Source organism: Phocoena sinus, chromosome 11 (assembly GCF_008692025.1).
Source record: "Phocoena sinus isolate mPhoSin1 chromosome 11, mPhoSin1.pri, whole genome shotgun sequence".
Taxonomy (NCBI): domain Eukaryota; kingdom Metazoa; phylum Chordata; class Mammalia; order Artiodactyla; family Phocoenidae; genus Phocoena; species Phocoena sinus.
Window position 1 is genome coordinate 44,051,730 of NC_045773.1, and position 71,129 is coordinate 44,122,858.

The window sequence follows — 71,129 nt, forward strand, 5'->3', positions numbered from 1 at the left end:
GCTGTCATTGTTTGCAGATGACATGATACTATACATAGAGAATCCTAAAGATGCTACCAGAAAACTACTAGAGCTAATCAATGAATTTGGTAAAGTAGCAGGATACAAAATTAATGCACAGAAATCTCTGGCATTCCTATATACTAATGATGAAAAATCTGAAAGTGAAATCAAGAAAACACTCCCATTTACCATTGCAACAAAAAGAATAAAATATCTAGGAATAAACCCACCTAAGGATACGAAAGACCTGTATGCAGAAAATTATAAGACACTGATGAAAGAAATTAAAGATGATACAAATAGATGGAGAGATATACCATGTTCTTGGATGGGAAGAATCAACATTGTGAAAATGACTCTACTACCCAAAGCAATCTACAGATTCAATGCAATCCCTATCAAACTACCACTGGCATTTTTCACAGAACTAGAACAAAAAATTTCGCAATTTGTATGGAAACACAAAAGACCCCGAATAGCCAAAGCAATCTTTAGAACGAAAAAAGGAGCTGGAGGAATAAGGCTCCCTGACTTCAGACTATATTACAAAGCAACAGTAATCAAGACAGTATGGTACTGGCACAAAAACAGAAAGACAGATCAGTGGAACAGGATAGAAAGCCCAGAGATAAACCCACGCACATATGGACACCTTATCTTTGATAAAGGAGGCAGGAATGTACAGTGGAGAAAGGACAGCCTCTTCAATAAATGGTGCTGGGAAAACTGGACAGGTACATGTAAAAGTATGAGATTAGATCACTCCCTAACACCATACACAAAAATAAGCTCAAAATGGATTAAAGACCTAAATGTAAGGCCAGAAACTATCAAACTCTTAGAAGAAAACATAGGAAGAACACTCTATGACATAAATCACAGCAAGATCCTTTCTGACCCACCTCCTAGAGTAATGGAAATAAAAACAAAAATAAACAAATGGGACCTAATGAAACTTCAAAGCTTTTGCACAGCAAAGGAAACCATAACCAAGACCAAAAGACAACCCTCAGAATGGGAGAAAACATTTGCAAATGAAGCAACTGACAAAGGATTAATCTCCAAAATTTACAAGCAGCTCATGCAGCTCAATAACAAAAAAACAAACAACCCCATCCAAAAATGGGCAGAAGACCTAAATAGACATTTCTCCAAAGAAGATATACAGAATGCCAACAAACACATGAAAGAATGCTCAACATCATTAATCATTAGAGAAATGCAAATCAAAACTACAATGAGATATCATCTCACACCAGTCAGAATGGCCATCATCAAAAAATCAAGAAACAATAAATGCTGGAGAGGGTGTGGAGAAAAGGGGACACTCTTGCACTGCTGGTGGGAATGTGAATTGGTTCAGCCACTGTGGAGAACAGTATGGAGGTTCCTTAAAAAACTACAAATAGAATTACCATATGACCCAGCAATCCCACTACTTGGCATATACCCTGAGAAAACCAAAATTCAAAGAGAGTCATGTACCAAAATGTTCATTGCAGCTCTATTTACAATAGCCAGGACATGGAAACAACCTAAGCGCCCATCATCGGATGAATGGATAAAGAAGATGTGGCACATATACACAATGGAATATTACTCAGCCTTAAAAAGAAATGAAATTGAGCTATTTGTAATGAGATGGATAGACCTAGAATCTGTCATACAGAGTGAAGTAAGTCAGAAAGAAAAAGACAAATACCGTATGCTAACACATATATATGGAATTTAAGGGAAAAAAATGTCATGAAGAACCTAGGGGTAAGATAGGAATAAAGACGCAGACCTACTGGAGAACGGACTTAAGGATATGGGGAGGGGGAAGGGTGAGTTTTGACAGGGCGAGAGAGAGTCATGGACATATACACACTAACAAACGTAGTAAGGTAGATAGCTGGGGGGAAGCAGCCGCAAGGCACAGGGATATTAGCTCGGTGCTTTGTGACAGCCTGGAAGGGTGGGATGGGGAGAGTGGGAGGGAGGGAGACGCAAGAGGGAAGACATATGGGAACATATGTATATGTATAGCTGATTCACTTTGTTGTAAAGCAGAAACTAACACACCATTGTAAAGCAATTATACCCCAATAAAGATGTTTAAAAAAAAAAAATAAATAAATAAAAGAGATCTTAAGGGGATGGCACCATTTAGTACATTCAGGCCTATAAGTTAAGGGGTTGGTTGGGTGTGTATAATTGGCTGTCACCTTAATAAAGTCCCAGCCAGAGGTGGGCTTCCAATAGGTGTCTCCTGTGGTTTCACACCCCCAGCTTTTACAATAAAAATGTTCCTTTCCCCCACATTGATAATTTAGGGACCTATGGCGATGAAATCCCGGGCATACATAAAAGGTAGGGTTGCTAAGTTTCTGTCGCGTACCCGAGTTTTGGCAGCCGTATTGGCCGGCCCGACCGGGTATGGATGGGGCATTTTGACGATCATGGGAGTGTGCTGTGTCCCAATTGGGAGCTCCTATGGCTAATTTACAAACATCGGGGAAAAGGTCTGGCCACCAGGTCCAAGGAGCAGCAGTATGGCTAACAGACCATATTACATCTCCAGTTTGGGAAATTACCTGCCAGGTTAAATGCTGGGGCAGGTGAGGACTAAAATTACTCACAGTCAGTAGGGGTAACAAAGTTAAAGTTATAAATCTGATGATCGCAGAAGCTTGAGCTTGAGCGGGTTGCTGGTCTTTTGGGCTCGCCATTCCGATGTTGCAGATGCTGGTGCGGCCTTCACGTGTGAAGCGTGGATCCACGCAGCGATGCCGTCTACCTTTATAGCCGTGGGGGTGGTGAGCAGGACGATGTATGGTCCTTTCCACCGAGGCTCTAGAGTCTGGGTTCGGTGCCGACGGACGTACACGGAATCTCCGACTTGGAAGGGATGAGCCTCTGCTGGTGTTCCTGGTCGGTAAGCCTCTGCCAGCTGGGACCACACCTCCTTTTGGACCAACTGGAGTCCCAACAGCCTAGCATATAAGTCAGTGTTATTCTGGCAGTCAGGACTTAATTTCTCCCTTAGCGTAAAAAGAGGAGGTGGGGCCCCGTATAGTATTTCAAATGGAGTAAGATAATAGCGGGAGGGGGTATTTCTAGCCCGGAACAGAGCTAAGGGAAGGAGCACTGTCCAATCTGTACCGCCAGTCTCTATGGACAATTGAGTTAGGGTCTCTTTTAGAGTTCTATTCATTCTCTCTACCTGTCCTGAACTCTGGGGTCTATAGGCACAATGTAATTTCCAATCAGTCCCCAGGTATTTGGCCACACCCTGACTTACCTGGGCGACGAAGGCGGGACCATTATCTGATCCTATTACCTTTGGTGCCCCGAACCGGGGGAAAATTTCTTCTAAGATCTTTTTGGCCACCACAGTAGCTGTCTCCTTCTTCGTCGGGAAAGCTTCTACCCATCCTGAGAAGGTATCTATAAAAACTAGAAGATACCTGTTACCGTACCTTCCAGGGCGTATTTCAGTGAAGTCGACCTCCCAATAGGCTCCTGGGCGGTCTCCTCTGAGCCTTTTTCCGACCTCAAGTTTTCCTTTATGGGAGTTTACCTGTTGGCATGGAATGCACTCTCGTGCAACCTGCTCAGCTAATTTAGTTAGTCCAGGGGTATCATAACCTGTCTTGTGTAGTAGGGACACCATCTTTTTGGTTCCCAAGTGTGTCCATCTGTGAATCTGTTGTAGCATGGATTTTGCTTGTTGAGGAGATAATGTTCCTTTAGTTATGGCTGGGGTAATTGTTCCCCTATCATTTGGTTTCCCAGGACTCTCATCTGATAGTTCTAGTATGATTTCCCGTAGAGCCACTTCTCGTGCCACCCTATCTGCCATGTTGTTGCCTCTTGTCACCGGGGTATTGTCCTTCTGGTGTCCGGGGCAATGAATGATGCTGACTTTAGTGGGGAGCATGAGGGCAGCTAGCAGTGCCACTATTTCTTCTTTGTTTTTAATTTCTTTGCCCGCCGAGGTGAGCAACCCTCTTTGTTGGTAAATGGCCCCATGGACATGGGCGGTAGCAAATGCGTACCTACTGTCCGTATAGATGTTTACTTTTTTGTTTTCTGCTAGTTCCAATGCTCTAGTCATGGCGATTAGTTCAGCCCGTTGGGCCGATGTCCCTTGCGGTAATGCGGCTGCCCAGATGACCTCTTTCCCGTCTACCACGGCAGCTCCCGCCCGACGCTTACCTTCCTCTAGGAAACTGCTTCCGTCAGTAAACCAGGTAACGTCGGCGTTGGGGAGGGGCTGATCCATCAAGTCTGGTCTGCTACCGTGTGCTGCAGCCAGTACTTCCTGACAATCATGGATGACGGTAGTGCTTTCCAGGTCAGGGTCGGGTAGCAAGGTGGCCGGGTTGAGTCCTGTGGCTGAGGTAAACTTAATACGATCTGAGTTTAACAGCAGGGCTTGGTAATGAGTCATCCTGGCATTTGTTAGCCATCTGTCGGGTGGCTGGCGAATTACACTTTCTAATGCATGGGGGGCTGTTATCGTTAGGTTCTGCCCCAAAGTCAGTTTGTCAGCATCTTTGACCAAAGCGGCCACCGCGGCGATTATTTTTAAACAGGCGGGCCATCCTGCTGCCACAGGATCCAATTTCTTTGATAGGTACGCAACCGGGCGATTCCAGGGGCCCAGTTTCTGAGTTAGTACTCCCTTTGCAATACCTTTATTCTCGGCCACGTACAGATGAAAAGGCTTAGTGATCCTTCCCCCGTTCCTTTTTTTTTAGGGCATTCTCTTGCCTAATGACCTTTTTCTTTACAGTAGGCACATTGGTCCTTGTCTAATGGCCGCCTTCTATCCGTTGTTCGCCCTTCCTGTCTATTTCTGTCTCTACTGTTTCCTCCTCTGACTACAGTGGCCAGTATCTTACTCAAATGTCTTTCTTGCCTCTTATCTCATCTTACCTCACAAGCCTCTTGTTCCTTCTGCTTTCTTTCTTCTCTTTCTTCTTCTGTCTCCCTCTTATTATATACCTTATCTGCCTCTTTTACTAAGTCCTGAAGGGAGAAACCTTGTAGGCCATCCAGGCTTTGTAACTTCTTTCTAATATCAGGGGCCGCCTGGTCAATAAAGGCCATTGCTATGGTGGCCTTATGTTCCTCAGAGGTTGGATCATAAGGAGTGAATCGTCTAAAAGCCTCCATTAAGCGTTCTAGGAACACGGTTGGCGATTCCTGGGGCCCCTGAGTTACCTCTCTTACCTTAGCCAAATTCGTGGGGCGCCTGGCCGCTCCATGGAGACCCGCCACCAGAGCCTGGCGATACATTTTCAGGTGCTCCTTACCTTCCAGGGTATTAAAGTCCCAATTCGGCCTGACGAGTGGAAAACCGGCATCAATCTCATTAGGCAACTGGGTAGGTTGTCCATTGGCGCCTAACACATTCTTTCTAGCCTCCAGGAGAACCCGTTGCCTCTCCTCAGTTGTGAGGAGAGTCTGGAGGAGCTGTTGACAATCATCCCAGGTGGGTTGGTGGGAGAAGACAAGAGACTCTATTAGAGCAGTAAGAGCCTGTGGGTTTTCAGAGAAAGTAGGGTTATGCATCTTCCAATTATAAAGATCTGCAGAGGAAAAGGGCCAGTATTGAAGGGGCCTATTCCCGTGGTTATCGGGGGGCCATATTCTCTAAGGGGTAAAGCAGTAGAATCCGGGGAAACAGCCCTCCGGCTTCTGGTGCCTGCCGAGGGACCCCCTCTTTCCGCCATAACAGGTGGCCCTACTGGTGCGGAGGGTTGTGAAGCTGGGGGTCCTAGGGGCGACATGGGATTTAGGGCCGGAGGATAAGGAGGTGGGGAATCTAGAAGAAGCAAATCAGACTGCAGGTCAGGATATATCGCCTTTGGCGGGTCCGGGGCAGCAGATGACTTTTCCGTGTCTGGGGTTTTCTTCAGGGCCAATATCTCCGATTGTGCTGGAGCGCATGCAGACGTGCCTGTTGAGGAAACAAAGGGCCGGACCCACGGAGGCGGGGAGAGAACTAGATCTTCCCAGACCAAGATATATGGTATCTGGTCTGGTGTCCGTGGGGTCCTGTGTTAAAGACCCTAGACTTGACTAGCCCAACCTTATCTAACAAAAAAGATCCTTCGGGTGGCCACCCTGTCTGAAATGTAGGCCACTCAGAGGTACACAGCGTTTGCCATTTTCCTTTTCTTACTTCTACCGAAAGGTTGTGGGCCCTAGCCCTAACTTCGGTCCAGTGGCTTAGGGTAAGAGAAAGAGGAGTCGTCATAGTTTGTCCCATTGTCGTCCGTCAAAAGAAAGATAATAGTACAGAAAAACAATAAAATTTCAAAAGACACACATTGATATTGCCGCCGCGAACTTAAACCCGAAACCAACTCAAATTCAGATGGCAGCTTATATAACCTGCCAGAACCAGCCGCCGCGAACTTAAACCCGAAACCAACTCAAATTCAGATGGCAGCTTATATAACCTGCCAGAACCAGATGAAGGGGAGACAAAATTTGTTTCTCCTTCCAGATGGACCACCAGGGCGTCCCCCGGGGCCCGTGGACACCAGCTTTCGGCACGTCTGCCTAGCCAGGAGTCCAATACAGATTCCACAGCAAGCCGGTTCGCACGGCTTTTTCCTAATGGCGGCTAGCAACAAACAAACGACAAACAAACAGACAATTGGGCTCGAGCCTACCTGATACCTCCGACTCCCGATGTTCTTGTGACCCGGGGGCGAGTGGGGATCCCGGACGAGCCCCCAAATGTTAGACCCAAACGGTCTACGAGGGATTCCAACTCGCCCAAGAACCGCCAAGAGTCGAGAGCCGCTGCAACACGCAAGAGGTTTATTAGGAGCCGATGCACCGGGGTTCCCTGAACCTCACGCAGGAGGCCGATGGGGAACCCCTAAAAGCGGAATCACACACTTTTTATAGGTTTATTTACTCATAGGGCGGGTATATTCTCACAATGATTGGGTAAATGTGGTAACTTTTGAATTCATTGGCTTAGGAACTTTTGTCCCACCTTCTGGCCGTTATAGTTGTCTGTTCATTGTGGCGGTTAGGGCGTATACCTGTTACGGGCAACTGGAAAATTACCCGCTGTCTGGCAAGTCCCCGTCAACTGAAAAACTCCAAGAATTGGTTTCGATAGGGAGAAGGAGTGGCGCACGATAGGGAGAAGAATTGGTTTCGATAGGGAGAAGGAGTGGCGCACGATAGGGAGAAGAATTGGTTTCGATAGGGAGAAGGAGTGGCGCACGATAGGGAGAAGAATTGGTTTACGGGAACAAGTGAGGGGGTGGAAAGTCCCTAAAGGCCCCACAGTTCATGTCTTCATAGGCCAGGGTTTGAAGGCCTAGCGGAGAAGGGGCTCAGGGGAGCCTGCCAAGAGTCTGGTCAAGGACAGAATCTTTGTCACTGGTCGGGGTCACAGGACATATTCAGTAAAAATATTCTGTTCCAACCCAAGCAGTCACTGAGGCCAGGATTCTCCTCTAGCCGAGACTCAGTTCTGGATAATGTAGTGTTGTGGCATATTTTGAGAAGCCTTGTGGCTTGCCAGCAAGTGGATGGAGCAGTTATAGCTCTGTGGGTGAGGGGAGGGGCCGGGCTGCCATGGAGTGGTAGGGCAGTCATTGTCCTAAGAGTTAAGGGAGCCCAGGGGTGGTGGTGAGAGATGTGAAGGGGAGTAATGCACGTACGGGCTGCGAGAGAGGGGCAGTTTCCCTTGGAGCTCTTTTCTCCTTAGATCTGAGCCTCTTCCTCTTCCCAAATCAGAGAGCAGTGCAGGAAGCCAGGGGACGGCAGCCATGCTTCAGACAGCGTGGTCCCAGGTGAGCCGGCTTCCTGACAGCTTTTCTTAGATCAGCTCTCAGAGAAGTCTATGCCAGACTCGGGCCTGACTTGGGTTCCCCTTTGCCAGGCAGCTGTGGATGTGTGTCTGTGCGGGTGAGGGTGTGTTTGGGGAAAAGTGGTTTGAGGTGAGATGAGATTATCCCCAGTGGGAGATACCTTTGTCTACAGAGAGGACATGATTTTCAGAAGATCCATTTAATTGCATGAGTTGGAAGCACTCCAGTAAAATTTTCTGGGAGCTACAAATCCACATCAGTTTCTACAGATGAAGTCTACCAAGAGGCAGGTCTCCTGTGCCAGTAGTTTGCAACTGTCCTTGGAGGCCATGGAACTTAGAAGAATTTGGAAGACACCCTGGGGATGCTAGATGAGTAGAGCATGAATCTAGGAGGGGCAGGAGGAGGACTGCAAAACCAATGACATTAGGCAGTTCCGACAATTATTGGGGAAATAAAGGAGGACTGAGTAGTGCATCAGAGGCTGTGGGGTGTGGAGCCAGAGAATTCCGTGTCATGTTTCCATGGTGTTTAAAATGCTTCCCAGCTCCCAGGAGAAACTGCACGGGTATTGGTTAATGGGCTTTTCTAGCTGTGTGGCCTCGGATTACTTCTAAACCTCTTTGGCTTCAGTTTCCTCAGTTGTAAAATGAGGAACGTAACAGTACCAATCTCAGAAGTGAAAATGAAAAGCGATGATGCTTATAAAGCCTTAGCACAGTTTCTAGCACATATTAAGCTCCCATAAATCTTAGCTATTATATAAAGACCATTTAAGTGACTAGTGTAAGGAAGTTTAATTAATGAATATGAATTGATTGCAACAAAGTAATACATTTGTTTAATGTATTTTAAAAATATTAGTTCTTCCTTTTGGATTGCGGTTACTGTCTAGATGATTCTATTTGGTTTCAATATCTATTTATATGTGTAGTTACAAAAGAGAGCTGGGCTGGAGCAATGTGCAGCAGATGCCTAAGTGCAGGAGACTGGTTACACGGTGCGTGAAAGGCCCCCATCATTGGGCATTTGAGACAGCAGAGGAAAGTCTCTGGATACTGTAGCACCTGTGGTCACAGAAGAGAAGCCATTCCTGTTACTGTGCAGGCCCTCTGTCATGTAGTTGAACTAATTGAAGATGCCTTTGTAATTAAAACCTTTCTGGGTAGAAGCACTGAATTTCTCCAGGTTGGGCCTGGAACACACATCCGGGTATATGGTGGGAAAGGGCTCTAAGGCTAAATGTTAATAGCTGTTTCCCTACACTGTGTCACACATTGGAGCCCAAGCAGCACTTGTATCTCTATAAACAACACAAACTTGTAAGCACTTATTACGTGCCAGGCACTACTGTAAACACTTTGTCAATCCATGAATTCATTTAATTATTATCCTTCAACAGCCCTTTGTGGTTGGTACCACCATCATACCCATTTAACAATGAAACAGGCAAGGCAACTTGCTGCTGGTCCCACAGCTAGTAAGTGGTACAGCGGCCAGGTTTTTGGACCAGGTGCTCTATGCTCTCAACCCATACACATCTGGTGGTTGAAGTGATGGGCTCCACTCTTCCAATTTCCAATCCTCCCACATTGGTGTAGCCACAGAACCCAGGCCTCTTGGGCACATGTGGATCAATGGTCCCCTCAGTACCTGGAAGGGCAACCAGAAGTAGTGAACGCCAGAACCCTGGGTAATTCCCAGGATTGAAACCATTCTGTGGCTTGAGCCAGCCGGCCTACATTCCCCGGAGGAGCTACCGAATGGGGGCGCTGCGGGACCCGAGCCTCCGGCCAGCAGCTCTGTCCTTTGCCATCTCCCGAAGTAGGGACTGGACGACTGCGGCTGCGATAGGGAGCCACAGAGATGGGAGACTTCCCGGGTTCCTAGAGAGGAGGGGAGACGGTTACCGCACTTGCCACTGAACCTGTTGGAAGCTTTCCCAGAGGCTGGCTGCAGTCCCATGCTTTCTCTTCGCTTGCACTGTGCGGGGTTAGTGGCTTCCTGGGATGCGGGTGCCGATGTCCGGGTAACAGATTCGCTTTCCCCGGGTGTAGTACCGGGTTCTCCAAACCCTTTGCCTTTGTGGTGAGGGGGTAGCGGAATGGAAAGGGGCCGAGGCGGACAGAAGGTATTTGCAGGGTGCGAGGCAGCATCACTCTTACCCGTGCCTCTGTATTTTCCTTTCAGTGTCACATCTCAGGACCTGAGGGCAGTGTGCGAAGCAGAGATGCCTGCCATGCTCCAGATCACCTGGCGCCCAGTGAGCGAGCATCCTTTCAGCCTCTGTGGCTCCCCTTCCCTGCCCTCTCACCCTTTTGATGTCAAGAGAGCAGGTGTCAGCTCTGCATCCAGATCCAGGTCCAGGCCTGTGGCTTCCGTTGTGCATCTGTCATTGTCGGGTGTGTTTGGGGAAGGGGAGGAGTTAAGGGGAGTGGAGAAATGAGAATTCCCAAACTAAGACATAATCAAGATGGAAAAAACAAGTGAGTGTGGGGAATTGATTGGGATAGATTTGGCAGTTTGGGCTGAAAAATGGAAATGCACTAAAAAGTGGAAATCTGCATCACAGCATACAAGGAAGACCCTTTTCACTTCTGTCCACAAGATTGAAAAAGTCTTTGCTTGGATAAAGCAATTCTAGTAGTGTTTTTGTAGAATCCCAGGGCTCACCTCTCTGCTTCCCATATCTCAGGAATTGGTGTCCTTCATTGCCTCATACCCAGTATCTTGAAAACCATTGTTTTATGTAACTTGTCTTATTTTGGTTCAGGCAGGAGGATAAATCTGTTCCCTTTGACAACATCTAGATAAGAAGTGCAAGTTTTTCCTCAGCATTTAAAAAACATGACTCCTTTTACTTTGCCATCTCGACTCCCAAGTCTTCATGTGTGTGTTGTTTTCCTTCTCTGAAAGCCTTTAGGATCTTTTTTTAAGTCTCTTTTTCTGAGGCTTCTCAGTGATGTGCTTTTGTGTAGGTATTTTTCATTCATTCCCTATATACTCTGGGGGTCCTCTCTCCTCCCTGGTGCTTTGAAACAGAATGTGTTACCAAGTTATAAATCAACTATACTTCAATCAGAAAACAAAAAACAAACTTCCTTTTAAATAAATAAAAACTCAAAGAAAAAAGAATATTTTACCAAGTTACAAAAAAAGCAGTTCACACTTTAAAAATATCCAGAGCTCATCCTTTGTTCTGTGGTGTGAATCAGGCTCTTTTTTGTTTGCTTCCTCCTGCACCAGCAGTTAAGATTCAGCTTTCCCTTCTCTTCTGTGTCAGTTACCATTTATCCTTTCTCTGCCTTTCAAAATTCTGTTAATACCTCTAGTCTGATTTGACTCTTCTTCTGTTGGGCCTTTGTGTTCCAGTGACCTTAGCGGGATTAGGGAGGGAGTAGAGATCAGTACAAAAGTTCTGTGGGCTGTGTTTATACAGATTTCCCCTGTGCATGTTCACACAAAACCCACGTAGGGGAGAGGAGCCAGAGGAACCCATAGGCACACGGAGCAGGACACGGCAGAGTCGATACAGAGATCAGCAGGTGAAGGAAGGGCTGTTCGCTGGGGATGACCACAAGGGATGCAGTGAGTCTAGGGTTCCCCTATTGATGAGGGCAATGCTGGCTGAGGGCTGGCCCCTGCGGAGAGGGGTGTAGGGGGCTTGAGCACTGGACAGCTGTCCTCGGCAATAACACCAGCCCCTGTGAGTCTCTCCCTTTACTTAGGCTCCTCTGCCCTCACACAGGGCTGGAGCAAGAACCTCTTGTTTCAGGAGCCAGTGACCTTTGAGGATGTGACTGTGTACTTCACCCAGAATGAATGGGTCATCCTGGATCCTGTGCAGAGGGCCTTGTACAGGGAGGTGATGCTGGAGAATTATGCACATGTGGCTTCCCTGGGTGAGATATCTTTTCTCCCTGCTCTTCTCTGCCTCTGCCCTTTGAGCATCCTGCCTTCTTTCTTCCTTTGACTTTGTGGGGTCTCTAATAACCCTTGTGGGCAGTTGCTCTGGAGGCTGAGCTCCCCAGAGGCTACTGGGTTGGGAGAGCCCTGGGTTCCCAGGTTTTGAAATCACTATCCTCTAACCCTGGGAGGGACTCTGCCCCATGCATGGAGGGAAATGAAGAGCTGTCAGGAGCTCACCAGAGCCTTTGCCTCCGTCTTCAAGTTCTCTGAATATTTGGGACTTGAGTAGAGGATTATTCCAAGACTCTGCCCTGCTTTGTGGGAACTTTCTGTCCTCTAAGATGCACAGGCTGACTTCACTTTGTTTCTCCCCACCTGGCTCACTGGACAAAAAGAGGGCTGAGAGGTGACCTTGCTTCATGATTCCCTCTACCTTTGTTTTCCTGTGTCTTTCTCCCTGGGCAGTTTTTTCGTTCACCAGACCTGTTCTGGTTTCTCAGCTGGAGTGAGGGGAACTGCCATGGGGCCTCGATCCCTGGGAACCCGTGGGCAGGGAGGCCCTCAGAGGAGTCTGTCCAGGTGAGTATGAGACCCTACCTTTTTTGCTTAGCCTGCTTTCTTGTTTTCACATTTCAATATGCACAGTGTTTCTTCTCTTGTGAGACTGTTTTCATTCCTCTGGAATCGTTACATGTGATGTTCTGCATTTATAGTGGTTGCCTCCCTCAAGTGAGGAAGGGCCCTTCTCTCCCAAGAAGGGTGTGGCTGCAAGATTTCTTTGCGTGCTCACATTTGCCTCTCCACCTCACCACCTGCCAAGGGACACTGTCTGAGCAGCTCTTATCATCCCTGTCATGTAGAAACATTTTATTTTTCCATCAGTTTGTTTTTGCAAAGATCAGGATGTCAGCCACCTTATGAGGAAAATAGACTTCTGGGGGCCTGCCTGGCAATCTACGTATGCATAGGGTACATTATTTGTATGGGAAATTGAAGTATGTGTTCCCAAACACTAACTTAACAAATATTAAAAATTTATTTTTATAATGGAAATTTTCACACATATGCAGACACCAGCCAAATGCACCCAGTGTACCCCTTACCTCAACAGTCCACCTATATCCTGCCGTTCTTGTTTCATCTTCCCTCCATGGACACTTAAAAATATATGGGTACCTCCCTGGTGATCCAGTGGGTAAGACTCCACACTCCCAATGCAGGGGGCCTCGGTTAGACCCCTGGTCAGGGAACTAGATCCCACATGCATGCCGCAATTAAGAGTCCGGATGCCGCAACTAAGAAGTCTGCATGACGCAATGAAGATCCCCCGTGCCGCAACTAAGACCCAGTGCTGCCTAAATAAATAAATATTAAAAAAAATATATATATATATGTATTTTGTAATAGATGAACTTTTGAAGCAAAACTTGTAAATGAAAGGTGAATGGCTTCCTCATTTTGAGAGGTATTGATATGAGAATTAGAAATAACAACATAGTATATATATATATGTATATATATATATATATATATATTTTTTTTTTTTTTGCCTTTGTTATTCTGCTTCACCCATTCCCTGCCTGTTAAAATTTCCTGTGCTCTTCAGACTCTTTACAGAGAATGTCCATTAATAATGCACATCGCAGGACTTCCCTCGTGGTCCAGGGGCTAAGACTCCGTGCTCCCAATGCAGGGGGCCTGGGTTTGATCCCTGCTCAGGGAACTAGATCCCACATGCCACAACTAAGAGTTTGCATGCCACAACTAAACATCCCGCATGCTGCAACTAAAAGATCTCGCACGCCGCAACCAAGATCCCGCGTGCCACAACTAAGACCCGGTGCTGCCAAATAAATAAATATTAAAAAAAAATAATGCACATCGCTCCCCACCGCCTCCCCGCTGCAGCCTTGTGTGCTTTCCTGGATATGACCCCAAGACTTCAGGTTGTCTGGGTTAAAAAATATTTTCTAAACAGTTTGCTTGTAAACACATGAGGTTTTTCTCTGGCCCAGTGCTGATGATTATATTAGTTTTTCTTTTTTAGTTAGTTTAGGATTTCACATTCCATATTGTTGTGTTAGACTGTATGTGCATCCTGTATAGAGTTTTAGGAAAAAGGACAACCATCGTTACGTGGTTGCCTCTAGGACTGATGTCCATTCTTGGAAGGGTTCTTCACATGTCCAGTGTTCTTTTCTTTTAGAGGAAAGCCTGCACGTCTTCCCCTTCCTTCTGGATGCTGTGGTGTTTGCCCTGCGTGGTCCCTTCAGCCACTGCATAGGAGCCTGCTGCTTTACTAGAGCCAACTTGATGACAGAGGTTGGGTCTCTCTCAAAGATTATGACATGGATAACATTTAAAAAAATAAGCAGCTCTTAAGGAATTTCAGCCCGTGGGACCTTTTGTGGGACTTGAGCTGCTCGACTGCCCCTTCTTCTCCACTCTCAGCCGTCTCTCACCTCGGGCTCTCCATTCATCACTTCTTTACATCTGCACTGATCCATCCGATCCACTTGGGAGACAGCAATTGGTCCTTCTGCCCTAGTGAACAGACTCTGCTGTTTTCCAGTCTTCACGCTCTTTACAGGAATGCTCCTGGCCTTGCTGGCCTCCCTGGCCTCTTTCACAGAGTTCCACTTTTGGGGTTCTGCTGCGTGGTGGTCTTTGATCATTTGGTGTACATATTGGAAAATATCCCCTTACTCAGGGCAAATCAGAACCACTTGAACCTATTCCCTCTTTAGCATAAGTATTTTCTTTTTGTGATATTGGGGGCTGACACTTGTATTTTCTTTTTATGATATCAGGCGGGGAGACCAGAACTGACAAGGAAGAATCAACGCCAAAAGAACACATTTCTAAAGAAGCAGAGTCCCACGGACTGACATTAGGAGGGCTGCCAGGGAATGTTCCCCAGCACCTTGGCTTCAGGAGCCACCTAGAACAGCACAGCCACGGGATGGTTAAGAGGACAAAGTCAAAGAGGAGAGATTTCACAGATGGGTCAACCAGGTATCAGGAGGCCTGTGCTGTGGAGAGCGGGGAGAAGTGTGAGAAACTGGGAAAATACATTAGTGTTAGCACACAACTCACTACAAATCAGACAATTTCTAGCGGTCAGCTATCTTATAAGTGTGGAAAATGTGACAGATGCTTCATTCGGATGGCAGACTTCCACAGACATCAGAGATGTCACACTGGTGAAAAGTCTTTTGAATGCAAAGAATGCGGAAAATACTTCAGCTATAATTCCTTACTTATCCGGCATCAGGTAATCCACACTGGGAAGAAACCATTTAAATGCAAAGAATGTGGGAAAGGTCTCAGTTCGGACATGGCCTTGATTCAGCATCAGAGAATCCACACTGGAGCAAAGCCTTATGAGTGTCGGGAGTGCGGCAAGGCCTTCAGCTGCAGCCCCGTCTTCCTCCAGCACCAGAGGTTCCACACTGGAGAGAAGCTCCATGAGTGCGACGAATGTTGGAAAACTTCCAGCTGTTAGCTCAAGTTTCATCCTCCATCAGCGAATGCACACTGGGGAGAAACCCTGTGAATGTAAGGAGTGTGGGAAATGATTAAGCTCCAACACAGCCCTGACTCAGCATCAGCGGATCCACACTGGGGAGAAACCTTTTGAATGTAAGGAGTGTGGGAAGGCGTTCAATCAGAAAATCACCCTGGTTCAGCATGAGCGTGGCCACACTGGTGAGAAACCTTGAGTGTAAGGTGTGTGGGAAAACCTTTAGCTGGTGTGGAAGGTTCATCCTGCATCAGAAACTCCACGTGCAGGAGACATGTGTCCAAGAGTAGCACTCTCCACAGCTAGGCTCACAGTGCCTCTTGTTTCTCCCCATCTTCACGCTTTTGATCAGTGTCATCACTGCATTTTCTGAACTGTGCTAATTCTGTTTATTTATTTATGGCTGCATGGGGTCTTAATTGCAGCATGCAGGATCTTTCGTTGTGTCGCACCAGCTTCTCTCTAGTTGTGGCGTGGGCTCCAGAGTGTGCGGGCTCATTAGCTGTAGCTCGCAGGCTTAGTTGCCCTGTGGCATGTGGGATCTTTGTTCCCTGACCAGGGATCGAACCCACTTCCCCTGCGTTGGAAGGTGGATTCCTAACCACTGGACCACCAGGGAAGTCCCTAACTGTGCTAATTCTTAAACATCAGCTGCTTCTCTCTGTATAACTGCAACGCGTGCTTCTCTGGCCTGTCCCACTAAGCTGTTTAATTCAGACTCTCAGCTTCCATCATGAAACTTTCCTCAGGTTCTCTTAACCCTTGTTTCCCCAAGATGAACTCTCTTTACAGTTAGAAAAGACAAGAAACAAACCCCCAAACTTAAAAACATCAAAGGAAGGTTTCCAGATTGAAAGGATACACCAAGTGCCCAGCAAGATGGATTGGGGGGAAACCTACATCAAAGACCATCACTGTGAATGATCAAAGCACCAGGTTTAAAGAGAAGATGTTAAAATGTTTCTAGAGAGGGAAAACAAAAGATCAGGAGTAAGAATAGCACTGGATTTCTCAACAGCAACCTTGACAGTTAGATGACAATGGTGTATGCCTTTGACATTCTAAGGGAAATGATTTCCGCCAGAATTTTATACCCTCAAGTGTGGGTATAGAATAAAGACATTTCAGACCTTGTACCTCTTAAAATTTTATCTCCCCTGCATCCTTTCTCAGATGTGCAACCCTAAACAAGGGTTAAGAAAAGGCAAGCTATGTGGACCCTCTATTAAAATCTGTATATTGGAAGTCTCTTAAACACAAAAACAGAGGGGCCCTATCTGTGTGGAGCCATCTGCATCTTGGAAGGACAGTCCTAATAGGGTGCAGACTTCCAGAGACCTACCTTGGGTACAGTGCCCACCCTCACTACTTCTGACTCTGCAGTGACTCTTTGCTACTCAGTTGCAGTCTATGCCTTTGCAAAAATGGGGTGTTTGTACCCTTTGAATGAGATGCAAGGCCCTATTTGTCTTAAATTTGTCCATCTCATTACTGTTCCAAGTGACCTCCCATCAGCAAACATTCCCTTGCAATTTCATCTGGTTAATTTTTATGATCTGGAAGAAGCCACCATTATTTTCTGTTACCTGCGGTTGCAAGAGAAGTAAATATGTTCTGTCGTAGCATCCACTCGTGCAGACAGCTTGACTTTGCCCACTGCAGGAAGCAGAGGGTAGTGGTTAATCATTCGGAGCCAGGCCAACTTTGGTATGAACCCAGGTGTGTGACCGTCTACCTCACAGGATTGTGCTGAGGATTAACTGCATTAATACACATAGAAGTAGTTAGAACAGTGACTGGAGCATAATAAACTAAAGTGTTATTATCATAATGTCGTTGGTAAGTTTTGACTTATGTATATACCAGTGAAACAATCACCACAATCAAGATAATAAACATAGCCATAACACCCGAAACTTCTCTTATGCCCCTTTGTAATCCCTCCCTCTTGGCTCTCCCCAAGCAAACACTGATCTGCTTTCTGTCACTGTGGGGGTTTTTTGTTCTTGTTTTTTGTTTTGTCTGTGCCTTGCGGCTTGTGGGATCTTAGTTCCACGACCAGGGATTGAACTTGGGCCCTTGGCAGTGAAAGCATGGAGTCCTAACCACCAGACATCCAGGGAATTCCTTCTGTCACTTTGGATTAGCTTTCCTTTTCTAGGATTTTATACAAATGTTAACACCTTGTATGTATTCTTTTTGGTCTGGTGTCTTTCTCAGCATAATTTTTTTTTTTTTCCAAATCCTAACCACTAGACCTTAAGGGAACTCCACTCAGTATAATTATTTTGAGATTCATCCATGTTGCATAATATCAGTGGTTCATTCCTTTCTATTGCTGAGTAGTATTCTACTATTGATATACCACCATCTATTTGTCCGTTCACCTCTTGATGGGCGTTTGGGTTATTTCCAGTTTTTGGCTATTACAAATAAAGCTGCTGTGAACATTTGTGTTCAAGTCTTTGTAAGGATGTACACTTTTATTTCTCTTAGGTAAACACCAGAAGTGGAACGGCTGAGTCATAAGGTATGTGTATATTTAACTTTTTAAGTATCTTCAGATTGTTTTACCAAGAAGTTGTGCCACTTTACCTTCCTACCAGCATTGTGTGAGGGTTCCATTTCTAATACATCTTTGCCTACACTTGAGATTGTTAGCATTTTTAATTTTAGCTATTATAATAAGTGTGTAATGCTATCTCATTAAGGTTTTAATTTGCTTTCCCTAATGACTATTGATGTTGAGCATGTTTTCATGTGCTTATTTGCCTTCCATTTTGTCTTCTTTGGTAAAGTCTCTGTTTATATGTTTTGCCTATGTTTTTACTGGCTTTTCTTTTTATTGATCTTTGAGAGGTTTTTATATATTATAGATACAGGTCCTTTTTCATATATGTGATTTCCAAATATTTTCTTCCAGCCTGTGGTCTGTCTTTTCATTCTCTTAACAATATCTTTTGAAGAGCAGAAGCTTTTGATATTGATGAGGTCTAATTTATCAGTTTGTTCCTTTATGGATTGTGCTTTTAGTGGCATTTTAAAGAAATCTTTGCCTTGCCCAATTTTACAAAGGCTTTTTCCTATTTTTCCTTCTAGGAGTTTTATAGTTTTAGATTTTACATTTAGTTCTGTCATCTATTTTCAATTAAACTTTGTATAGGGCATGAGGTATGGATCCAAGTTCCTTCCTCCCTCTCTCTCACACTCCCTTCCTTTCCAAATGGGTAACTTGTTGTAGCACCATTGTCCATATATGTGTGGGTCTAGTTCTAGATTCTGTTTTATTCCTGTTTGTTGATCTGTTTGTCCATCTTGTTGCCATTAACACACTGCATTAATTACTATAGTTTTTCTAAGTATCAAAGTCATATGTTGTTAGTCCTCCTACTTTGTTTTCTGTTGTTTTGGCATTTCCAGGTCCTTTACATTTCCATATGAATGTTAGAATCAATTTGTCAATTTCTACAAAATATGTCCTGGGATTTTGATTGAGATTGTATTGAATCTGTATATCAATTTTGGTATAATTGACATCTTAATTATATAGGCTCTTGATTTGTGAACATGGTAAATCTCTCCATTTATTTAGATTTTTATTAATTTCAGCAATATCTTGTAATTTTTACTGTATAGTAGGTAACTCCTGGGATAGAGTCATATATACAGATATCTAGGGTCATTCTGTCTTCTAGCAGTGGGAGGCCAATTTCCCCTTTTAGCTCTGAAGTACTTGGTGAGTAGGAACCATATATATGGAACTGTGTTCAGTAGACCTATCAGTGGTCAAAGAAAAAGTCTGTTCATGTTGGCAACCACACTGGCAAGAAGTGGTCACTAAAGTAAGGCTATTGTTGACCCATTGATTTTCAGAAGCATCGTCATGGTAGTGAGGCATTTGCTAATTAGCTGTTGTCCAGTGGGTAGGACTATCATTGATTGGCTAGCTTTCAAGGGCATTTGTCACTGATTGGCTTATGTTCTGAAGATTGGGGCTGCCATTGATTTGATAACTCTCAGAAGCATAGTTGCAGGGGTCACCAAAGTGAGACTGTCACTGTCATTGGCTGTCTTAAGGGCAATTACTCGTTCGTGGCTTGGAACTTTGGTCAAAGAACAGTCTTCGTTTCTTGAATCTGAAAAACAGTCCTTTTAATGTTTCACTTCTCAGCCGCCGCTCCCCCACCCCCACTTCCTTGCCTCAGACAAACCTGCCGGAGAGACTGTAAGGGATTATCCAGATCTTCATTTGTGGAGGTATGATTGTTTTTTTCAGCCAGTGTTGAAATTTAAGTAACTTGCCAGTTAACTAGGCGGAATAGCTGTCAACTACAGAATTTTTGTACCCTATTGAAAAAAGCTAAACACAGGGCATTTAGGGCATCCTGCCAAAGTCAATACAGGACAAAATCATTTAATATAGGACTTGTATATACAGGATGCCTGGCAACCTTAGTCACTGTTATTTTGGTTGTTAAATGAATCTGCCCTAAAAGGTCCCACACACGCCTAGGTCCTAGGAAGGGAGAGGACCTTAAAAAGGTAGATGGGAGCTTCCCTGGTGGCGCAGTGGTTGAGAGTCCGCCTGCCGATGCAGGGGACACGGGTTCATGCCCCGGTGCGGGAAGATCCCACATGCCGCGGAGCGGCTAGGCCCGTGAGCCATGGCCGCTGAGCCTACGCGTCCGGAGCCTGTGCTCCGCAACGGGAGAGACCACAACAGTGAGAGGCCCGCGTACCGAAAAAAAAAAAAAAAAAAAGGTAGATGGGAACCATGGTTCTCCTAACGGCTGCCCAGCCTAGAACCCAAGCGGAATGCCTGGCGTGGGCCTCTAGGAGATGACACAACAGAAACCATTTTCCCCACACCCGCACAGCTCAGGCTCCAGGTGACCCAGGGAATAAAGGCGGCCGACAGCTGATGGGGCAGTCGGTTAACTGGGGCCCCACCTAGGTCTAGAGGCCGAGATCTGAGTAGAGCAAGGTGGCATCAGCGCCCTCACAGCCCGCCCTCAGTCGGCTCAAAGGTTGAAGCACAGGGGCGGAGGCGCCCGCCGCTAACACAGCGGTGCGGCGCCCGCAAACGACGTCACGGGCAAGAGCCCGCCCTTATTTCCGCCCCCTCAGGTCACGTGAGGCCGCGCCGCGGGGACCACCGAGATGGGCCGCTTCCGGACGGCCTAGAGGGGCATTCGACGCCCGTGCTCGGTTCCGTATCGGCTTTCGGATACTCACCTCTTGGGGTTCTGAGGGGAACAGGCTTGGTTCAGGCGAGTTCTTCCTGCTAGTCTCGTCCGGCGCCAGCTTCCTCGCTTTCCTTAGCGATTCGTCAGCACCCCGCCCCTGAACTCGCCTCTCTGACCCGGTGCTCGGGTGTCTGGGCCTCGCCGAAGCCGCCGAGGTGGCTACGGGGCCTCCTAGAGCCCTGGTCCAGTCCCTTGCCCACCGAGGCGTGATCCTCTTTTTTGTCTTAAAGAAGTTGGCCCAACTGCTTCCCGTGCCCGGTACCGAAGTTTCTGATATTTGGGGTCTCCTGCTTCCTTGGGTGGAGAACCCGTTGGAGTCTCCTGTCATCATCACCCACTGGAACACTTAAGTATTTTAGCTCAATCCAGATCCAGCTACCCCTGTCTCCCTTCTCCAAAGGCACCCTTTTTGGGGTCAATGTCATGGTCCCTGTAAGCGCTTTTTTAGGTTTTTGTTTGTTCAGACCCAGCACTGTAGGGACGGGATTTGTCTTGGATCACTAGGTCCGCTCAATGTGAATGGGCCCCAGAACGCTCTTGGGCAGAGCAGGCAGGTGGTGGATTGTCCCGAGGACCAGGCAGTGCAATTTATGAGGGTTTGGGGCGATCAGCCAGAGCAGGGCTGATAGAGCCTCCTGCCAGTGCTCGAAAGGAAAAGACAGAAGACTGTAGGCGGCTGTGGGTGACGTAGCACAGGGACTCTTGCACTCATGGCTCTTCTTCTTTTAGCTTTTAAGGTTCTTGCTCTTCCAAACCCAGAAGACAGTGCACGGAGCCAGGGAACATCAGCCATGCTCCAAACCACTTGGCCTCAGGTGAGCTGAGCTTTTTTTCAGTCTTTTAAAAATCACATTAGCTATCAGGTAATCAGGAAAGGACCAAGAAGGCCTAACTTGGCCAGGCTATGGTTTCCCTCTTGAGTCCATCCCAAGGGCTATGGTTGTAAATACGTGGTGGAGAAAATAAGAGTCTCGTGTGTACAGAGTGATGAGTTTGGATGAATAGATTTAAGTGGAAAAAGGGGGACCCAAGCCAAGAAATTTCCCCTGAATGTGGAAATCCAGATCATGTTCTACAAATAAAAGTTGCCAGCACAGATACAGGAAACAGCCTTGCCAAAGGGGAAATGAGTTGGGGGTGGGGGATAAATTAGGAATGTGGGATTTAAAAAAAAAATGTTGCCTACCGAGATCAGATAAATTCTTTTTTTTAAAAAAATTAATAAATAAATAATTTATTTTTGGCTGCGTTGGGTCATCCTTGCTGTGTGCGGGCTTTCTTTAGGCGCGTCGAGTGGGGGCTACTCTTCGTTGTGGTGCGCGGGCTTCTCATTGCGGTGGCTTCTCTTGTTGCGAAGGGTGGGCTCTAAGTGCGCGGCCTTTAGTAGTTGTGGCACGTGGTCTCAGTAGTTGTGGCTCACAGGCTCTAGAGCGTAGGCTCAGTAGTTGTGGCGCACGGGCTCAGCTGCTCCGCGACATGTGGGATCTTCCCGGATCAGGGCTCGAACCCGTGTCCCCTGCATTGGCAGGCAGATTCTTAACCACTGTGCCACCAGGGAAGCCCCAGAGAAATTCTTTATTGAAGAGATTGCTCCACAAGTAGTAGATGTATCCCAGAGAGACCAGCATTGTTTTTTCCATATGTGCTTTCTAAATGCTAGGTGCATAGTACTGAATAATGCAGACAGGTTCCCTTTTCTCATGGAGGGTACTTTTACCAAAAACAAATAAGTTACTATAATTACCTGTTGCTAAAGTTCAGTGCTTTGTAAAAGTGTGGTCCATAGGTGGGCAGCATCAGGATCACCTGGGTGCTCATTAGAATTGCAAATTGTTAGTCCCACTCTAGACTTGGAGTCAGATTGGTGAGGAGGGTAGGGTAAATGGGGTCAGGAATCTGTTGTAACAAGCTCTCCAGGTGATTCTTATGCACCTTCTCAAATTTGAGAAGCCCCAAAGAAGCTACCTTTGAAGGTAGTGGTCGGGGAAGCCCTCATGGAAGTGGTCACATGACGTTGAGACCTCAAGGTAGAAATAGTCTTGGAAACTACTGGAGAAAGAAGTAAAGAAGAACTTTCCAGAGAGGACAGCAGATGCATCGGCCCTGGGCTGGGAGAGAAAGCTCGTGTACTCTGGAGACAGGGAGAGGTCAGAGGAAGTAGTTGATTGTGAGGTGGGACAGCTGGGCACATGGCTTGGAGGTCACTGTGAAGATTTTGGGTTCTATTCTGGGTCCAGTAGGAAGACACTAACGGATTTTAAGCAGGGGAGTTGAAAGGGATGGATTTATATATTAAAAAGGTTTTCAGCCTGTAGTGTACATTGGTTGCAGAAGAGTGTGAGTCAGGATGATATTGCAGTCCAGGTAAGAGATTAAGTATTGCTCTCCCTGCCCCTTTCCCTTTCTTTTTTAGTAGACTTTATTTTTTTAGAGACGTTTTAGGTTCATAGCAAAATTGAGCAAAAAGCACAGAGTCCCCATATGCTTCCTGGCTCCACACATGCAGAGCCTCCATCATTATCAGAGTGGTACATTAGTTACAATTGATGATCCTACACTGACACATCATAGTCACATAAAGTCCGTAGCTTTCATTAGCGTTCACTCTTTTTTAGTAGATTTAGTTTATTTATTTAATTTATTCTTTGGCTGCGTTGGGTCTTCATTGCTGCACGCGGGCTTTCTCTAGTTGTAGCGAGCGGGGGCTACTCTTTGTTGCGGTGCGAGGCCTTCTCATTGCAGTGGCTTCTCTTGTTTTGGAGCACAGGCTGTAGGAGCACAAGCTTCAGTAGTTGTGGCACACGGCCTTCAGTAGTTGTGGCTCGTGGGCTCTAGAGCGCAGGCTCAGTGGTTGTGGCACACGGGCTTAGTTGCTCCACGGCATGCGAGATCTTCCTGGCCAGGGCTCGAACCCATGTCCCCTACATTGGCAGGTGGATTCTTAACCACTGTGCTACCTGGGAAGCCCAGGGTTCACTCTTGGTGTTGTACATTCTATGGGTTACAAATGTGTAATGGTATGTATCTATTATTGTAGTATCATACAGAGTCTCTTCAAAGGCCCTAAAAATTCTCTGTGTTCTGCCCTCCCTTGCTGGCAACTGTTGATCTTTTTGCCTTTTCCAGGATGTTGTGTAGTTGGTATCATACCTTTTCATTTTGGTTTTATTCATTTAGCAGTATTCATTTAAGGTCTTGTGTGACTTTTCATGGCTTGATAGCTTATTTCGTTTTAGTGCTGAGTAATATTCCATTGACTGATTGTACCACAGTTTATTTCTCCATTCACCTACTGAAGGACATCTTGGTTGCTTCCAAGTTTTGGCAATTATGAATAAAGCTGCTCTAAACATCCTTGTGCAGGTTTTTGTGTGGACGTAAGTTTTCAACTCATTGGGAAGATACCGAGGAGCATGATTGCTGGATCATATGGTAAGAGTATGTTTAGTTTTGTAAGAAGCTGTTAAATGTCTTCCAGAGTGGTCACACCAGTTTGTATTCCTGCCAGCAATGAATGAGTGTTTGTGTTGCTCCACATCGTTGCCAGCATTTGGTATTGTCAGTGTTTTGGATTTTGGCCATTCTAATAGATGTGTAGTGGTATCTCATTGATTTAATTTGCATTTGCCTGAAGATATATGTTGTAGAGCAGGGGTCCCCAACCCCGAGGCCAAGGACCGGTACTGGACTGGTCCTGTTAGGAACCAGGCTGCACAGCAGAAGGTAAGCGGTGATCAAGCGAAGCTTCATCGGCCGCTCCCCATCGCTCACATTACCGCCTGAACCACCCCCAACACCCCCGTCCAGTCCGTGGAAAAATTGTCTTCCACGAAACTGGTCCTTGGTTAGGGACCGCTGTTGTATTGCATCTTTTCATATACCTGTTTGCCATCTGTATAACTTCTTTGGTGAGGTATCTGTTCAGGTCTTTTGCCCATTTTTTGAATCGGGTTGTTCATTTTCTTATTGAGTTTTAAGAGTTTTCTATATACTTGGGATAATAGTCCTTTATTATGTCTTTTAAAATATTTTCTCACTATCTATGGCTTGGAGTCTCGTTTTCTTGAAGGATTGTCCTTTTAAGGTAGGGTTTAATTACCCCTCATCATTTCTTTCAAAAATGTATTTCCTTCAAAACCTTCTCAGCTAGTCTTTCACACTTAATTTTTTCAGATTACTCAAAATGATCCCCTACCCCTGTATGAATCTCATTGATTTTTTGGTGGGGGAGTGGATTGTTTTGAATTCCTAGGCAAAATTGGGGTAATTGACTTCTTTACAAGTTTGATTCTTCCCATTTAGAAACACTGTATGTTTCAATTTATTCAGTTCCTCTTTTATTTATTTTAATAAACATTTAGTTTTCTTGTCTTGGTTTTGCAGGTTTTTGTTAGGTCGGTTCTTAGCTATTTTCATATGAATGGCATCTTATTTTCTCTTTTTTTGTCTTCTAATTGTTTATGGTGGTATTTAGGAAAGGTAATCTTTTTTGTTCACTTATCCTATATCTAGCTAACTTAATGAATTATTTTGTCAGTTTTAAATGTTTTTTGTTTATTCTCCTGCATCTTGGATATTTTTTAGGCAGATAGCTATTTCATCTGCAAGCAAAGATGTTTATGTTTCTTTCCTATATTTATGCTTCTCCTCCAGTCTTTCACGGAAAGTAGAACCTCAGTGCCTGGTAAATTATAAACCATGAACTTTAATGGATGTGCTCTGGCACTTCACTGTTAAGGTGGTATTTGCTGTTGTTTTCTGACCTTCTTCATAAGTATAAAAATTTTTATTGGTGATCAAACCATTTTTGAAATTAATTCTTTCAGCAAATTCATATTAATCATCTTGCATCTGCCAGGCAAATGTACTGTGTGCTAGTAAACCAATAATGAACAAAACAGAATCCTTGCCTCATAACTTACAACCTGGTGGGGGGAGATAGACAATAAAAGTATAATTTGTCAGATGATGAAAAATACTGTGGAGAAAATTAAAATAAGTTGAGGTACATAGGGGCCATCCATAGGAGGAAGAAGAATGTATCAACAACCTAACTGTCTTGAAAAAGTAAGTTCTCCTTTAATAATAGGCATTTTTTTGGACTCATGATACCTGGGGTTATTTGACAGCAGATGGGAAGAACAATTTGGGGAGGAAGATGGTACTGGGTGGAGAAAGTTGTGAGAACAGCTCTGAAGATGTGAGGGAGTGAGGTTTGACTTGCTGCACGCAGAGGTGAACTTTGGTTTACCTGTGAGCCTGTGGTCGCTGTCATCAGAAGCCCTTTAATGCCTTGTTGTTGAAGCAGTGATTACTCACAGGACATCATGGTTCTGTCTGATGTTTGGATTTGGGGCTCAAGCTATTTGGGGGGCCCTTTGAGCCTCGTCATTGCCCAGCTTAAGGGTCAACTCTCCCTTTGAGAAGTTTCTAAATTTGTTCTTCTCTCAACGTTTCCTTTTGAACTGAGTTCCTTAGTTCTTGTTTGCAAAGGACCCCCTAAGAAAGACCTGAGTGTAGTGCCAGTAGAGTGGCTGGGAGCAGTTTAAGTTGCCAGCATTTATGCTTGGGGTATGTTTCTTCCCTGCTCCCCCCAGGAGCAGTTGTGAGAGCATTCCCTTCTCCCTGTCCCCTCTGCTGACTCCAGTGCACAGGCTTCCAGGAGAGACTGGGACACTCAAAGAGTAAGGGGCTTAGCTGAGCCCCTGTGGGTAGGTGTCTTCCTTTTCATTGGACTGCATAGGGTGGTGAGAATCTCCTAGGAGATGGAATGAAGGTGAGAAGGTGCAGAAGGCAGGAAACCCCTCCAGGCTGAGCCCAGTCTCTGTGGTCTGCACTGTGCTGTCCATAGAAGCAGAGAAGGTAGCCAGTGGACACCGTTAGAAACTGCTCCTACATCTCATGGAAGATGCAGAGGCTCTGGCTCCTAGGATGGTGTGTGTGGTTTTGAAATAGCTAGCTGATCGCTCAGTGTAGATTGGGGGAGGGGCCCCACGTGGCCTGGAGGGAGCACAGTAAAGATGGCTTGATAGGTAATTTTGGAAGTTGGGTTTGAAAAGATGTTCTCCAAAGATGGGGCAACACCAGGTTATGATGAGGTTCAGGGGTTAGCTATGTGTTCGGAGAAGTTCGTGAGGCCCGTGTCGGAGGCAGCATGCTATGTGGGAAGAGCCCAGGTTTGCTGTTTGACAGGTTTGGGTTGAAGTCCCAGCTGTGTCACTTCCTGGCTGTGTGATCTTGGGCAAAGTAATGAATTTTTCTGAATCTTAGTTTCATCCATTGAAAAACGGGAGTAACAACTCTGACTTCATATATATGTTGTAAAGAGTAAATGAAAGACAAGATTTTTTTGATGTGGACCATTTTTAAAGTCTTTATTGAATTTGTTACAATATTGCTTCTGTTTTATGTTTTTGGTTTTTTGGCCACGAGGCTTGTTGGATTTTAGCTCCCTGACCAGGGATTGAACCCGCACTCACTGCATTGGAAGGTGAAGTCTTAACCACTAGACCTCCAGGGAAGTCCCAAAGATAAGATTTAAAAGTACCCACCAAATGGGGCTTCCTGGTGGTGCAGTGATTAAGAATCCGCCTGCCAGTGCAGGGGACACAGGTTCGAGCCCTGGTCCGGGAAGATCCCACATGCCTCAGAGTACCTAAGCCCATGCGCCACAACTCCTGAGCCCACGTGCCACAACTACTGAAGCCCATGTGCTTAGAGCCTGTGCTCCACAACAAGAGAAGCCACTTTCCAGCATTTATTGTTTCTAGAGTTTTTGATAATGGCCGTTCTGACCAGTGTGAGGTGATACCTCACTGGAGTTTTGATTTGCATTTCTCTAGTAATTAGTGATGTTGAGCATCTTTTCATGTGTCTCTAGGCCATCTGTATGTGTTCTTTGGTGAAATATCTACTTAGGTCTTCTGCCCATTTTTTAATTGAATTGTTTGTATTTTTGATATTGAGCTCCATGAGCTGTTTGTATATTTTGGAGATTAATCCTTTGTCCATTGTTTCATTTGCAAATACTTTCTCCCATTTGGAGGGTTGTCTTTTCATCTTGTTTATGGGTTCCTTTGCTGTGCAAAACTTTTTTTTTTTTTTTTTTTTTTTGCGGTACATGGGCCTCTCACTGTTGTGGCCTCTCCCATTGCGGAGCACAGGGTCCGGACGCGCAGGCTCAGCGGCCATGGCTCACGGGCCCAGCCGCTCCATGGCATGTGGGATCTTCCCGGACCGGGACACGAACCCGTGTCCCCTGCATTGGCAGGTGGACTCTCAACCACTGCGCCACCAGGGAAGCCCTGTGCCAAACCTTTTAAGTTTAATTAGGTCCCATTTTGTTTATTTTTGTTTTTCTTTCCATTACTCTAGGAGGTGGGTCAAAAAAGATCTTGCTGTGGTTTATGTCAGAGTGTTTTTCCTATGTTTTCCTCTAAGAGTTTTATAGTGTCCGGTCTTGCATTTAGGTCTTTAATCCATTTGGAGTTTATTGTTGTGTATGGTGTTAGGGAGTGTCCTAATTTCATTCTTTTACATGTAGCTGTCCAGTTTTCCCAGCACCACTTATTGAAGAGGCTGTCTTTTCTCCATTGTATGTTCTTGCCTCCTTTGTCATAAATTAAGTGACCATATGTGCGTGGGCTTAACTCTGGGCTTTCTATCCTGTGGGTCTTTTTCTTCTCTTGTGTTTCCCGCCTAGAGAAGTTTCTTTAGCATTTGTTGTAAAGCTGGTTTGGTGGTACTGAATTCTCTTAGCTTTTGCTTGTCTGAAAAGCTTTTGATTTCTCTGTCGAATCTGAATGAGTTCCTTGCTGAGTAGAGTAATCTTGGTTGTAGATTTTTCTCTTTCATCACTTTAAGTTTATCATGCCACTCTCTTCTGGTCTGCAGAGTTTCTGCTGAAAAATCAGTTGATAACCTTATGGGGATTCCCTTGTATGTTATTTGTTGCTTTTCCCTTGCTGCTTTTAATTTTTTTTCTTTGAATTTAATTTTTGTTAGTTTGATTAATATGTGTCTTGGTGTATTTTTCCTAGGGTTTATCCTGTATGGGACTCTCTGCTTCCTGGACTTGGGTGACTATTTCCTTTCCCATGTTAGGGAAGTTTTTGACTATAATCTCTTCAAATATTTTCTCAGACCCTTTCTTTTTCTCTTCTTCTTCTGGGACCCCTATAATTCGAATGTTGGTGTGTTTAGTGTTGTCCTAGAGGTCTCTGAGATTGTCTTCAATTCTTTTCATTCTTTTTTCTTTATTGTGCTCCTTGGCAGTTTATTTCCACCATTTTGTCTTCCAGCTCACTTATTCATTCTTCTGCCTCAGTTTTTCTGTTATTGATTCCTTTTAGTGTATTTTTAATTTCAGTTATTGTGTTGTTCACCTCTGTTTGTTTATTCTTTAGTTGTTCTAGATCTTTGTTAAACAGTTCTTGTATTTTCTCAGTCGTTGCCTCCATTCTATTTCCGAGATTCTGGATCATCTTTACTGTCATTACTCTGAATTCTTTTTCAGGTAGATTGCCTATTTCCTCTTCATTTATTTGGTCTTGTAGGTTTTTACCTTGTTCCTTCATGTGTGACATATTTTTCTGCCATCTCCTTTTTTTTTTTTCCTTTTTTTTTTTTCCTTTTTTTTGTGAGTGGAATTGTGTTCCTGTCTCACTGGTTGTTTGGCCTGAGGCTTCCAACACTGGAGTTTGTAGGCTGTTAGGTAGAGCTGGGTCTTGGTGCCAAGATGAGGACCTCTGGGAGACCTCACTGCGATGACTATTTCCTGGGGCCTGAGGTTCTCTGTTAGCTCAGTGGTTCAGACTCGGAGCTCCCACTGCAGGAGCTTCAGCCCGACCCCCAGCTCATGAAGCAAGACCCCGCAAGCCGTGCAGGGTGGTGCAAAAAAAAAAAAAGAAAAAAGAAAAAGGAGAACAGTAACAAAGTAAAAAATAAAATTAAACTAGGAAGCTAACAGATATGTTAGAAAAAATATAAAAATAAAAATATAGATGAAACAACAACCAGAAGGTAAAACAGAACCATAATAGTAAAAACAAGGAGTAGGAAAAAAAAAAGATGGAAAAGGCCTTGGCTCTGGAAGGCATGGCCTAAGCAGGGGCGAGGTTTGGGTGGTGGGCATGGCCTATGCTTAGGACCCACAGGACTGGAAAAGGCCCTGACGGGGGTGGGGGGTGGGGCTTAGGCTCAACAGAACAGAAGGGGCCCAGGCGTACCCCCCACCTCTGGTTTCAGAGGGTGGGTAACCCCGCTTGGGAGCTCAGCAGGTATCCTGGGCCCGAGTGGGCAGGGCAAACGCCCTTGCTCCTCTCCTGCTCCTCCAGTCCCAGAGGGCCCCTCCCGCCTGCCTCTCCTGTTCTCCCCGGTCTCCCTTCCCGGGACCGATGCGGCCTGGAGTGGGCTTTGGAGGGCTGGGGAATCAGCCTGGGAACTTAGCAGTCTCCGTGGGCCCGAGTGGGTGGTGCAAACGCCCTCCGCCCGTCTCTTGCTCCTCTGGTCCTGGAGATTGGGCAGGGGAAACACTGGGTATGCTCCCCATGATCCGAGCCCCTGAGGGTCCCACTAGTTATGGGACCCCCTCCCGCCCCTCAGCCACCCTTCAGGGCCGCCGGTCCTATCTAGCCTCCACCTCTCCTCCCTGCTCAGTAGCCCCATGTCCTACCGGTTCACTTGGGGCTTATTCCCATCTCTTTGGGCATCAGGGTCCCCCACCAGCATCTGGCAGGCGCCCTAGTTGTGGGGAGAGGCAAACTCTGCATCTTCCCACACCACCATCTTCCTGATGCTTCCTAATTTTTATTTTATTATGGAGTATAGTTGATTAACGATGTTGTGTTAGTTTCAGGTGTACAGCAAGTGATTCTGTTATACATATACAAGTATCTTTTCCTTTTCAAATTCTTTTCCCATTTAGGTTATTACAGAATATTGAGCAGAGTTCCCTGTGCTATACATTGGGTCCTTGTTGGATATCTGTTTTAAATATAGCAGTGTATACATGTCAATCCCAAACTCCCAGTCCGTCCCTTCCCCCCACTGCCAGTCCCCTGGTAACCATAAGTTCATTCTCTAAGTCTGTGAGTCTGTTTCTGTTTTGTAAATAAGTTAATTTGTATCTTTTTTTTTTTTTTTAGATTCTGCATATAAGCAATATCATATGGTATTTGGCTTTCTCTGTCTAACTTACTTCACTTAGTATGATAATCTCCAGGTCCATCCATGTTGCTGCAAATGGCACTATTTCATTCTTTTTAATGGCTGAGTAATATTCCATTGTATATATGTACCACATCTTTTTTATTCATTCTTCTCTCAATGGACATTTAGGTTGCTTCCATGTCTTGGCTATTGTAAACAGTGCTGCAGTGAACATTGGGGTGCATGTGTCCTTTCGAACCATGTTTTTCTCCAGATATATGCGCAGGAGTGGGATTGCTGGATCATATGGTAGCTCTATTTTTAGTTTTTTAAGGAACCTCCATACTGTTCTCCATAGTGGCTGTTACAAATTTACATTCCCACCAGCAGTGCAGTGGGTTTCTTTCTGTCCACACCCTCTTCAGCCTTTATTGTTAGTAGATTTTTTGTTAATGGCCATTCTGATTGGTGTGAGGTGAATCTCATTGTAGTATTGATTTGCGTTTCTCTAATAATCAGAGGTCCTGAGCATCTTTTCATGTGCCTCTTGGCCATCTGTATGTCTTCTTTGGAGAAATGTCTATTTAGGTCTTTTGCCCATTTTTGGATTGGGTTGTTTTTTTTTAACATTGAGTTTCATGAGCTTTTTTGTAAATTCTGGAGATTAATCCCTTGTTGGTCACATCGTTTGCAAATATTTTCTCCCATTCTGTGGGTTGTCTTTTTGTTTTGTTTATGGTTTCCTTTGCTGTGCAAAAGCTTTTGAGTTTAGTTAGGTCTCATTTGTTTATTTTTGTTTTTATTTCCATTACTTCAGGAGACGATCAGAAAAGATCTTGCTGTGATTTATGTCAGAGAATGTTCTGCCTATGTTTTCCTCTGAGAGTTTTATAGTATCTGGTCTTACATTTAGGTCTTTAATCCATTTTGAGTTTATTTTAGTGTATGGTGTTAAAGAATGTTCTAACTTCACTTTTTACATGTAGCTGCACTGGGACTATTCCTAAGGAGTGGCTCCTCTGCGCATAGTGGAAGCTGTTGGGGAAGACCAGGAGAAGCTGGGGCAGGGAGTACATGCGGCCATGCATATGTACTTCGGCTGAGGGAAGACAGAGAGAGTGGTTGGTGTACAGAAAATTAGGTGACAGGTTAAGAGTACATGAGGGCAGCAGGTGCTAGAGGGACAGATCCATGGAGAAATGAACATAGGGGTTGATGCAGTTACCAGGCAGGAGAGCCCCAGATGCCAAGTTATGAGGTTAGGATGACAGTTTGGAGCCCCAGAACTGAGTAGGTGGGAGAGCATTGGTGTTCTGAGTTTGGAGATGGGAACACTGGCCTCTGACTGGCCTCTGGCTGGGGTGCTGAATGCTCTTGTCCATAGAGCAAACCTTCCATGGGGCTCAGAGTCACAGTCCCTGGCAGGTCCATCTCTTCCCTGCAGCTCAGACTGCCCCCTTCTGGCCCTCGCTCAAGGCTTCAGCAGGAACCTGTTGTTTCAGGAGCCAGTGACTTTTGAAGATGTGGCCGTGTACTTTACCCAGAACCAGTGGGCCAGCCTGGAGCCTGTGCAGCAGGCCCTGTACAGGGAGGTGATGCTGGAGAATTATGCAAATGTGGCTTCCCTGGGTAAGGTCTCTCTCATTGGCCCTCTGTGATAGTTTCTTCTCAGATGTCTTGGGGATTCTAGTAGTCCTTAGGTTTGATGGCTCCAGAGGGGAGTTCTGCACTTATCAGCCTTTGGAGATGCTGAGTGGGGAAATCCCAGGTTCCCTTTGGCTTTGAAATTGGACTTCATTATTTCCCAGGGAAGAGCGTGGTTCTGGACCCTGAGGGAGAGGATTCTCCCGGGTACCCCCGGGAGACCTCTGTTCCTCCATCCTTCCAGTGTTGTGGGATGTGGGCCCTCTCCTGTGTGGAGGAGCCTCCCAGGATATCAGTACATACATCCTTCCTGGAGGGATTTCCTTTCTTCTGAGTCAGGGTGAGCTTGCACTTTCTCCCTGAGGAGAATCACTGTCTCCCTGGCCATACCTTGGAGCACAGTTTGGACCCCTTCCTCAGAACCCCTGGTGGCCCATTGGTCCCCTGGGCAGTCCACTTCTCCCCTCCCCAACTAGCCCACGATGGGATGGGCAGAGAGATCTCAGGAACAGCTCTGGATGTCTCCCCTCAACTTGTCTCTCTCTCTTTCTTGCTGGAGAAGCACTTCCATTCCCTACACCTGTTCTGATCTCACAGCTGGAGAGAGGGGAAGCACCATGGGGCCCAGATCCCTGGGAAGCAGAGATTTTGAGAGGCATCTGTCCAGGTGAGTAAGAGGACCTAGTGCTTTCTGGTTTGCCTTCCTGGTTTACTAGAAATATTTCTCCTGCAGCAGAGAGCAAAGCTCCCTGTAGTTTTTATAAGGTAGTACTCAGTACACTCTCTGACCTCTGTTGAGCTCCCGCGCTGAGCCCGGAAGGACCAGTCGCTAGGAGTGCATAGCTGCACGCTGTCCACATCCACATGGCTATCCTCCCATGGAAAAGCTGTGACCCACTACCTCTGAAACCACCTCTTTTCTCACTTTACCAGGGAAAATATTGAATTTTATGCCAATTTTCATGGCAAAGAAGTAGGGTTTCAGCCATACTTTTAAGGAAAATATTATTCTGTGGGTCAAACTGATTTATCTGTGCCATAGCTATGATTTTATTTGCCTCTTTAGTGTTTAAATCATGTTTAGTATTTAAAAATTCCTGATGTCATAATCGTGAGATTTACGATGTATTTGTTTTCTATAGGGCTATAGAGGAAAGGGCAAGAATATTCCCCCAATACCACACCCAGTACACCCACCCACCCTAAAATTTCCCAGATACTGCTTACCAGTCCCGGGAGCTTTTGTTTACTTGGGTTTTCTTTCTTTTAGGAAGAAAGTTTCCAAGCCTCATTTCTCACACATACTGCAACGTTGTAAATAGTGGTTCCTTTAGCAGTAATACCACAGTAGCCTACAGCTCTTCGATCAACTTGTGTTCTGGCTGACTTTCTGAAAGAACTAATGTTTTATCCCAGAATATTATGTGGATTTTTTTTTTTTTGGCCGTGCTGCGTGGCTTGTGGGATCTTAGTTCCCCGACCAGGGATTGAACCTTGGCCCTCAGCAGTGAGAACACAGAGTCCTAACCACTGGAACACCTATGTGGAATATTTAGAAGTAGAATTATCAGGGCTTCCCTGGTGGTGCAGTGGTTGAGAGTCTGCCTGCCGATGCAGGGGACATGGGTTCATGCCCCGGTCCGGGAAGATCCCACATGCTGTGGAGCGGCTGGGCCCGTGAGCCCTGGCCGCTGAGCCTGTGCGTCCGGAGCCTGTGCTCTGCAATGGGAGAGGCCACAACAGTAAGAGGCCCACGTACTGCAAAAAAAAAAAAAAAAAAAAAAGTAGAATTATCAGGCCATTATTTAGAATTCAGAATATGGGTGGTTTCCTGGCTTCCAGGTGGGGCATTGGGATCCATTGTCTCTCTGTGTGTGTTACCACACTGCTCAGCCACTCATCTAACGGGTGTCTTTTCCCTTCTTCGAGATCTCCCTCTCTCTCTTTTAAAACCTGTTTCCATTTCTTACTGATTCCTCTCACCTCTCCCACTCTTTTTTCTTTTTTTCCCCTCCTGCCTCTTTTCCTTATCCCCATCCCCTTTTTTAACTGGCTGTGCCGCATTGCTTGCGGGACCTTAGTTCCCCAACCAGGGATTGAACCTGAGCCCCCTGCAGTGGAAGCATGGCGTCCTAACCACTGGACAGCCAGGGAAGTCCCCTTCCCATTCTCATTCTGCACATTTCACCTGCCCTGGTTCATTCCCCAGCCCTTCCTTATAAGAGGCACTTCCTGGACTGGTTCCAGTGTCATCACTTCTCCAGTTATATGTTATTGTTTTTCTTTTTCTCTCTCATCCTCCTTTATGGATACTTGTAGCCATCTTATTGGTAATTTTTAAAAAATCACTTCCTACGAGAGAAAATCAGGACCTGTTTCCCTTCCAGTTCAGTAACGAGGAACACTTGTGGTTTCTTTGGTCAGGTGGTGAGTCCTGGACTAAGACAGAAGAGCCAGTGGTAAAGCAGGAAGCCCCTGAAGAAACAGAGGTGCACAGCATGCCAGTGGGAGGGCTTTTCAGAAACGTGTCTCAGCACTTTGATTTTAAAAGCAAGGCACCCTGGCAGACTTTCAGTCTGAATCCCAATCTAATACTTCGAGGTGGAATGAAGTTCTACGAGTGTAAAGAATGTGGGAAGATCTTCAGATATAACTCAAAGCTCATTCGGCATCAGATGAGCCACACTGGGGAGAAGCCCTTCAAATGTAAGGAATGTGGCAAAGCTTTCAAGTCCAGCTATGACTGTATTGTACACGAGAAAAATCACATTGGCGCAGGACCCTATGAATGTAAGGAGTGTGGCAAAGGTCTGAGCTCCAACACAGCCTTGACCCAGCATCAGCGGATCCACACGGGCGAGAAGCCGTATGAGTGTAAGGAGTGCGGCAAGGCCTTCCGTCGGAGCGCAGCCTACCTTCAGCATCACAGGCTACACACTGGGGAGAAACTCTATAAATGTAAGGAATGTTGGAAAGCTTTTGGGTGTAGGTCACTCTTTATCGCCCACCAGAGAATTCACACCGGGGAGAAACCCTACCAGTGTAAGGAGTGTGGCAAGGCGTTCACCCAGAAGATTGCTTCCATTCAACATCAGAGAGTTCACACCGGAGAGAAGCCTTATGAGTGTCAGGCATGTGGGAAAGCCTTCAAGTGGTACGGCAGCTTTGTTCAGCATCAGAAATTGCACCCCATGGAGAAGAAGCCTGGCAAGGCTCTCAGGCCGTCCCTGCTGTGTCCCCAGGGCCCCTCTTCAGCCTTAGCTAACATGCCTTTCCAGGGCCTCTGCTCTGCTCCGGCTGTGGCCATGCCTTCACTGGCCTTGCCACATGCCGTCCTCATTCCTGCCTCCAGGCCCGTGTTAATGCTGCTGCCCGCCTCTGGAGTCCCTTCTTCTCCTGTCCAAATAGTACGAGTCTTCCAGGGTCTTCCTCCCACTGTGAAGCCTTCCCCAGTTATTCTGACCCCTTCTCTTCACCCCTCGTGAGCTCTGTCTTGGCACTTCTCTGGCTGTTACACACAGCAGATCTCCAACCTAACTTAAGCTTGATTTGTGGCTTTTACACCGTACATGTGTTACGGCTGTTTCGGCATAAGCGCCATTGTAATCGAGATATATTTAAAGACTGTGCTTGTATGATATTTTCTGTTTATTTCTGGGTAGAAAATGGAAATACTTGACCTTCATTTTGGTCCCTTTCAGACTTGAATAGTAACGGCCGTGTGTGCATTGTGGGGCTGCTGGTGGTCGAAGTGCTAATAGGACGCTTTGGTGAATTAGGGACGTTTGAGAGAGAGGACATCCCCGTATTAGGCCCCTGTGATTAGAGAGAAGCAGCCTGGGAGAAACAAACAGAGGAGGCATTTAAGACCTGTCAGAGTGGAGAATTGCAATGAGCTTCCAACCATGGCCTTTAGAAATGAATGCAGATTGTTCACTGGGTGAAGGTGTGTATTCATGCAGTTGAAGTTGGGTTGCTATTGACACAGATCATTGAGGATCTTGTACGTCTCTGCAAAAGATCATTTGAAATAACCAGTTTAAAAAAAAAGAAAACATACAGTGATAACAATCATTTATATGATGAATAGCAATCATGTCTTTAAACATGAAGTTGTTTTTTTTTAATCTTTAGTTTTGCTCTTGGTATCTAGATGTTTCCTTGTAACTTTGGTTTCCTAAGTAAACATACACCAAGGCATTCATCTTTGTTCCATCTGTTGCATAAATTTTTCTTGGTGTGCATTCTGATTTCCTGTTTGCAAGCACTGGTTTCTACATTGACTTTTCTCCAAATTGTAAACATGAACTTTGGCAAATTACTAAAGAAATAGGAGCAACCGATTTGGGGGAAATCTGAATATGCCTGCAGAATTGTATTTTAGGAATAAAGAGGGCTATGTAACGGGTCAGTGGTTAAACTTATGTGACAGGTTAGTGAAGTGGAATTTTGGATTGCTCTTGCTCTTGACCTTAGGTGAGAATCTTTTATAACTGTGCAAAGGACTGTGTGAAGTAATTCCTGGAAAAAGAACTTGAGTTATGCATTACAGGCACACCTTGTTTTATTGCGCTTCACTTTATCCATTTCGCAGATAACTTGTTTTTTTACAAATTGAAGGTTTGTGACAAAACTGCATTGTTGGATAATGGTTAAGAGTTTTTAGCAATAAAGTATTTTTTAATTAAGGTATGTTCTTTTTTTAGACAATGCTATTACATACTTCATAGACTATAGTGTAAACAACTTTTATATGCACTGGGAAACCAAAATATTCATGTGGCTTGCTTTCTTGCTATATTTGCTTTATGGTGGTGGTCTGGAACTGAACCAGAAGTATCTCTGAGGTCTGCCTGTATTAGCACTAATATAAAGTAAATCCTTAAATGTTGATGGAAGGGGCCATAACATTTTTTTAAAGTTGCTTTTGCTGTCTACATGTGTCTCCATTGCAGTTAACAGAAAAACCTTTACATTAGTGGTTCTTAAACTTTACCATGTGTCCGAATAAGCTGGTATAAAAAGAGTAATTTTCTGGCCAAACTCTCAGAGATTCTGATTTTGGATATCCATGGTGATGCCCAGACCTTTAGTGTGGACCACACTTTGAGAGAGGTACCTTGAGCAGCAAATGCCTGGGGGGTGTACCTTGATAAAGGGCTTGCCCTATTTCACAGTGATCTTCAGGAGAGAAACCTCTAAAAGTAGTTTAGGTGGTAAGAGTTTTAGAAGAAAAGAGAAAAGTAAGTGAAATTTGTTCTGTAGGGAAAAAAAGGGGCAAAGAGAACTGATGTAGCTTATGAAGAGTTCTTGAGGTCTCCACTGCCAGAAGGTTCGTGGGGTTGACATTGGTTACCTTTTGCTGTTTTTGTGGTTTATTTGCATGTTGAATGAAAGAATGAGGAAAATTTTTTTCTTATATAAAGTTAGTACACTTCAAACTAGCTCTTGGGTTAAAGAGAGCGCAAAGTGAAAGCTGCAGATGATTTAGAACTGAACAACAGTAAGAATAGATCATAGCAGGGTCTAGGGGATGTGGTGAAAGGTGGTACTTGGAGCAATGTTTACAGTCTTGGATGCATTCTTTAGAAAATGAGTTTGAAGGCTTGCAATTCAGAAGGTTGGGGTGGGCGGCGGGATGGTGGTGGGAAACAAAAAAAATTAACCAAAAACTAAAAACCAAGCAAACAGACCACCAGCCCCCTTCCCAATAAACTTAGAAATAAGATACACAGCAGAGTTTGGTGTTTGTTTATTTATTTATTTACTTACTTAATTTATTTTTGGCTGCATTGGGTCTTAGTTGTGGCATACAGGATCTTCATTGAGGCAGGCGGGATCTTTCGTTGGGGCACGGGCTTCTCTCTAGTTGTGGCATGTGGGTTTTCTCTTTTCCAGGTGCGGTGTGCAGGCTCCAGGGCGCGTGAGCTCTGTAGTTGTGGTGCGCAGGGTCCAGAGCGCGTGGGCTCTGTAGTTTGCAGCATGCAGGCTCTCTAGTTGAGGCGCACGAGCTCAATAGTTGTGGCGCACGGGCTTAGTTGCCCCACGGCATGTGGGATCTTAGTTCCCTGACCAGGGATTGAACCTGCATCCCCTGCATTGTAAGGCGGATTCTTTCCCACTGGACCACCAGGGAAGTCCCCAGGGTTTGGCAAAGATGGCAGTTGAACATGTTAGCATTTACACCCTCCTGAACCTCCACTAAGATAGTAAAGAGTTTAAAAATTAAAAAGCGTAAACTCAGAAGAACAATGAAAATAAGCTGATGACAACATTTTGGAAGCTCAAAATCAGGTGAAAGGGTTGTGACTTTTAGCAGAGCTGAGAAAGGTAAATCCTAAGCCACATTGCAGGAAGCTGAGCAGCACCCCCATGTGGCAGAATTCCCAGAAAGGCTTAGGAACTGAAGATTCAGAAACCTCTGGAAGAAGGGGATGCTGGTGGGGTGAAGAACAGGAAAATTGGCTAAAAGTCTTTAAGAAGAACTTAGATTCCTGGTCACTTCCCCACCTCTCTCTTCTCTGGAGCAGTGTAGCAGGAATTTTGAATGTTGGGGAACCACACTGAATGTTAGGTCCTTCTCTGTCACCCCCTCACCTACTCCTGGTTCTATCCAGAGCCTGCTAATAGACTTGTGCACCTTCTAGGCTGGAAATCAGAACTTTCTTTGGGAGATCTGATCAAGTCAAGTGAAGAGACCAGTGATTCCTCAGTAAAATAGCTCCACACAGAAGTGCCAACTGTGCACGCAGAACTTCTCACCAGCTTTTTGATGCTCCATTTTTAAATTAAAAAAAAAAAAGCCAAGGATGTGAAAAAGGCTGAAACGGGGGAAAAAAGCGCTATTGAAACAGACTACGCAGTAAGAAGAAAATTTAGCATCCTAAGGTTACAGAAGATGTTTGCAACTAACCCTGAGACAATAGATTGCTGAAAAAAAGGAAGATTCAGAGAACAAAAAAGAACTCTTGAAAACAAAGTTGATATCAGAAATGAGACACTCAGTGTCAGCATTGGAAAATAAAGTCAAGGGAATCACCCAGAAAGTATAACAAGAAGAGGTGAAAGTGGTAAAAAGAGGTCCAGGATAGGTGACCTAATAGTTAAGTAGGCAGTAAAGAGAGGAATAGAGACATGGGAGAGGAGGAAGTCATAAAAGAAATGTCAGTACTTCAAGGAGATTTCCCAGAACCGAAGTCTAGGGCTTTGTGCCTTCATCAGCCCGTATTAAGAGGAGGCCCCAAGTATTGGAGTAAGACTACCCTGTCGTCAGGCCTCAGGCGGCAGGAATGAAGTAAGAGCCTCGCTCACTAGGGGTCCAGACTCCACCACCATCCTGCAGTCTCAGCCTTCCCATTGTTAGCAGTCCTGAGACTGTCAGAACATTCTCAGCACGTACTATGTGTTTATCTCAGTCACCACAAGGAACCCGGAACTCAAGGGTAACCTCCACCTCTTGGAAATGTAATCATCTACATCTCTGCAATTCCCCTTTTTGTCTTCATGTGTTACCTTTCTCCAACTCCTGAAAACTTCACTCCACTCTCTGAAGCTGGCGGCCCATTGGTAGTGAAAGTCCCTTCGTGCTCAGCATCACTGAACATTGCCTTTTACCTTCTCGCTGTAATCAAAACCTCATCCCTTGAGGGTGCTGTTTCTACCCAGGCACCCTCTGAAATGGTGGTTATATTTCTTCCACATTCCTAATGTCACATAGCTTGGGTCCTCCTCTTTCTCTGTGCCAGGTTCAGGCCATTCTCCACCTCTCCCTTTTCGCCAAAACCTCCACCTTTGAATCTTATGTCATTAGGCTGGAACCTCTGGGTCACATGCCCTCGTTCCTTGAAGATGTTAGCTTGTGGCCTGCTGTCACTCTGTTCAACATTAATCTTTTTCTTTTTTTTTTTGGCCTTACCATGTGGTTTGTGGGATCTTAGTTTCCCCGACCAGGGATTGAACTCAGCCGCATAGCAGTGAAAGCACGGAGTCCTATCCACTGGACCACCAGGGAATTTCCCAAAATCCATTTTAACACGTTTAAGCAGAAAGGGATTTCCTGCCTACCACTAGGTAGCTTACAGAATTTCCAAAAAGGAAACAAGCTGGGATGCCACATAGATGCCAAGAAAAATGACCAGGGTCAGTACCAAGAGGCTCCAGTGGAAACCCAAGCAGCTGCTGGTGCCTGCTACTAGACTGCCACCCCACCCCACTGAAGAGAGGGGCTAGACCTCCAGGAGGTTTGCTACATATTCTGAGAAAAAGCAAGTACACCCACAACCATTTTGGTAGGATACTGACTGTATGGTGTCATGACCTTTATTTCCATCTTCTGAGAAGCTGTACCTGCTCAGTGGAAATTGGTTGTATGTGTACATCTAAGTAGCAAGGGCTTCTGGGAAATAGTTTTTGGATTCTACCTGGGAAAGTGAGATTTATAATGTGGAGAAGTCCTAAAATGGGGAAAGGATTTTCAAAATATTTTGGGCAGCTATAAAATAGCAGATAGTCATCACAGGCATAGAAAATGACCGAAATCTCTGAAGGATGCACTATATTCATGGGTAGAGAAGGTCAATATCAAGATTACAATTTTTGCCAAGTGAATTTATACGTTAAAAGCAGTTCCAGGCTTCCCTGGTGGCGCAGTGGTTGAGAGTCTGCCTGCCTATGCAGGGGACACGGATTCGTGCCTCGGTCCGGGAAGATCCCACATGCTGCGGAGCCGCTGGGCCCGTGAGCCATGGCCGCTGGGCCTGCACGTCCGGAGGCTGTGCTCCGCAACGGGAGAGGCCACGACAGTGAGAGGCCCACGTACCGCAAAAAAATAAAAAATAAGTTCCAGTCAAAATTACTAGGGGGTTTGTGTGTGTGTGTGTGCGTGCGTGCGCGCACACACATGCAACCTTACAAATTGATTCTAAAATTTATACAGAAGAGTAAAGGACAGTAGCTAAGACAATTTTGAAGAAGGTGGGAGATTTTGTGCTACCAGATATTAAATATATTGATCTTCAAAACAACAAAACAAAAACAAAGCAAAATCCTCCAGAACCTAAGATACACTGTAATATGATTTATATGAATTAAAGCAACAATATACTGTTTAGAAATGTACAGATTTTATGCAAAATTATACACATTTATACAAAATACAGAATTATAGAGAAATAAAGTGAAGTGTGATCAAGCATCAGTGGCACAGGCTGAGAAAATATACTTCTATTCCTCTCCCCTCCTTCCTCCTTTATTCTCCTCTTACTGCTTCTCTCATTCTGTCCCAGATTCCAGGAACTCAGTCCCAAATGCTGCCCCCCAGTGGTCCAGCACCCCCCACCTTTGCCCTATCTCTTTGCTGAAAACAATAGTAGATATTTTGTTTCTAAAATATCTTGAATTAATGATTCTCAAAGTACTTTACAAAATGTGTTCTCTTAACACCCGTATAAGTAGATGAGTACAAATATTTTATGGCTGTCCAGAAAGAAATTATGTGATTTGCTGTAACCTCAGTACATTGTTTTAAAAGCTAGATAATATAGAAAAGAATATATTGCTTAAAGAAAACATTTTGAAACTTTTATTACATGAAGCCCAATTATAAGGCTGGCTCATATATTTCTCATAAATGAATCAGTAATGAATGTTATTTCATTTCTACCAATCTACCTACTAGTTACAATAGATTTGTGGTGTTACAGGAAATTTCGGTTGGTCAGAATTTTCAATTTTCACCTTTGCCACCTACTCAAAGACACCTTGGATTTTACTAATGATAAAAATATATACTTTCCCCATGCTGTTTACCATGCAATATTAAAGCACAATGCACTGCAAGTTAGATTTTCTTTTTGTAAAATTTATTTTCGGCCGTGTTGGGTCTTTGTTGCTGTGCGCGTGTTTCTCTAGTTGCCACTCTTCATTGTGGTGCGCAGGCTTCTCATTGCGGTGGCTTGTTGCAGAGCACGGGCTCTATGCACACGGACTTCAGTAGTTGTGACGCACGGGCTTAGTTGCTCCACGGCATGTGGGATCTTCCTGGACCAGGGATCGAACCCATGTCCCCTGCATTGGCAGGCAGATTCTGAACCACTGCACCACCAGGGAAGTCCCCAAGTTAGATTTTCTATCTCAGGTTTGTATAAAAAGAAACTCCAGAGATGGTAAATGATCTTGCTTAAGGGACACAGTGGCTAGAGACAGAACTGAAGCATTTCGATGCCCCCTTTCAGCTCTGATTTTAACTTTCTAAGAAAAACAGTCTCAAGTATAGCCAGGAGTTTTCAGTGTATCAAGTAATTACATGGGATAGATTATTTTTTTCTTGCTGTTGTTTTGCAGGCAGTCTTAGCAGCTTAGTTGCAATTTGTTCTTCACTGACTAGTAGCAAATTGGTTAATTATGGAAGGAGTGATGTCCATTAGATTACAAAAGTGCAAATATTGAGTCTTAAATGTATAGGTAGCAGAAATGTGAAGCCAAATTGTGTCCGTTCCTGAGAAGGAGGTTCTCCTTATAGCCACTGCTGTGCTGGGACAGGGCAGTTTTCTTGTACCTTCTCAGCTCTCTCATTTCCCATAAACAAGACGTCTGATTATTTTATAAGCAGTTGAGAAGAGGTGTCTACATTATTTCCACTTTTAATCTCTTGATCATATAAAATGGCTTTTAAATTTTTTAAAGTTTTTTTTCTAATTAGAAATACATGTTTTGAGCAAAAATCTAGCCTAGAAGAGTATCTAGGCCTGAATTTCACCACTTTTAATACTTTGGTGAACACACAAACACACACGCACACACAATGAATGTGCATTCTGTAATATGCATATTGTATCATAGGCTCCTTTTTTCAGTTAGCAGAATACCATGCACATGTCCTAGTCGACAAATGATCTATAATGTCATGTTTAATAGCTACATAATATTGCACTGCATGGATTTCTTCATGGAACCAGTCTCTTATTAATGAACATTTAGGATATTTCCATTTTGTATCACTTTAAATACTTTGATGAACACCTAGTACATACATGGTTGACACAGTCATGATTTATTTATTTTTTAGCTGATGTCTACAGTTTTTTTTAAATAAAAGAAATAGAACATTTCTCATAAGGGTTCCTTTGATACCGAGTCCAAACTCGTCCAGCTTGCTGCACAACAGGCCAATAAATCGGGAGACGAGTTGTTGATGCAAGGAATAATGGCTGTAATGGGAAAGGTAGCAGACCGGGAAGATGGCAGACTAGTGTGACAAAGAACCATCTTCCTTCAGTCAGAATTCGGGCTCCTTTTACACAGAAGAGGGGGAGGGGGCCCCTGCGATGCCAACCAATGGCCGAGCGGGACCACTAACGGATGCTCGCTAACGGCCCTGCACTAACAGCCATGTGCCCACCCTGCCCCTATTATACCTTTTGTTCTATTTTGCTGTTTTATTATTTTTCCACAGCTAATCTATAAATAGTAAATGGCACTGCTTTTCACATTTGAAAAAGTTGACGTCTGTGCTGTTGTCCCAGAGATGCAGGAGACAGTTATGCCGTGTGCAATCACGTACGCTAATTCTCTCTTCGTCTCTGTGGGTTATTAGTCTATCCCGTTTTTTAGCAACACCGCAACAAAGAGTAGCCCCCTCTCGCCGCAACTAGAGAAAGCCTGTGCACAGTAACAAATACCCAACGCAGCCAAAAATAAATAAATTAAAAAAAATTTAAATTTACTAAAGATAACAGTATTGTTATTATGTAAGAGAATATTCTGAGGAAGTATACCCACTGAAGTATTTATGGATAAAGGGCCACAATGTATGCAAATTACTCTTAAATATTTCAGAAAAAAATGATCATCTATCTATCTCTGTCCATCCATCCATCCACCCACCCACCCACGAGAGAGAGAGAGAGAGAGAGAGAGAGAGAAGGAGGGAGAGAAAGAAAAAGCAAATACTAAAGAAAATGGAGCAAAATGTTAATAGGTGAATGTAGGTAAAAGGTAACAGGTTTCATGTACTATTCTTATTCTTATAACCATTCTATAAATTTGAAATATAAAAAAAGTAATATAAATGTATTTTTGGATATTCAAGGACTAAATAATTTAACCATCATGTTACAAGAATATGTGTGCTTCAGAAAAATGAGAAAGTAATGTAGAAAAAGTACAGAAGATCTAGGAAATTGGAAATCTGGCACAGGAGAAGGAGAAAGGAAGCTCCAAGAAGGCAACAGTAACCAGTCCAGACTGGAATAGAAGGATAAAGCATTGTGGGAGAGAGAGGTGAAAAACAAACAAACAACAAACAAACAAAAAAGGAACTGATAGGGACTTCCCTGGCAGTCTAGTGGCTAAGACTCTGTGCTTCCACTGCAGGGGGCAAGGGTTCATTCCATGCTCGGGGAACTAAGATGCCACATGAGGCATGGCATGGCCAGGAAAAAAAAAAGGAGCTAATAGATTACTTGAAGTGTTTGAGTGTTCAGAGAAAATATTGTTTCACAGATCTGTGAGAGAATTTGGAAAAAAATAATAAGGGGTAATACAAAACAAAGCAAATTACAAAAGAAAAAAAAAATCCAGGCAACTGTGAAGTACAGGAAAAGCAAAATGTTGAGTAACAAAATGTAGTCATAAATCATAAAACACACCTTGGCTTATCAAGTAACAATATTTACAGTCATGATAAATAAATACTACAGTTTTTTATAACCAAAATTTGTGTTATAATTATATTGGGAGAATGAGGGAGTATAATGAGATGTAAAAAATTACATCCTCAATGAACACAACCAGATAGAACTCAATAGATTCTATCTAAAATTAATAACTCTGTGAAGAGCAGTATAAACATGTGGCAGCTACTGTTGGGTGCCTACAAAACAGCCACTCCCTTTCTTCCTTCTACCCAGATTTTGTTCAGCATTCCCTACTTCCACTGGCCACATGTAGCAGGGGGCATCTCCAAGGAGTAAACGCTGCTTGGTACAAGTTGATCATGCTGGGCCCATACCCCCCCTTTTTTTTTTTTTTTTATCAGCCAGGGCATGACAATGTGCTGTAATTCTAGCTGATGATTTTTTAATATACATACGTATGTATGAGTGTGTATACACGTACTTGCTCACAGTTTTTTAAACCCCCAATGGAATTATACTATAGATCAGTTCTTCTCAAACTTGAACGTGTTAAAAATGATCCAGAGGAGGCTTCCCTGGTGGCGCAGTGGTTGAGAGTCCGCCTGCCGATGCAGGGGACACGGGTTCGTGCCCCGGTCCGGGAAGATCCCACATGCCACGGGGTGGCTAGGCCCGTGAGCCATGGCCGCTGAGCCTGCGCGTCCGGAGCCTATGCTCTGCAACGGGAGAGGCCACAGATTGCCACACTGCAGGGCTTATGGCTCAGTCCTCCCAAGGACCAGTGGACAAACTCACCTGCAGTCCTGCCACCTCAGACCCTCTGAATATGCACGACTCATGTCCCCATGCCTACCATTTCTCTTTCCAATCCTGGGGGAACAATTATCTTCATTCTAGATTTCCCTTCCAACCAGAAAAGCACAAAGCCTGCATTGCATCGTCTCCCCAGTCTAGTTAATGCCCTTAACAAATTTATGCTTTTAACAGCAAATGCCTATTTTTTAGATATTGTTTTCATGCTAAACTCCCGATTTGCAGTTCTTTTTTTTCTTTTTCTTTCCTTTTTTTTTTTTTTTTAAGAAAAACACTTATTAACTGCACCCATAAGGAGAGAAAAATCCAGATTTTAGTTTATGAGATACCTGGCTACTCTCCTGGGAGAGGAAAAACAATTATCATCACTTCTTGATGATTGACAGCAGCAGAACAACAAAACTAAAAAAAACCGCAAATCACAAGCCGCTTTCTTAATCACCCTCCACATCCACAAGATGCCGCAGTAAGCTCTGATAAGTCATGGGATGAGCCTTTGCATCATGTCTTCCGCCTTGTCCTTGACTGATTTACCCTGTTCTTTACAACATGTATCCCCCCAGAAAGATGACATGCTCGTTCTATTTGATTTTTCTACCTACCCCCAAGCCTAGGTCTGTTATGGAGACATTGAGAAACAAGCTGGCAGAGACCTCCAGGGAACATCAACTGACCCGAACCTAAAACGCTAGCTGTTTCTTAGAGAGAAACCTCAATACTCTTTGATGCAGAAGAGCCCCCAGGTGGTGCTGGCCTTCTTCCTGCTCCTGCTCTTGGGGCTGGGGAGCAGGAGAGGAACAGCTTCCATTTATTCCGTGTCTGCTTTAAGCAGGTCCAGGGCAGGTTTATTTTCTCCTCCTTGTGAGATCACAAGTAAGAGTGCTGATCCTGACTGGTGTGGGCCTGGAGGCGGCCCATCTCCAGGTGTCTCCAGCACCACCTTCTTCCTGCCTGGATTCCTGTTGTTGGTCCCAGGAATCTAATGTGAGCTTCATCTACTGTGCCATCAAGGGCCCTACTTGTGGAGGTAAGCCACTGGCGGGATGGCCGGGCAAGGCCGCCAGACAGGATCCAGTGTCCTCATGTTCACAGCGGGCCCTTTTTGGACCCACACCTTGTTCCATTTCCCTCATCTCAAAGGAAAAGCCCCTCCAGTATCCTCGAACTCCCAGTCCCCTTGGGAGTTTGCTCAGGAAGTTTGTGCCACGCAGGCCTGGGGCGCCATACCTGGGCCTGGGAAAATCACTCCTTGCCTGTCTGTGTCTTAACTTATTCTTGGGCCCTGGGGCTGCTGGGTTGGTTTGTTTTGTGCTAATACAAGGGTAGTTAATTTAAAAAAACATTGTCTTGTAAAATGTCCCCCAGTCTTGATTTGTATGGTTACTTCCTCTGGGGATTGACTTGTTCCTCTCTTCTCTGTTTCCTGTATCCCGGAAGTTTGTCTAGAGGTTTGATTAGGTTCTGGCAAACATTTCTGGCAAAAACTTGTGGTGGTGATGTTGTGTCTTTCATACTGCATTTCAGGAGGCACTAACTGCCAAGACTCCCTACTATTAATGACCCTAAGTTTGACCATTTGATTAAGGTGGTGACCACTAGATCTTTCCATTGTAAAAGCACCTTTCTTGTTGAAATCACTGTATAATTTATGGCATGCTACTTCAGCATCGTGCTAATTTCTTATTCCCCAATAACCTTTTGTATAATCGTTTTAGAATCCATTAATGATTTTTTTCCTGAATCGGTCACTGGGGATTTCAAGAGAGTACTTTTCCAGTTCTATCATTTCTTCTATGTTTATTAGCCAGTATTCCTCTGTTAAGAAAATCTTTTTAGGGAATTCCCTGGCAGTCCAGTACTTAGGACTCCACGCTTTCACTGCCATGGCCCAGGTTCATTTCTTGGTAGGGGAACTAAGATCCTGCAAGCCACGCAGTGTGGCCAAAAAAAAGAGATCTTTTTATCCCCTTTTACTCTAAGTATCACTGTGGACTCATGCTTTTTTACAAAATTATCATTCAATGTATTATAATCAATTATAGTTCTTCCTCTTATTATTCTTAAATTATCCCGCATTTGGCCACTGGGAGCCCTTTCAATCTGGCTTTTGTGTCCTCTGGCCATGTCCTAATTAGTCTTTGATCATTTTTGTGTTTTCTGGCTGATAATTCCCATCCCCAGCCCTGAAATCAACCATTTCTCCAAGGAGCCCTGGTTTGGGGAAGATTATTTAGAAACTGAGAGCTGGGAGCTACTGTGTTAGCTTGACCGTGAATTGTCCAAGGCTGGGATTTGATATATTTAGTCTAGTTCTTGGCTGTGGGGCTGTTGGACTTTTTTCTGGCTTTCCAACTCACTCTTCACATGGAAACCCAAACTGAATGATAAGTAGATCTCTGTGAACCTGGTGCTGAAAGATGGTGATCAGGAGGCATCAATTGTTGTTTCTCATTTGAACTTGCAGCCATTGTGGTGTTTTTTTGTTTTGTTTTGTTTTGTTTTTAGTATAAGAAAAGTAAATAATCCATGATTGGCTGACATGTCTAACTCATACAGCTATCTCATTCCAAATATCTGACAGAGTGCCTGACATGTTGAAGGCTTTCAATAGGTGCTTTTTTTTTTTTAGATAAAGGATTTTTTTTTTTTTTTTTTTTTTTTGCCGTATGCGGGCCTCTCACTGCTGTGGCCTCTCCCGTCGCGGAGCACAGGCTCCGGACACGCAGGCTCAGCGGCCATGGCTCACGGGCCCAGCCGCTCCGCGGCATGTGGGATCTTCCCAGACCGGGGCACGAACCCGTGTCCCCTGCATCAGCAGGCAGACTCTCAACCACTGCGCCACCAGGGAAGCCCTAGATAAAGGATTTTTAAAAAGTAATTAATTAATTTATTTTTGGCTGCGTTGGGTCTTCATTGCTGCACACGGACTTTCTCTAGTTGTGGTGAGTGGGGGCTACTCTTCATTGCGGTGTGCGGGCTTCTCATTGCGGTGGCTTCTCTTGTTGCACAGCACGGGCTCTAGGCGCACGGGCTTCAGTAGTTGTGGCATGAGGGCTCAGTAGTTGTGGCTCGCGGGCTCTAGAGTGCAGTCTTAGTAGTTGTGGCGCATGGGCTTAGTTGCTCCGCAGCATGTGGGATCTTCCTGGACCAGTGATCGAACCCGTGTCCCCTGCATTGGCAGGCGGATTCTTAACCACTGCACCACCAGGGAAGTCCCTCTATAAGTGCTTTATGAAGAAATAAATTACTAAAGCATCTTTGTATAAGTAGTTATTACCCTTATCCTAATTCAAGCTGTAACTTAATGTCACCAGAAGACCAAGCAGTAAATATATAGAGATTCATGAGCTATAAATTGTAAAACAGCCCTTACTATGTATTAAAATACAAATAATATCTACAGATCCTAGTTTGTTTACATATTGAACAAACTGCTCCCACAATGATAGGATTACTATAAGGACATGCAGAAAAGATTATCTTAAAACATTAAGCAGGGACTTCCCTGGTGGCTCAGTCGTTAAGAATCCGCCTGCCAATGCAGGGGACATGGGTTTGAGAGCCCTGGTCCAGGAAGATCCCACATGCTGCGGAAGAACTAAGCCCGTGCACCACAGCTACTGAAGCCTGCGCGCCCACAGCCTGTGTTCTGCACCAAGAGAAGCCACAGCAATGAGATGCCTGCACACCGCAACGAAGAGTAGCCTCTGCTCACCGCAAGTAGAGATCCTGTGTGCAGCAATGAAGACCCAACGCAGCCAAAAAAAAAGCAAATGTATATTAGTAGATGAGTGCTTGTTATAAGCAAAAGGGAAATGAACAACGTGAGAAGCAGCACATTTAATGTTTCCTTATTGATGAGGAAGGGGGCAAAATTTGGCATTGTTTACAACTTTATTTTACTTGTGCCTAGATTTTAAGCATGTGACATTTCTAAGAAAAAAGTGGTACTGTTATGTGAGAGAGGACATTAACCATGGAAACAAAGGGAAAAAAGCAAAGGTGATCTGAGTCATTTTAGGTCCTCTAACTGGACACATATAGACCCAAAAATCAGTTCAATTTGTTGTTATTAGGATCAACTGAGAATTCTTCTGACTTTTTCTGGTATGAGAGTGATCCAGAGAGGGGATGAGCCTTGTTCAGATCTCCACCCTCATTTTTACCCCATTTGAAAAAAGATTCACACAGATTCACCAATTATGTATTAACAGTTTCCATATTTGGTTTATCATCCTCTCTCTCCATATGTATATGTGTGTGTGTGTGTGTATATACATACATGTGTACACACACTTTTTTTTTCTGAACCATTTGTGAGTAAATTGAAGGCCTCCTGGCCCTTAAACACTTCCATGGGAATATCCAAGAGCAAGAATATTTTCTTATGTAACCTCAACATAGTTGTCAAATTCAGGAAATTTAACATTGATCCAGTACTATTTTCCAATTTATGGTCTACATTCCAGTATCGCCAATTATCCCATTAATGTTGTTTATAGCTATTTTTATTCTAACCCAGGATCACACATTGCATTTAATTTTCATGTCTCTCAGGGGTCCTTTAATTTGGAACACTTCCTCAGCCTTTCTTTGTCTTTCATGACTTTGACATTATATAACTTGGGTTTCTATGACGTTTCCTCGCTACTAGATTCAGATTATGCATTTTGGCCAAGAATATCCCAGAAGTGATATTGTGTCCTTCTCAGTGTATCTTATGAGGCATACATTACATTGTGGGTTGATTTCATTATTGATGCTATGAATGTTGATCATTTGGTTAAGGTGGTGTCCATCAGATTTTTCCACCATTAAATTCCTGTTTTTCCTTTTGTAGTTAATATGTACTTTGTGGGAGATATTTTGGGTTTATGTAAATATGCTGTTCCCTTCTTGCCTGAATCGTCTCCCTAATCTTTAATCTCTCTCTCTATGTATAATCTGTGGAGCACAAGACAGAATGTGAATCAAGTTTTATACTTCTACTGAATTATCCTCAGCAGGTGAAATGGCTGCAGAATGCCAGTAAACTTCAGTAGACTGAATTAATTCAGTAGACTGACAAAAACGCCAATCAGGTGAAAGCTGCCAGATATTTTTTTAAACTATATTTATTTATTTACTTATTTTTGGCTGTGTTGGGTCTTTGTTGCTGCGTGTGGGCTTCCTTTAGTTGCGGTGAGCCGGGGCTACTCTTCGTTGCGGTGCACAGTCTTCTCACTGTGGTGCCTTCTCTTGTTGCGGAGCACGGGCTCTAGGCATGTGGGCTTCAGTAGTTGTGGCACGTGGGCTCAGTAGTTGTGGCTCACGGGCTCTAGAGCACAGGCTCAGTAGTTGTGGAGCACAGGCTCTGCTGCTCCACGGCATGTGGGATCTTCCTGGACCAGGGCTCGAACCCGTGTCCCCTGCATTAGTAAGTGGATTCTCAACCACTGCGCCACCAGAAGTCCCAACTGCCATATATTTTAAAACTATAACCAACACCAGGGGAAGAAGGAATAAATTCAGGCTGAGACCGGAGCTTCTAGGTCTTCAGTCTCCTACTCAGAGCCAGGCTAACCTTGACTAAGGTGACCCTCTAGGTGATCCAACATTATTCTTAGGACTGGGAAGATCCTCCTTCTCTCTGTTGAGTTACTGAATGTTTATTTTCAAAATGTGCTTAGCTTCCAAGGCTCAAGTTCTTTCCTGGGGAACAGCTTCACTTCTTCATGAAGAACCCTTAGACTTGTGAGGGGTATATGTGGGTCACCTCCACCCTAATGCCCTCCAGTGCCTGACAGTGAAGGGGAGAGAGGTCCCTGGCTTCACCTAGACAGCTGGGTTTGGGCTTTCTCTAGCTCACTGCATATGGTGCATTTTGGCCTCTCAAATGAGAACATTTATTTTATATTCATTGGTCCTGTGTGGTATGGATCATTGACATACCTCATAAGAAAAAGTGGTAATTCAGAATGAAGATCCCTAATTGGGTGATTTGTTAGTGACAAACTCCTGCTGGGTTTTTCTAAGTTTCTCTGGCTCTTGGAGAGAATTATTCTCATAGCTAAATAACAGTACAGTTATTTTCATTCATTTCTTCAGTGGTAAGGAAAATTAATGCCTGTGTGCTTGCACAGAGACTTATGTACAAAGAGAATGTCCATAGCGTTAGTCATGAAGAAAACCGATGGCCAGAGTAAGTGTTCTTTAAGCTAAAAAATAACTATTATGATAGCAAGAGACTAAAACCTACTTTTATTGAAATATAATTAGTATATAATGAAAAGCACATATCTTGAGCACTTGATGAGTTTTGACAATTATCTACACCTGTGTACCATCAGCAAGATAAGATGTAGAACATTTCAATCATCCCAGAAAGTTCCCTCCTGTCTCCTTCCAGTCAATACCCACCACCCAGAAGTAGGTACTATTCTGATTTCTATCACCATCACTCCCTGAAAGGCATTTTTTTTTAACATCTTTATTGGAGTAGAATTGCTTTACAATGGTGTGTTAATTTCTGCTTTATAACAAAGTGAATCAGTTATACATATACATATGTTCCCATATCTCTTCCCTCTTGCGTCTCCCTCCCTCCCACCCACCGTATCCCACCCCTCTAGGTGGTCACAAAGCACCGAGCTGATCTCCCTGTGCTATGCGGCTGTTTCCCACCAGCTATCTATTTTACGTTTGGTAGTGTATATATGTCCATGCCACTCTCTCACTTTGTCACAGCTTATCTTTCCCCCTCCCCATATCCTCAAGTCCATGCTCTAGTAGGTCTGTGTCTTTATTCCCATCTCCTGCAAGGCATTCTAACCACTATTCTAACTTGTTTCTCAAAAGGTTGGTTTTGCCTGTTTTTGATCTTCATCTAAAGGTAATCATACTCTTTTGGGGTGTAGTTTCTTGACTCAACATTGTGAAATTCATCCATTTGTTTGTTTTTAAAAATTGCTATGTAATATTATCCAATATTATTTTGAAGCAAATTCCAAATATATCATTCCATTAATAAATATTTCAGTAGGGAACTCTAAAAGATAAGTAGTTTAAAAAGACCCTATATTATCACTTCTAAAAGAAATCAACACAAATGCTCTGACATACTTCTGATCCTCTGTCTTGGGGGGCATGTTGGGGGTTGTGGTTCAGGCTGGGTCAGGAACACGGGGGTTGGGCGTTTGCCCAAGGCAGAGGGGTACAGAGTGGAAGGAAAGCATTTATGAACCCTTAGTGAGGTGCTGCGGAAGAAAAGGCACAACGAATGAGGTAGGGAGTGTGACATCATTCCGTGGTCCAAGTTGGGTCATGAATGCCAGGGGCCTGGGGCTTGCTAAATGTACATGGAATAAATGAGTGACAACATCAGTGACCTGGGATGGCAAAAATGCCCTGTTTTCTACTCCTTCTGCCTTTTGTTCTTGGGCTTCCAGCCGCTGAACCATATACGTTAAGAAGCATTTATTCTCCTTATGTGTGTTTATTATGCTTAAAGATTCAACGAGCCTGCCTTAGGACACACGGTATCTCTGAACCCCAAATACCTTTTCTTCTCTTTGTTTAAGATGGGTCTTTAGGACTTCCCTGGTGGCGCAGTGTTTAAGAATCCGCCTGTCAATGCACGGGACACGAGTTCGATCCCTGGCCCAGGGAGATCCTACATGCATGCTGTGGAGCAACAAAGCTTGTGCACCACAACTACTAAGCCCGTGCACTTCAACTACAGAAGCCCACATGCTCTAGAGCCCGCGAGCCACAACTACTGAGCCCACGCCCCCTGCGCCTAGAGCCCGTGCTCCACAACAGGAGAAGCCACTGCAGTGAGAAGCCCGTGCCCCACAACAAAGAGTAGCCCCTGCTTGCCGCAACTAGAGAAAGCCTGCGCGTAGCAACGAACACCCAACGCAGCCAAAAATAAAATTATAAAGAAATAAAATGGGTCTTTATTCACATACCCACCCCTCTTTTTGTGGGGATTTAATTTTGGCTGGAAGAGATTGGCCCCGTTCCCAGGTTACCGTGAATCTGCTGGCACACTCTCTTCTCTTGTTCATTAAAAAACATGCTTTCTCATTTTCTACTCCAAAAATGGTGTGTATCGGCCCAGTCCAACATGCAAATCAGTGATAGCACATTTCATGTTCTTGGTCTGTTTCCCTGTGCCTGCCCCTCTCTCTCTCTCTCTCTCTCTCTCTCTCTCTCTCTCTCTCTCTCTCTCTGCAGCCCTCCTGCTGTTTTCCTGCCTGTGTGTTCTTTTATTCTATCGATAGCTTTCATTTTGGTCTCCCCTTCGCATCTGGCCCTTCAAGCTGGGCTGCAGTTCTGCACTGCGGTTGGGCGGTTCAGCGTTTGGACTCTTTCCGGCCCCCACCAAATGCCGTCTCTTTCTGTAGCAGGAAGATGAGCTTAGGATGTCTTTCTTATGGTGCCTTGAATGATGTATTTTGCTTTGGGTGCAAAAGCCCGACTTGAAATGGCTTGATTTTTGTCGTTGTTATTTGAGATCTATAGATGAAAAGACAGGATTCCTGTCTTCAGGAAACACAATATAACAAAAATATCAACATATAATTATATGTAAAATATATAATGGGGAGTAGAGGACTGAGGTATGTGGTATACTTAGAAAAATGAGTAATTCAGGGTACTCATTGCTGGGTGAGGTAACATGCATCACTATGCTCTAAGGTAGGTATTTAAAAATTTCCTTGAAAGATAAGGATTCTGTTTACAGACTGGGGTGGAGATGGGGTACAGTGTGCTGCAGTAACAAGTAGCCCCCCCTATTTCAATGGCTTAAGACAATAAAGGTTTATTTCTTGCTCATATTCAAGTCCATGGTGGGTTGCTCTGAGACCCTCTTCTGCATCATTGTTTTCATGATAGAACTCTGGTGACAGAGTATCCACCACCTGGAATGTTGCTGATCACTGTATCAAAAGGAAAGAAAAGCACAGAAAAGCTTTCACAAGCTCTTGAAGCTTCACCTACGTGTAAATGTACTCGATTCTGCTCTTTTTACTGGCCAGAGGAATGACTCCAACAGGGCAGGAATATATAATCTTATCACCCAGAAGTTAAGTAATTTATCCAGAAGGGCAGAGTCTGGACTTAAACCAGATCTTATGATTCTAATGCTTTCTCTCCTGCACCATAGCTGTCCCAAATGATCCTTGACATAGTATCATCTCATTTACTTATTCTTTCCATAGTTTTTTGTTCTATTTCTAAGGCTGAAATAGTCCCTTATTTGTATTTCATCAGTATGGGCCAGATACCTCATGTACAAAGAATTTATTTATTTAGCATGCCTGTTTACTTTATTTACCTACAGTTTGATTTCTTCCTTTTCAGTTCAGAAGGCTCTGTTGATAACGAATTTTCATTGAAGTGGTACAAGACTGGAAAATTAAATATGCTTCAACACATTTTCTAAAATAATCAACACAAACCCAAAGTGAGAATCAAACAATTATTACCTTCAAAATTAGCCCCAGATTATTAAAATGCAATTATACTTGGAAAAGTAACACAGCAGGGCGGGGGCACATTTATTTATTTATTTTTCTTATTTTCCCAATAAATTTTCTCAGTGTATCGGGGACACAACCTCCACACTCTCCTGATATCTGAACAATACCCAGGACTCAAGGATAAAATAATTTGTTTCTTCCTCTATTGATTTCAAAGAAACCAATCAGATACCAATCAGATACCAATCAGATACGATCAAACATGGCCTGCAGGTGTGTTTTATGTCGCTCACGGTGTTTACAATTAAAAATAATTAGCTGCCAATAGTTAAAAATCTGGCGTGCAAGTTTGGATTTTCAGCTTCTCTTGGAAAACTGGAAGAGCTGGCAACTCTGGGCCCCATTCCGCTGTGGCAGCACTGCTACTTTAGGAAGGCCAAGTGCCCTGCTATTAGATCCCCCTCCCCTCCCCTCCCCTCCCTTCCCCACCCCTCCCCTCCCCTCCCTTCCCCTCCCCTCCCCTCCCTTCCCCTCCCCTCCCCTCCCCTCAGCCTCTTCACTCATTTGAGATTCCCAAGTGAAGTCAAGGAGGAACTGGGGCCTTTCTCAATATCCTCCCCTCCCTGATTCTCTGCAGCCTTCCCAGCCCCAGCTGTCAGAAGCCTCTTGATGCCCTGAGCTACTCTGTAGGGGAGCCTTCCTAAAAGCTGCCTGCAGGGCCTAAAGCCAGATGCCATAGCAGCAGGTACCAGTGGACTCGGCCCCAGGCGGTGCACACATTCCCTCGGCTCTTGTCATGGATTTTAGGTGATGCCTGGTTCCTCCTGACTTGGGGCCCTGGCTTGCCTTTCTGCTTCCCCTCTTTTTACAGGGACAATCCATCCCTTGTTTGGTTCTATGAGGTGCACAGACTCTCAGAGCTGGCTGTAACCTACCCTGAGCTCACAGCCTGGACACTTCCTCTGGCTCTGTCCACCTTTTGGGCTCCCAAGTGGGCGTGGCACTGCTTAAAATTGTCATTGGCATAAACTTTGTTATTTATTTGCATAGAAAATGTCTGTAATGGGGTCTTTGCCTCAGGAACCTGGTTGAATAACTGACCAATGGGACAGAATAAAGTCTAGAAACTGACGCACGCATATACAGTCACCTGATTTATGACACAGGTGACCCTGCCATGTAGTGAGGACAGGATGGTCTTTTTTAATAAAAGTATTGGGTCAACCGCATATCTATATGGGAAAAAGTCTATCTTTACCTCTACCTCACATATACATAAAAAGGCAGGTGGATTTCAGATCTAAAACATAAAGGCCTCTGGAGGATTACAGAGAACATCCTCATGACCCATTTGTTTATTTCGTTCAGTTTTTTCAGTCATTCAAGACAAAGCGGGATTGAGAGCCTACTGTATACTGGACTCTGTGCTGGGCAGCAAGGATACAAGAGTAAAGAAGACAGTCCCCTCGCTGAAAGAGCATGCAGTTTAGTCAAGTGAAGAGAAAAGGAACAGATGACAACAACTAGGTGTGACGAGAGCCATAGAAGTGTGCTGTGCGAGCTAGAGATGGAGGTACTCAGTTCAGGGGAGGGAGGAGGGAGGGCTTACTGGAGGAGGTGATGGGTGTATGAGGGAGGGATTAGCTAAGAGGAGTGGGGCAAAGAGCATGCCAGGCTGAGAAACCAGCATCTCCAAAGGCAAGGAAAAACAGGGCATAAGGATTGCCACCTATTTCTTTAAAACATGTAGAAATTCACTTGGCTTGTTTGTTGGATTCTTGCAGAGAAATATCATATGTTTGTTCAGCACATTCACCATGACTTGATGTGATATTGAGGCTGAGCCTTATCCTAGTTACACAGAAGGGGACAGGTGGATTTGAAGCACTTGGATGACTTATCGGGTCCACCTAGCTCTCAGGTGAAGACAGTGAAATTAGAACTCAGGTCTTTGGATGCTTACTTTTATATACTTTCTACTATGTCAGGTAGCTGCCACTTCAGCTCTAGCCAGGCCTTTGGGACATCACAGAGCTCTGTGGGCTTTGAGAGCAAGAGGGAGGATGCTCTGAGCAGTCTTGGACAGGGTTTATAATTAGCCAGTTAGTGCCTTGAGGCTTCCCTTAAAGCTAAGGGGTTGGCACAGGGCAGGTTACATGGGCAGGGTCGCAGAGGACTAGGGCCTCAGGGGTGCTGAGTTCAAAGTGTCCACTTAGCACTCAATGACTCAGTGTAGGCAAATGGCTCCGGAAGAAAGTGCACACTTGGACGCCATGTCCGGCACCTGCCACTAGGTGGAGCTCGGATGCAGGCATAAACGGGCAACTCGAAGCGTTTGCGGTGGCTGCGCTTGCACAGAGGGTACGCGAATGTACTGGTATCTCTAACCGAAAACGTGATGGGGGTGGGGAGACCTGGACACATGAAAGACGGTGATATCCACGTGCGGGCCTGCCAAGATCTGCCTTGGTGCATTGTCAAGCCCTGGGCTGAATGTCCAGTTGGCCTTATGAGGTCTGAATGCCCTGAAAATGGCAGGGAAACGGGAAGTACGTGCGTAGGCTCTCCTCCCTGCCCTGTCCGCGTTTATCTGCGGCAGGGGGGCGGGCGCAGCACACGCAGCTGGAGTCGGACTCTGGAAAGATCATGGTACCCCTGATGTGTAAACACAACGCTGCACCCACAAGACTCCAAATGTGCATGGTGCAAATAGGCAAGGAATGGCTTTCTAGATTTTCTGCTGGCGAAATTCTGCATGGCCTCATCAGACCTACTCTCCTTTTCTGGTGTTCTGTTTTGCTTTCCATTGGGCAATCCATGTGGATGACAAGCAAGTCTCTTGGCACTTTGAAACCTCAGTTTTCTCCTCTGTGCTGTGGGGATGATTACAGCTTGAGCCTCCTAGAGCATCAGGTGAAAGAACAGAACCCAGAGAGCTTTGCAGACCATAAGGTGCTCCATATGCTTCCTGCAGCTCTACCTATGGTGCCAAGTCTTCGTTACACTCTTTACTCTTCTTCCTGCTCCTCGATAGCATTTATCATGTGCCAGGCATGGTGCTAAGTGTTTCATCATTCAAAAATCTCCCCACACCCTGTGAGGCAGTGCTTCTAGACCCCCAGCAGGCAGTGGCTTCTAGACCCCCAGTGGCAGAAGGAGTCTTCAAGCCCAGGCTTGTGGCTTCAAGACCTAGCCCCCTCCCCAATAAGCGAGATGGCCTCTTCCGATCGAAGACAAATTGCTGCAGTGGGAAACCATGTGCCTTATCTTCCAGTTTCATTTGTTACCAGATGGAGACTTCAAAGTAGTTTCCCCTGTGGTTCTCGCCTCTGTTTGTACACACTTGCAGCCTCAAGGCTCCTCTTTGGGCTCAGCTGTACTTCACTCCCATCTGCTTCTCCCTCCTGGGATGGAAGGGAAGAGAGGAGGGTGGCAGGAGAGCTGGAAAGGCAGGGTGGGAGAGCCCTGCTCTGTGTGTGTCCTGCTGTAGGGAGGGTGGATGAGGTGAGGAGTCTCCCCACCCCCAGGCACTTGGCCTCTTTAGGGCTGGTGACATTTCCAGGTATGCTTGTCAGTGACCTGTTTGGGCCCTGTTGACTGCAGTCATTCTGGGCATGGAGAATTAGAAAATACAGGACATTCTTCCTGAGGCGGATGGCCTCCTCATCACCTCAGAGCTGTTACCTCCCACCGTGGGCCAGTGAGGTGGACCCTCTCTCCTTTCTCTTCTCTGAAAGACCCCAGGGGGTCTGGGAGCCTCCCAGGTCACAGGGCTTCGTCTAGGAGATGAGGGAGGGTGTCATTGGACCTGGTGCCTTTTCAGTTTTTTGTAATTTCACGGAGGGATACCTGTATTAACAAGGATCATGGTTAGCATTTTAATTTTCAACTCATTAAGAAAGAGCAAAGGGTGTGAGAAGTGGGGGTAGGGGATGTGTTTTATAAATGTATCAAGTTACGGCAGCAGCACTGATGGACAGGATGGAAGCCAGCTGGACAGAAGGGTGGACAGAAAGGGTGCTGGATGAAGGCTCCCTTTGATCCTCAGGTTCTGGGATTCAATGACCAGATTGCATTCATTTGTTTTCATTAAGGTGTAAATGACTGATACGTTATACAGCTCTCCTTAGATTTTATGCAGGAACTATGAACAAGGCCTCTCTCAATCAGATTCTCCAGACAGCAGTTCCAGGAGCAAACAAAAGGAGCTGCACCACTGTGGCACATTCCATCCTCAGCTCCCAGAGGCACACTCTAATAACCCCAGCCAAGCCTTCTGGGAAGAGGTGGCTCGAAAGGGTCAGCCGGGCCAGGGGTGGACCTGGAACTGTGGCTCAGGGACACCTCCCTCGAGTGGCTGCTCCCCCTCAGGCCCGACAGGCATCTCTGGCCAAGTGATAGAGGGATGATAAAGTTGGCCCCCTCTCCCTGCCACCCAAGTGCCCTGGGGAGGGAGTGGACCGGCAGAAAAACCTCTTCTCCTTTGGAGGACAACTCCAAAGGCAAATATTTAGTCCATGGTCAGGTCCCAAGTCCCAGTTTCCAATTCAGCAGGTTGGTCCCCGAACATAAGGGCAGTGACATCCAGACGCAAAGAGATTAGGGAATCCACCAAATATTTGCTAAGGGCTTTCCAGCCGGCCTCTAGAAACAGGAAGACGAACCAGTGGTCAGGTGACTGCATGGTGATGTTGCCAGCAGAGGAAGGCGAGGGGAGGTGGCATGGTGGAGCTCAGAGTGTGTGTGTGGGTACTCCGCCCAAGGGGTAAGGGAAGGAGAGGAGGGAACAACTGTCCGTGGGAGAATTGACGCTTGGTGACAAGCCCGAGTCGGGCAAGTGATGAAGGGCTAGAAGGGCTTCCAGGCAGAGGAGCAGCTTGTGCAAAAGCCCGGGGGTGTCCTGGGCTCAACAAGCAGCCCTGCCTTTGAGAGAAGAAGCCCCGTGGAGAGATGGGGCCAGAGAGGTGACTGGACCTCTTTCGGAGGATTCAGAAAAGGAAGGAGTGCCCAAGGGTCCACACAGCATCTTGAGTCAACAGCACTGGCAGAAAACCAAACACTCCCCAGAGCATCCTGTCTAGTCCCCATGACTGCGGGGATCGGGCAAGCCAGAGGGTGTGGAGCAGGGCTGGGCTGCCTGCGGGCAGGCGGTGGGGGCAGAGGTCCTTTCACACTAGATAAAACGTGAGTCACTTGTGGGGTCCTTGCCACACCCAGCCTCTTCTAAAGGTCACTGATCCCGAGTGTCTGGCATCGTGATTTGTAGCTGCCGCCAAGTGGGATGTCTCTGGTCAGGGGTAATCTCAGGGTGATGTTTACAGAGTCAGTCCCTGTGTAAAGGCAGGGGGGTGGGTAGCAGCCCAAGACAGCCAAGATAGTAGAAGTGCAGGGCTGTTGGGAGATTCCAGAGGCTAGAGGGTGGCCGGGACACTCCTTGCTCTACAAACCCTCCCTGAGCCCTGGCTGGGTGTGCGGTCAAGGAGCCCACCTCCAGCCTTACGCAGGAATAGCATCCCTGAGTCCTGGGCCACTCCCAGCCTGAGGCCGCAGGACGTGCAGCCCCCCAGCCTGGCCCTGCAGGCCTCACAGGCAGAGCTTCCTCCTCGCTGGTCTGATCAGGTTTGGATAACGGAGGTCCAGTTACATCATTCCATCTTCCCTGAGAAGGGGCATCCGGCAGTGATGGCCTCAGCACACAGGGTCAGTGAAGGGGCACTGGTGTCAAATGCCAATACTGAATAAGCCAATTGCAACGACTGGGCAAATCACTCAACTTCTTGGACCCTGTACTTTACAGGGGCAACATCTCCACCTTGCCAGGTTAGAGATTGAATGAGATTGATTGATGTATGTAATGCTGAGGTGCAGGCCCAGCACAGTCCTTCCAGCCATGATCTGGCACCTTGCAGAGGACCATTCTCCAGGCACCTTGGGCCAGATGGTCAGAAAGTCTCCATCAGCTGGCGGAGGCGTGGCTCAGCTCAGGGTCCCCAGCCTTGGCTGGCTTCCGGGTGCCCTGCCGCTCGTGGCCTGCAGGGGGAAGCAATGTGATGCACAGCCGAGTTCAGGACTCTTCCCCACCAGGCTGTGTGTTTTCCCTGCTGTCTGGGATAGAAAGTTCTCCATTGCATCAGTGAATGCAGCTTGGGTCGATTTGTTTTTAAATGCGTGATGTTTGAGATTCCTTTATGAAAGCCCTTCACATCTGGCATCCAAAGAAAATCATCAGTCTAGACTCTCAGGCCGATAGCAGCGTGTATGAAATTTGGGCCTGTTTTCCAGTAAAAGTGCCTGCCTGCTCTCCCTCCTTCTCTTCTTGTGACCTTTTATCTCAGCGGGAGCCCTGACTAGAAAGAGGGTTCTGGAAATGTGGTGTGTTTCTCATTAAGTTTCTGTGGCAAAAAATTCACGTGATGCAAAGCTCTTTCTTCCCCTTCTTTCTTTACGTATCTACAGTAACTCCTGCTGCTTAGGTTTTATTCAATTTGAGACGACTGAAGACCAAAATCTTGTTGATACCAAGAGTTAAAAAAAATCTGTCTCTCGGGTCCTGGTGATATGCTTGGGTCCTTTTTCCTTGGCCTTGAGGTGGTTACAGAATTCCAAATAGAATCAGTCCTCTGCTAGGGCCCAAAGGTCCCCATTGCCTTCTCTTTCCAAACCTGAACATTTCTTCCTTGAAAACTTGAGGCTTTTTTTTTTTTTTTTTTAAACTTGAGGCTTTGACTTGGGAGATTGTGAGGATGGAGGCTGCCGAGTGGGCCCAGGATTCTGAGGGGCCCTAAGGAGACTCTGGGGGCCAGAGGGAGTCTCCCAGCTCTCAGAAGGTCATTGCTGTGAACGAGGTGCCCCCTTCCCTGCATCTGTTGAGAGGTCCCCACCTGAACCCAGTGGTCTGTGGCAGCAGAGTCGAGACAGTGGGGCACTGAGAGAGAGAGGAGGCCACGAGTCCTGACGGTTCCAAGTCCCCCTTACCTTCTCCTGGGGCCTGTGGCCCTACTTCTCCTGGAGGCTGCAGTCTCTACACCGCCTCTGCAAAATGTGAAGCCACAGGTCAGAGTGTGTGCAGCTGGTGTGTCTCAAAATAGGCTTAAAATATGGGACTTCCCTGGCGGTCCGGTGGTTAGGACTCTGCGCTTCCACTGCTGGGGCCTGGGTTCGATCCGTGGTTGGGGAACTAAGATCCCACAAGCTGTGTGGCGTGGCCAAAAAAAAAAAAAAAAAAAGGAGACTCAAAATAGGCTTCAGGCCTAAAGCAGAGGCCTGTGAGAGCAAGGATTGGGTCACACCTGTGCAGGTAAGCAATCCGATCATCGAGGTGTGATCCCAGGGTCTCTCCTCAACTATTCTCTGCACACTCAGCCACTGGAACTCCTCTCCCCTCAGCCCCTCACCTTGGCCTTGGCAGTGGGAGGGGCCAGACTTTCAGTTTCCTTTGAAGAACAATGGGGTCCCAGAGCTCATGGGTCAGCGCCGTCTTCTGCCTTCGGTTGCCCCTCATCGTGCCTCCTCAGAGGCTGACCTCAGGTGGGAATGCTGACAACTGTCTCCACGCCTGGTTCTTGGCTTTGCCCCTTTCCTTATCCTCCTGGGGCAGCATGTCACCCTCTATCTTCAACAGTCACAGAAGCCCTCAGGATCCAGCCCTACCCATATACGCTTCGGTTCTGAACCACGGGGTAGAAACAAGGAGTGGGCCATCCATTTCTAGTCTCACTGCCACTAGCTCCCCGGGAGACCTTGGACAAATCCCTCCCACCCTCTGCGCTGGTCCTCATCTTGCCATCCGGGGATGGATCTGATGTTTGCTAAACTCCCAGTTCAAAGAGCCTGTGGCAGGGGTCAGCGAACGGCTGCCCACAGTGGCCTGTTTTTCTAAGTAAAGCTTAATGGGCATGCGGCCAAACCCATCATTTGCGTACCGTCTGGGGCTGCTTTTGCAAGGCAACAGCAGAACCGAGTAGTTGTGACGGAGGCCACATGGCCTGTGAAGCCTAAGGTATTTACTGTCGGGCTCTTTACAGAAAAAATTGCCAACCTCTGGTCTATGGCTTCAATTTTATTTTATTTTCCCTGGAGTGAGGCAGAGTTGCTCCCAGAGCCACAGTCCTTTTGTTTTGTGGTGAGGGGTCATCTGAATGAGGCAGAAGAGGCTTTTCCAGGATCCCAGCCAGAAAGCAGGTGAAGGAATCTGTATTAGTCAGCTCGGGCTGCTGTAACAAAATACCACAGGCTGGGTGGCTTCAACAACAGATATTTATTTTCTCACAGTTCTGGAGGCTGGAAGTCCAAGATCAAGATGCTAGTAAATTCAGTTTCATTCTGAGACCTCTTCTGTTGGCTTGGAGGCTGCCATCTCTCTCTCTATGTCCTCACATGGCCTTTCCTTGGAGTATGTGCATGGGGTAGGGGGAGAGGGGTCTGGTGTCTCTTCTTATAAGGACACGATCCTCTTGGATCAGGGCTCCACTCTTATGAACTCATTTAACCTTAATTACCCCCTCATAGGCCCCATCTTCAAATACAGCAGGTGGCTTCATCCTGCCCCTGCACGGGAGTGGTGGGCTGTGAGTCTGTCTCAGAGCCTGAGACGACCGCACCTGTCAGTCACTGGCTCAGGGCTGCCTTGGGGGGACATCACCTCCCAGGCATTTCCGATCTCTGCAGGTGTGGGCAAAGCAGCTGTAGTCGCCTGAGGGCAGTCCTCCAATGGGAGTCGCGGGTGCAGGCATCAGAAGCCAGATCACACAGAAGCCAGAGGGTTTCGCAGCAGCTGTGAAAGGGATTGGAGGGCATCTGGGCAGGGCATTGCCTGTGTGGCTACATCCTACAAAGAAAAGCATGAGACAACAACAAAATGTACATCCAAGCGTGCGAGGTTCTCACATTCCCAGACCTGGCCCACAGGAGGTACTCAGTTAGGCTACAGGGCTGCTTGGAGAGGAGCTGGGGTGATGGGTGAAAAGCTGGGTCAGGCGTGGAGGTCACGGCCCTCCTCACGGCTAGGACCCCTGCCCGAGCCTGACAGTCCAGAGAAGCTTAGGGTTGGACTGTTTGCCCCAACAAAGGAGTTTTCTGAGTGTGGGTCTCAAAGACTTTCTTCAAAACAGAGGGGAGGGATTTCCCTGGTGGTCCAGTGGTTAAGAATAGGTGCTTCCACTGCAGGGGCACGGGTTTGATCCCTGGTCGGGGAACTAAGATCCCGCATGCTGCGAGGTGCGGCCAAACACACACACACACACACACACAAAACACAGGGGAGTAGGCTTTCCCCAAGGGTGGTGTGAGGGGAGGGGCACGGGAACATTGGGATGGGGTGGGTGGGAACAGACTACTCACAGGTAGCCTGAGTGGGATTTTGTTTCTATCTTGATTTTTTTATCCATCTCAGAACAAATAGAATGGTGGCTGATTTCACATGTTTTTTGGTCAGTTTTGTCACATCGCCTAAAATTTTTTGCTTTTGGAGTATTGAACTGAAAAATTATTAGAAATAATGAGAGTTCAGTAAGGCAGCCAGTCACAAAATAAATGTACAAAAATCAATAGCTTTCCTATTTCCAACAGTAACCACTTAGAAAAAATAATGGAAAAAAATGATCTCACTCACAATAGAAACAAAAGATATTTATCACCTCAGAGCAAACTTGTAGGAGAAGACACATGCACTGCACCTTCCTCCCTCTGTCCCAGGCATTCCTCTGTGGTGGGAGAGAGAATTGTTATGACTACAGCTTGGATTCCTGGCCCCTACCCCTCGGTGCATAGGGGACCAGCGGTTCCCTGGCTCTCTTGGTGGGAGGTTTTTGTCTCCTTGGAGGCACGCTGCAGGTATAAGCTCATGACGGCTACTGTGAGCAGCAGCCATAGGGTGGCTGGGCCTGCTGGTTGCCCGTTGTGGTCACTGTGGGTGGTCACCTGAGCCCAGGGCCCGGCCTGGAGCAGGGAGCCATAGGAACAGTGCTGTTTTCTGGAGGGCTGGCTGACTCTGGACGGGTACAGGGGTGGCCATTGCTCCTACTCAGGGATGTCTGAATGAACAAGTTTGCTGTGCCTGCGTGTGTGCAGGGCACGGAAGAGATCATTGGTAAGAGTTCCTCCTGTAACCAGGCTGGTGTCATGTCTGGGATGGGGTTAGGTCAAGGAAGAAATCCAGGTCTCTTTTATCCCAGGAACACTCTAAGCTGATTTCTGACTTGGGTGGAAGTGTTACATACATTAGTCAGGATGATTTAGGCAAATGGCTGGAAGTCTAGCCTAACCTGCCCCCCATCCCCCCGCCTGGTGCCAAAAGGATACAAAATAAAACAAGAGGATTCCACCCATTTCCCCTTGGTACAGGGCAGACCACTTTGACTGCCTGCTGCCGGCCCCCATGGCTGCCCAAGGAGCCTGCTTTGCCCATTCTCACGGTGGGTCAGCCATGAAGGGTACCAAGGCCCCCCAGGAGCAGCCTGACACAGCAACAGGCAGAGAGATGGGTCAATACCCCAGCTCCCTTGCCCCTCAGGTGGAATGGCTCTGAAATACATGCTCCACGAGGTCTCCCGGAGTTCCTGAGTGGGACTGAGCCCAAGTTGACCTTTAGCAGTTACCTGCTCAGTAATGTACCTTCTCTTCCCTGTCTCCCTTCCCCAGTCTCCTGCTGGTGTGTTCTGAGATGCTTGTCAAATAAACTCTTTGCATATGCATCCTTTTAGAAGGAGCCTCAACTGAGAGAGAAAGAGAGAGAGAGAGAGAGAGAAAGGTTGATTTAGCCTCATATAACTGGAGCCCAGGCATAGATTTGGCTTCAGGTAAGGTTGGATCCAGAGGACCCAAACAACGTCATTAGGATTTGATCTCTCTCCTCCCATCACTTGGCTCTGCTTGCTTCCCAGGAAGAATTTTTTAACACAGTGGTTCCCAGCAGTCCCAGGCTTATATTCTCCCAACTAAACCACCCTAGCAGAAAGTAGAAAATCCAAGCAAATCTTAGAATTGCAAACCACTGGCTTGACGTGCACATCTCTGAGCCGTCACGGAGGCCAGGTGGATGGAATGGCCTCATTGCCCAGTCCTGAGTCTTGTGCCTGTGGTTCCCTTTCAGGTCCTCTTCTATATACTCCTGTTCTCCTTCCCCCACCCACACCATTTCATACACTGGAGAGACTGGAAGCAGGGACAAGGGACTTGTGTTTTGGAAGTAGATAAGGGCAGACGCTTGCCTGTGTCATGTGCTGACGTCTATTTGTAGAAGGGAGAAGCCTTGAATGTATATGTGCCTCTAGAGTCGGATCACTTGAAAACCATCAGACAGCATTTGTGACCATTTTCAGAGAACCTGTGGGTAAGCCAGACCACTCTTTTCCTCAAAGTTATAAGACAGAAAGAAAAGAACATCCCAGCCGAATTCCGCATCCCTCTACTTTTCATACTAGTGATTTCTGTGGGTGAAACCAATCTTTGACAGGAAAATAGAAGATGAGAAGGGGGGCTCATATCTGAAGGGTAACTACTGTGTGCCAGGCAGTAGTTAGCCCTTGTGTGGTTGCGAGTCATTTATCATCAACCCTCCCTGCTCGTCTTACTGATGGGAACACACAGAGGTGGGGAGACGGTAAGGCAGGTGCCAAGAAAGCAAAACAGGTTCTCTGAGCCTGGACTATTTTCACCCCTCGGGCACGGTATTGCTACTATTTTAGATGCTTTCCCTCGGAGAGTGGTGTTGGGATAGGGAAGTCTGCTCTGCTGGTTCTGCGGTTAAGATAACCTGTCTTCCCATGAGTCTAAGTACCACGATACTGGAAAGGAGAAACTTTAAGCGAGTGGAGCATAGTTATACGTGGTGTAAGAATTAGAAGCAATCAATCCATTAGTGCTCGTGAAATCACAAAGAGCTTAATAACAAAGAATTAGTCGTGTGCTCAGATCCAGGCTGGAGAAGCCTGTCTGTGTAGTCCATAGTGCAGGCAAGAGGGACAAGACAGTTTGGATCCCCAGAGCAAGGACTCTGCCTGCACGTGTTATGACTTTGTCTCCAGCACCCAGCACAGTAGGTGCTCAGCATGCACTTGGTGAGGGAATGAACAAATGGGTGCACATTGGTGGCTTTTTTAAAAAGCAATACTACTTTCCAAGTATCTTTCCATGACAACAAATAAATCATTTCTGCTGGCTGCATAATACTTCCTAATGGTTCCATTTATTTAACACTGTATTGAACTAACAGTTCAAAAGTGTTTGATATATTTAACTGTTAAATTCTCTATTTTTGAACACTTGGGTAGTTTACATCATAGGGGATATTAAACAGTGCTACAAATGAACACCCTTGTGCTTAAATGTTTGCAATTTTTCAAATAATTTCCCTAAGATATATGCAGAAAAGAATTGCTTGGCTAGGGACTTTCCTGGTGGCGCAGTGGTTAAGAATCCGCTTGCCAATTCAGGGAACATGGTTTCGTATCCCTGGTCTGGGAAGATCCCACATGCTGTGGAGCAACTAAGCCTGTGCGCCACAACTACTGAGCCCGTGTGCCACAACTACTGAAGCCTGTGCGCCTAGAGCCTGTGCTCCGAAACAAAGAGAAGCCACTGCGATGAGAAGCCCGCGCACCACAACAAAGAGTACCCCCGCCGGCCACAACTAGAGAAAGCCCGCACACAGCAACAAAGACCCCATGCAGCTTCCCTGGTGGCGCAGTGGTTGAGAGTCTGCCTGCCGATGCAGGTGGCACGGGTTCGTGTCCTGGTCCGGGAAGATCCCACATGCCGCAGAGCGGCTGGGCCCGTGAGCCATGGCTGCTGAGCCTGCGCATCCAGAGCTTGTGCTCCGCGACGGGAGAGGCCACAACAGTGAGAGGCCCGCGTACCGCAAAAAAAAAAAAAAAAGACCCCATGCAGCAAAAAATAAATAAATAAATTTATTTAAAAAAAAAAAAAAGAATTGCTTGGCTAAGTAGCATGCACGTTTAAAGGATTCTCCCCCCTTTTTTTTGATATACATAGTCAAATAGATATCCATATATAATAAGAAAAACGTAATTTATTTTTAAAATGAAACAGATTTGCCCTTGACACAGTCTTGGGCTAGACATAGCACATATTAGCACTCCATAGCACATATTAACACTCCAAAGCTAATTAATTCATTTTTATGGATTATTGTTTTAAGAGGAGTGGGGCACTGCATAAGGTTCGAAAATTCTCTGCTTGTTCTTTATTCCCACCATCCTGTTCTGTGAATCTTGGGTGAATCTCTGGAGAGGATGAACACCTTGTCTTTGGGCTGTGATGCCATGTCTTATGGAGCTTACATCTTGCTCTGCTTCCTCTCCACCCCCGTCACCTCATTAGTGCCTCATAGAGGATCCAGATTCCAAAAATACTTGTGGAATTAAGCATTGGCAAGAGTGTGGGAAATCCAGACATGCACACACTGTTGGTGGGAGCATTAATTGGTACAGCCACTTTGGAGGCCATTTGGCAGCATCTATTAAAATGTAAAACGTGCACACACTGTGACTCAGCAGTTACAGTTCTCAACGTCTTCTCAAGAGAAACTGTTGCACACGTGCTGATGTTCACTGCAGCATCGATCATAAGAGTGAAAAACTGAAAGCAACTCAAATGTCTGTCAGTAGGGGAATGATTGAAAAAATTTCTGTCCCGTGTAGTGGTTAGATTGAAATAGATCAGAGACTGACAGTTGGGTCCTGCGGGCCAAATCCAGGCCAGCAGATATATTTTATTCACGTTGCATAGTATTTTTGCTCCGTATAATCTGCGACTATTTTAATAGAGTCGATTCTTGTTGTTTGTGGTAGTTAGGTTCCATAAAGTCACCATGAACACTGAATTAGTGAACACTGAACCGTTACTCCCAGGGGAAATACAGGAGTAGGTTTCTGTGAGCCTCTGGCCACATTTTCATTGACCGATAAATACATAACCTTGTTGTATGTGTGTTTTTGTTTAGAGGCAACTTATTTAATATACATTATTGATTCATTAACATTGAACTCACGGCCAACAGCATCATAACTCACGACTGAACGAAGTTTATCTAACAGACGTGTATTCTCCATAAGGCATATCACAGCCTTGCTCTTAGGAACATCGTTTCAGGACATAATTCGGGGGCCATCTTAAACAGTGAAATTACCAACAAAAAGTGGCACACAAATGTGAACACTGTGACATCAAATAGATCACAGAAAGGACACTTTTTTATAGTATGAAGGCTGAAACAAGAAGGCAGAGGCCCCTTGATCAACCTCAGCTTGGAATGTGCTGGGTAGGTGACTCAAGGTTTTTGCCACTCTTCACACGTTTGTGAATGACCACAGAAACACTGAGGGTATTGATTTGGGGGTTACCAGTAAATTTTAGTGAGTACGGAAATTCACAAATATAGAATCCGTGAATAATGAGGATTGACTGTATTCATCTCTAGAATATAAGAACTCTTCTAAAAACATAACCTCAATTACCATTATTGCTTCTAGACTCCTTAATATTATGTAATATCCATCAAAATTCACATTTTTCAATTCTCTTATTAAAGAATCATTATGAATCCATGCATTTAATCATAGTTGACATGTTTGAATTCACTTGCAATGATTATTATGATTCATTCTATTATTTTATTATTTTTTTTAAGATTATTATTACTGGCGCTCAAATTGTCCCATCTTTGGCCAGTGGGAGTTTTTTTTCAAGTTGGCATAACCTCAGTAGTCTTCGATAATTTTCTTTCCGATACAATTAGATGTTTACGCTCCTCTTTATTTATTGCCGGTTCCAGACCTGGAATTAGCTATTTCTCCAGGCAGCTTTGGTTCCTTTTCTTGGGAAATGGTATATAGAGACCCTGATATGAGTGCTGAGGGTGCTCAGTGCTATCAGCATTGTCACTGTTTCCAGTCCTCTTAAGTGGACAGAACTAGGAAATATAGGGAGTACCTATCGATCCGCCTGTCTATTTAGCTATCTAGTTAATCAATCATGAAATACATTATGAATTTGAACCAATACTTCCTTTTCAGTTTCAGGATTATATGGTTTTTACTCAACTCTTCTTAACACCTGCATTTCCTTCTTCCCACACCCAGAATCTTTGTTCTCAAAAACACCGTGGATGATAAAATATCATGTAATTATTCAATAGTTTTATCCCATATTACATTACCCATAATGACAGTTTTAGAATAGCAGAACCACACACTATCACCACCAATATCATTACTGAAGACAGTTACTTTGTTGTTGTTTTTACAGTCCTTTTTTTTTTTAGGGATGTATCCCACAGGAGCTAGGAGTGTGCAGCCAAATCACTATAGCTTCTCTCTGTGTAGTTTTGCTACCAAAATGGATACACAGTTAGGTTCATTTATTTCATTTTATTTTTTATATTTGGGATTAATATTTTAAAATTTAATTTTGTCTGGGACTTCCCTGGTGGTCCAGTGGTTAAGACTCCATGCTTCCACTGCAAGGGGCCCAGGTTCAATCCCTGGGTGAGGTAGCTAAGATCCTACATGCTGTGCAGCGTGGCCAAAAAAAAAAAAAATTAATTTTGTCTTAATATATGTAAAAGAATTACATAGCATCAAAGACATATCTAAAAAACAAAATACATGCAAGTAAGTCTAGCTTCTGTCCCTGTCTCACCCACTCTATACCTTCCTCTCTCCTATAGAAAACCCTTAAAACTTTTTGTGGTTTATTCTTCCACTGAAAAATAGAATTAAATCTGTATATATTTATGTCTATATATCTCTTCCTTTATTATAGAAATAGTAGAATATGATACACATTTTTCTGCACTTAAAAAAAATCACTTTAGGGCTTCCCTGGTGGCACAGTGGTTAAGAATCCGCCTGCCAATGCAGGGGACACGGGTTCGAGCCCTGGTCCGGGAA

At 45.3% G+C, this 71,129-nt stretch overlaps 2 protein-coding genes across 9 annotated transcripts; both read left to right on the plus strand.

Annotated features, from left to right (window-relative positions):
- Nucleotides 1-9,742: 9,742 nt before the first annotated feature.
- ZNF620 (zinc finger protein 620) lies at nucleotides 9,743-15,557 on the plus strand. The gene is given in 7 exon segments (XM_032648889.1): nucleotides 9,743-9,827; nucleotides 10,026-10,098; nucleotides 11,611-11,737; nucleotides 12,210-12,323; nucleotides 14,555-15,246; nucleotides 15,248-15,462; nucleotides 15,464-15,557. Coding segments are annotated over 7 exon segments (1,344 nt in total). The 5' UTR covers nucleotides 9,743-9,798.
- A 3,785-nt stretch (nucleotides 15,558-19,342) lies between these two features.
- On the plus strand, nucleotides 19,343-36,347 carry ZNF621 (zinc finger protein 621). Of its 8 annotated transcripts, none has more exons than XM_032648756.1 (5): nucleotides 19,343-19,524; nucleotides 21,243-21,328; nucleotides 32,107-32,291; nucleotides 32,866-32,973; nucleotides 34,731-36,347. In XM_032648756.1, the coding sequence occupies exons 1-5, from the start codon at nucleotides 19,423-19,425 to the stop codon at nucleotides 35,789-35,791; spliced, it is 1,542 nt and encodes a 513-aa protein (XP_032504647.1). In that variant the 5' UTR covers nucleotides 19,343-19,422; the 3' UTR covers nucleotides 35,792-36,347. The 8 variants fall into 8 exon arrangements, with proteins under 8 accessions (XP_032504647.1, XP_032504648.1, XP_032504654.1 ...); XM_032648757.1 differs by having other exon boundaries at nucleotides 19,347-19,524; nucleotides 32,869-32,973; XM_032648763.1 differs by lacking the exon at nucleotides 19,343-19,524 and adding an exon at nucleotides 23,877-23,945 and having other exon boundaries at nucleotides 20,403-21,328; nucleotides 32,165-32,291; nucleotides 32,869-32,973.
- Nucleotides 36,348-71,129: the final 34,782 nt, after the last annotated feature.

Excerpts from the sequence above, each read along its gene's own strand:
- ZNF621 (XM_032648756.1), top strand. The coding sequence starts at position 19,423 with ATGTTTCACTTCTCAGCCGCCGCTCCCCCACCCCCACTTCCTTGCCTC. Across the intron at positions 32,292-32,865 it reads TGCAAATGTGGCTTCCCTGG|AAGCACTTCCATTCCCTACA; the intron begins GTAAGGTCTCTC and ends TTCTTGCTGGAG. Across the intron at positions 32,974-34,730 it reads TTTGAGAGGCATCTGTCCAG|GTGGTGAGTCCTGGACTAAG; the intron begins GTGAGTAAGAGG and ends TTCTTTGGTCAG.